Below are 72,089 nucleotides of genomic sequence, written 5' to 3' on the forward strand. Positions count from 1 at the left end.
GACTTTATATCATGGTTCCGGTGGGTAGGTTTGAACTGTAAACCTTTGCGCTAGCAACTGAGCATGAACTGTTTGCCCTACTCAGGATCCTTTTTTGAATATCAATCCTTTATCATATATGTGTTTGGGAAAGATTATCTCCTAGGTTTTGGCGTGTCTTCATTCTCTTAACACTGTGTTTTGCAGAGCAGAAGTTTTTCCTTTTTTTAAAAACCATTTTGTTGTAAATACGTAGGTAATAAAACATTTTTTAATTTTAACCAAGTCCAATTTATGTGTTTCCATCATGGCTAGTACTTTATGTTGTGTCTAAAAAATCGTCCCCAAACCTGGAGATCACCTAGGTTTTCTTTTATGTTGTCTTCTTGGAGTTTTATAGTTTTACATTGGCGTTTAGGTTTTTGATCCATTTTGAGTTGATGTTTGTAAAAGGTGTAAGATCTCCATCTGGATTCCCTTTTTTTGCTAGAGGATGTACAAGTGTTGTAGCACATTTATTGAAAAGGCTAGTCTTTCTCCTTTCAATTGCTTTTGGTACTTATTCAAAGATCAGAAGACTCTATTTGTGTCTATTTCTGAGCTCTCTCTTCTGTTCCATTTATCTATTTGCCTTTTCTTTTGCCAATGCCACACTGTCTTGCAAAATTCAATCATGGAACCTCCGGCATCGTTTCTGTCACCAAGGCCATATTTTCCAATTACCGATTCTTCTTTGTTTCCAACTTTCTCATTCCAATCAACCAGTAATTATCAATGCATCCTGACTGCACGTTTGATCAGGTTGAGAATACAGAAATCGATAAAAATCTTCAGTTTCTTCACCTTCGTGGTTGGTGCATAAATTTGAATTATAGAATCAGTCTCTGAAGAAGGACATCCTGCTTGGTGAAGTAGAGGGTGAGCAAAAAAGAGGAAGACCCTCAACGAGAGGGATTGACAGAGCTGCTGTAACAATGGGATCAAGCATAACGATGATTGTGGCGATGACACAGGACCAGGCAGTGTTTTGTCCTTTTGTACGTAGGGTTGCTAGGAGTTGGAAATGACTCAGTGGCACCTGACAACAGCTTATAACATCAGACTCTATTTATGTTGGAATGTATGATTTTGTTGAGGGGAGCAGTCACTAATAATTGATGTGTAGTTACATCAGGTCTCAACATTTGAAAATTGTGTGGCGATCTGGATTCTTCTGTTTCCTGTCTCATTTGATCTCTTTTATTACCTTTTCCTGTTTCTAAAACGGACAGGTGACAGACAGAACACCTGAGTTTTTGAAAACTAGGTGACTGACATGTAAAAATTCATAATTCTCCAAAATCATTCTTTTTTCTGTAGGTGAACCTGTCACCTTCTGATCTCCTAGAGTTCAAGAACATATGAGCAGCTCAGGGTCTTGGTTTGCCAGTTTGTTTGTTCAGGCCTTAGTGGTCCCATGGCTGTGAAGGGCAAAATGAAAAACCGCCGTTCTGCACTGTTTCCCACGTGTTAATACTTCAACCCTGCCTTCACCCTTTGCTTTATGTTTTGTTGAATGTTCTGGTGGGTCTTATGGAAGGAAGTGTAATTGCTTTATCACAAGGAAGTGATGGTCTGCATGAGAGTATTTCTCTAAATTCTGCTATGTTTTCTAACTGTTTTAGACCATAAAGAGGAATGAGACTGCAGTGGGCTGCAGTCAAACTGTGGAGAGATTATTTCTGTTTCTTGAAAGTATATGAGACAGGATGCAATCAGTGAGGAAGTGAATGTAGTTAGTGAAGGGAAGAGACTGATGACTACCCAAAGATAAACCTTGGTACAATGCAGAGCTTTGTGTCAAATCCCTTGGAATTCTTAGTTCCCCATGGCTGTCAGCCCCACTCTGCATTCTGGAACACATTGGAGTACATGGAACCTTGCTGATCTATAACATATGGAATGTTTTAGGACTCAGTGGTCATTGAGGACGTGGCTGTGGTCTTTAGCCAGGAAGAGTGGGCATTGCTGGATGTTGCTGAGAGGAAACTCTACAGAGATGTGATGATGGAAACCTTCAGAAACCTGACCTCAGTAGGTAAGAAAGGCATCTTTTTTTTATTTCTTTAGCAAATTAAAATATTTGACTCATTGATTTCACTCCAGAATTTGGGCTGAGGAATGGGAATAAATTGTTAACTAAATCAGGTGTGGTCCCTTGGTCTATGGACCCGACATATCCTGAATTCCCTGTAAAGCTCTTTATGTACTAATGTGAGTTTTCATTTCTCCTGTGATTAAAAGCCCTGAAGCTTTCTAAGTGTTGTAAGTGTAAGCATTGGCTTCAGGGTCACTATGGGACATTGAGATGTAGGTGGTTTGGGACCTTGTAGAGCGTTTTACAGTGTTTATTACAACTTCAACATGATTATTTTGCTGTATATAAAGTCACACCCATCTATCGTCAGAGATCCTGAAGAGGAAAGTATTGTCTCAGTGTCGAGGAAATGTTCATTGCTCTTCACTGTCTTCCCTTATGATGTGCATTTCTCCATTAGCACCATGTGAGCTATACCCATTTGATTTCTCAGAGAAAAAAAGGAAAGATCTGAGTACAGTGAGGATAGGCCCCATCCAGGGCCCGTGTGTCAGGAAGCACCAGGAAAGCAAGAATTTTTGGAAAGACCAGCCGTATATGAATGGAATTACATTTCAATTAGTCAGCCAGAAAAATTCTCTTTTGGGTTGTGGACACTACTTCACAGATACCCGAACTTACTTTTCTGACTTTAGCAGGCCTGTCAGAACTATGGTCATAGAGAGACTTTTCTTTTTTAATGTTACATTGCGCATTGTGTCCAATATTTTTGTTTTCAGCTCTCGTAACTGCACCTATTTATGTCACCATCACTCTCAATCCTCATGGAATTATTCCCTAGTAAATTGTTCTTTAACCATTGCGAACATGCTCAAACAGTGAAATGTGGCTAAGTCTTTCTTTGCTCATGGCAGCCTTTTTCCCCACTGACTCCTTTCTTTTTTCTTTCATATTGTGAACCTCAACTTGAATATTTGGGTTAGTCTCCCAAAACCTTATCGGTGGAGAAAAGTTATCCATATCCAGTGAATGTACAATGATGCGGTACATTAAGAATAATCCCCGGATGTCCATGTTAGGAGAAATCTGCACGTGGCATGGCAATATAGGTCACTCTGAAAACCAGGGGAGACATTTGAGGTGAGTGTCATTCAAACAAGAGAAAGCCGTGCCTCAGGAGAAAGACCAAAATGTCTTGACATTAACATATAGACATACATGTTTACGCAGGAGCATTAGCACTTTCAGCCACTTTGTGAATGTTCAGTACTCACCAGCGTAAACGAGTGGCAGCGTATGCATTGCATAGAAACGAGATCTATTCCCTGTCAGATTTTGACTGCAGTAGGAAACAATCAGCGGTGCCCAGCTTAAGGATGTAGGCTATTTGCACTACTTTGAATATGTGTCACTCTCCACAGTCTTGCCAATAATCCAATTTCCTGCATCAGGCCCCTGAGACTTTTGGGATCCATGTGGGAGAGTGGATTATTGGCAGGACATTGGAAAGTGATACACATTCAAAGTGACACTCTTGGCTGCCATCTCGGAGTTGGGCACTGCTGTTTTTCTCCTATTCATGTGAAAATTGAACAGGCAACTGATTTTGTTTCTGTGCAAAGTATATGCTGCCTTTGTTTATGTAGGCAATTCCTAAACTGTTACGAACCGTTTTGAAATCTTGAAATGTACCAATATGTACACATTCTCCTCAGTTTTGACTGTCTCTTTACCCAGCATTTTGCACATTTGACAATTGTAAAAAAGTCTACTATCCGACTATTTAGAGCATTGAAGATGGACATTTGGCAGTAATGGATGCTGAGATGCAAGGCATAAGTATTGCTGGCTGTGACGGTTAAGATTATGTGTCAGAGTGACTGGACCACGATTCTCACTGGTCTGTTAGCTATGTAATGATGTAATTTGGCAGTTACGTAATGATGTTGTCATCCTTTATTTTCTCATCTAACGTCATCTTCCATTTTCACATAATGCCATAATTGCACAACAGCCTGGTCTTTTGAACCTAGTCATGTTGATAAATGAGGAGAAAGTGTACACATACAGGTGTCTATGTATATGAACATAGATGGAAAAGTATGCATTTTGGGAGTTTTCATAATATAGCATATTCAAATAGATGAGTGAGATACAGGGTATTTGAAAGATATTTCGCTTGGACACAATTATCAGAAAGCCTCATATTTTAGAAATTCAGTGACAGTAATGGTCGTGTCTCTGCTAGATGATTTAACCTAGGAAACCTGAGGTAAGTCAGGCAAAAACCAAGCACCTTCACTATGTTTGGTAACGGTGAAATGGGAACACATTTATTTCCAACACCATGCGCCCTATTTTTTAACAGCAGTCATACAGTAGAGAACCTCCATGAGAGTAATGAGTGCACTCAGTCTTGGAAAATCTTCAGCTGGATTCCAGATCTTACTGTGCTCCAAAGAAACCCTCCAAAAGTAAACGCTTTTGAATACTCTGAGTGTGGAAAGATCTTCATGGATCACTCACCATATAACCATCATATCAGATCTTCCACCAGATGCAGTGCCTCTCAGTGTAAGGAATGTGGAGAATCCTGCAGCTGTTCCTCTCACCTAACTACTCCTTTGAGAGTTCCTCATGGAAATAAACCCGATAAATGTAAGGTATGTGGGAAGGACTTAATTTGTATGCCAACCCTTAAGAGTCCTGTGACAACACTCACTGGTGAGAAATGTTGTGAATGTAACAAATGTGGGAAAGGTTTCTGTAGTTTGTCATCACTTTGGACATGTGTGAGTGGTCATAAACATACATGTAAAGAATATTGTGAAATCTATAGTCCTTCATCCCTCATTGTACCTAAAAAATGTCCTGACAGAGATAAGCGTTATGAATGTGAGGAATGTGGGAAAGCCTGTAGCTCCTCAGAACTCAGTATAAAAAAAATACATATTAGAAATCACACTGTAGAGAGGCCTTATGAATGTGAAGAATGTGGGAAAGCCTTTATTCATTGCTCCCATCTCACTTCACATACAAGAGCTCACAGTGGAGAGAGGCCTCATGAATGTAAGGAATGTGGGAAAGCCTTTATTCGTTCCTCCGACCTCACTTCACATAAAAGAACTCACAGTGGAGAGAAACCTTATAAATGTAAGGAATGTGGGAAAGCCTTTATTCGTTCCTCCGACCTCACTTCACATAAAAGAACTCACAGTGGAGAGAAACCTTATAAATGTAAGGAATGTGGGAAAGCCTTTATTCGTTCCTCCCACCTCGTTAGACATAAAAGAACTCACAGTGGAGAGAAACCTTATGAATGTACGGAATGTGGGAAAGCCTTTACTCATTCCTCATCCCTTAATAAACATAAAAGAACTCACAGTGGAGAGAAACCTTATAAATGTGAGGAATGTGGAAAAGCCTTTATTTGTTCCTCCGAGCTCGCTTTACATAAAAGAACTCACAGTGGAGAGAAACCTTATGAATGTACGCAATGTGGGAAAGCCTTTAGATGTTCCTCAGCCCTCACTACGCATAAAAAAACACACAATGGAGTGAGGCCTTATGATTGTACAGAATGTGGGAAAGCCTTTCGTTATTCCTCAGTCCTCAATGTACATAAAAGAACTCACAGTGGAGAGAGGCCTTATGAATGTAAACAGTGTGGGAAAGCCTTTATTTGTCCCTCCCGCCTCAATTCACATATAAGAACTCACAGTGGAGAGAGGCCTTATGAATGTAAGGAATGTGGGAAAGCCTTTCCTTGTCGCTCATACCTTCGTAAACATAAAAGAACTCACAGTGGAGAGAAACCTTATGAATGTACGGAATGTGGGAAAGCCTTTACTTGTCGCTCATACCTTCGTAAACATAAAGGAACTCACAGTGGAGAGAAACCTTATGAATGTACGGAATGTGGGAAAGCCTTTACTCGTCGCTCATCCCTTAGTAAACATAAAAGAATTCACAGTGGAGAGAAACCTTATGAATGTAAGGAATGTGGGAAAGCCTTTACTCGTCGCTCATCCCTTAGTAAACATAAAAGAATTCACAGTGGAGAGAAACCTTATGAATGTAAGGAATGTGGGAAAGCCTTTATTTGTTCCTCCCACCTTGCTTCACATAAAAGAACTCACAGTGGAGAGAAACCTTATGAATGTACGGAATGTGGGAAAGCCTTTACTCGTCGCTCATCCCTTAGTAAACATAAAAGAATTCACAGTGGAGAGAAACCTTATGAATGTAAGGAATGTGGGAAAGCCTTTATTAGTTCCTCCCACCTTGCTTCACATAAAAGAACTCACAGTGGAGAGAAACCTTATGAATGTACGTAATGTGGGAAAGCTTTTATTTCTTGCTCATATCTTAGAATGCATAAAAAAACTCACAGTGGACAGAAACCTTATGAGTGTAAGCAGTGTGGGAAAGCCTTTATTCATTCCTCTAGCCCCACTTCGCATATAAGAACTCACAGTAGAGAGAGGCCTTATGAGTGTAAGGAGTGTGGGAAAGCCTTTTTTCAGAACTCGAACCTCACTAAGCATGTCGGAATTCACCATGGGGAAAGGCCCTATAAACATAAGCAATGTGGAAAGCCTTTAGTTGTTCCTCAGACCCCACTTTACATATAAGAACTCACAGAAAGTTGATTATTCTTATGTCAAAAGTGGGATGTTTTGTCCTTACTGTTATGATTTTGATAAAGTTCTGAAAGTCAGCAATTAAAGATGAGAGTTTCTTGGTAAGTAAGAAATCAATACTAACTGAAAAGAACGGATCATTAAGAGTAATTTATGCCTTTGGGAGAAATGATAATAGTTTCATTGTAATTGTGGGACTGTCCTCATCGGTGTTTGTTACTTTCTTAGTCCAAGCTAAACTTCACCTTTCTGAAAGTCGTTGCTATTACAAATGAGGCTGCTGGGAATAATTGGCTTTATATTATTTAACGTTATTGTCGATGTTATTTTGCAAGCAATTAAATATGCTCATCTTGTATTTGGTTCAGACTGTTTTGTCATATTTGAAACGTTCTTTCCATTTTTTCCTATTGTAAAGTAAGCTATTCTATCTATTATAATTAATAACTCATATAGTGGTACTTTGAGTCTGTGCAGATATTCTGTTTTTCATTGTATTTTGGCCTACTAATTTTAGTATTCAAAGATAATTACATATCATTATTACTGTGGTGTTTACCAGATGATGTTTTTTGTTCCAATGTCCAAAAATAGTATATCTATCAATTGGAATTCTGAAGGAAAAAGCTTTTCCTTCTCTCCGATTTTATCATGTTTTTAAATGTTTGTAATAGGACACGCAGTCCACAGATTATGAAGGAGTTCCTTTCCTAACTATGTGTTTAAGTTGAATTTTCATGTTGGAATAGTTAGGTATAATTGTAAATATGTAACATCGTTTAGTTGACTGTTTTCCTTAGAATATACTATATGGCGTACCTTTCTGTGCTTAAAAAGGTTTTAAACACTTCTGGTTACAATAAAACATTGTTAACATAATAGTACAGTAACAACAGTAATGACGTTCTGATGCACATTAGAACGTTGTAACCCTATGTTATTACGAACCTCTGCCACTTGCTTGGGTTCTCTTTTGATACGCTTCTCTCACCTCTGACTTGGGGGGGCTAGGAGGCTGCCCTCCTAGGCACTGCACATGTGACTCCCCTCCATAAGGTAGTGGGGGAGGGAAGTACAGAGCATGGACCCCACCCCTGCACGATTCCTTACCTGACCTTACAGGGGACTTCGGCCTGTGCCCAGTTCCAAACAGTAAGAACAAGCAACACGGTGACACCGCATCACCACTGGGCAAGGGATGCAGGACTTGAGATCCTGCAGGAGAGGATCTTCATTTCTAATAGGATGAGCCAGATTGGAAAGTCATGAGTCAGTCCAGTAAATGACTGGGAGGTGGGCATACAACAGGTAAAGATGGAGAGAAGCTGGTATAGATAAAAGACAGTAAAAGAAACAAGGGATTTTACATGAGAGTGGAAGAAGATCAACCCCGAAATAGTACTAGGCATTGAGACTAATGCTGACTTCACTCCTGGAATCAGAGGTACAAAGGGTGTGAGATAAAATTGAAAGCATTGAATTGATTTTTAAAAATCCAGAAGGAACCTGGAGAAAAGATACTTTTTCACAAAAAAATAGTGTCCACAAACAAGATCACTGGGAATTATAGGGAAAAAGGTTTGCCCTCTTTAACCCATCTCTGTTTTCCTTACCCTGAGTTCTTTATCCTCTTTTTCTTTCCATTCCATCAGTCTTTTCCAACTTTTATAGCTCTGCTTTATTCTGTTTATTTTTGTATGTATCTTTAAGTTCATGTTATTTGGTTCCACAATCAACACCCATGGAAGCAGCAGTCAAGAAATCAAAAGACACATTGCATGGGGTAAATCTCCTGCAAGAGACCTCTTGAAAGTGTTAAAAAGCAAAGATGTCACCCTGAGAACTAAGGGACAGCTGACCCAAGCCAGGGTGTTTTCAATTTCCTAATTTGCATTTGAAAGCTGGGCAGTGAATAAAAAAGACAGAAGAAGAATTGAGGCCTTAAAATTGTGGTGTTGGGAAAGAGTATGGAACATACCATGGACTGCCAAAAGAACAAACAAATCTGTCTTGGAAGAAGCACAACGAGAATGCTCCCTGGAAGGAAGAATGGAGAGACTGCGTCTCACATACTTTGGACGTGTCGTCCGGAGGGATCAGTCCCTGGAGAAGGGCATCACGCTTGGTAAAGCAGAGGGTCAGCAAAAAAGAGGAAGACCCTCAATGAGATGGATTGACAGAGGCTGCAGTAGTCGGTTCAAGCTTAGCAGATATTGTGAGGATGCTGCAGCACCTGACAGTGTTTTGTTCTATTGTACATGAGGTCGCAATGAGTCGGAATCGACTCGATTGCATGTAACAACAACAGGCTTTAAGTTCATGAAACCTATCTCCTGGTGTGTATGGAATGATATGAGATCTATCTACCCCCTTTAATTTTGCAATTATATGTTTAAATACAGAATTTGTGAGTAGGTTTGGTGTTTTATATCTGTATGTTTCTGTTGTCTATGCTCGTTCATTCCCTGTGTGTCTGATAATTTGTTGTTCTGTGATAGACTTTATATTCTTTAGGTTTTCTTTTTATTTTGAACCACGTTTAAAATATAGGAAATAAAACCAAGACTTGTTTATATATTTCTTGTAAAGTCTCATCAGCTGTCAATATGTTGGATGTTTCAATTAAAGAGACAATTGAAGATATAATTTTTCTTCCAAAGGAATTTTTTTTTTTTTTTTAGTGGCTGGAGTTACTCTTACCAATCTCAGAAATCTTAGAACGTTCAGAGCTCAGTATTTCCTTTTGGATGACTCTCGGCCAGGCCATGTAGTCCCTGTGCTACATGGGTATGGCTCCCACTTTTGGGAATCCTGAACTCCAACTTCTGCCCGTACATCTGAACCTCATTTCCATAGTTTTCTAACTGAGCCAGCCTCCTGTTGATTAAGTTCATGTGAAATCCTTGACTGCTCTCTCGTTCCATATTCGTCTAAATTGTGCCCAGGAACTTCTCAAGATTTTATTTTTTTATACTTTTAGAAAGATGTATTTTATTTCATCCAGTGCATTTTTTTATTGTGCTTTAAGTGAAAGTTTACTAATCAAGTCAGTCTCTCACATAAAAACTTATACACACCTTGCTACACACTCCCAATTACTCTCCCCCTAATGAGACAGCCCACTCTCTCCCTCCACTGTCTCTTTTTGTGTCCGCTCCAGGGAGGAGATGCCAATGTAGTCTCAAGTGTCCACCTGATCCAAGAATCTCACTCCTCACCAGCATCCCTCTCTAAGCCATTGTCCAGTCCAAGCCGTGTCTGAAGATTTGGCTTCAGGAATGGTTCCTGTCCTGGGCTAACAAAAGCTCTGGGGGCCATGACTACCGAGGTCCTTCCAGTCTCAGTCAGACCATTAAGTCTGGTGTTTTTATGAGAATTTGGGGTCTGCATCCTAGTGCTCTCCTGCTCCCTCAGGGGTTCTCTGTTGTGTTCCCTGTCAGAGTAGTCATCGGTTGTGGCCGGGCACCATCTAGTTCTTGTGGTCTCAGGATGATGTAGTCTCTGGTTCATGTGGCCCTTTCTGTCTCTTTGGCTCGTAATTACCTTGGGACCTTGGTGTTCTTCATTCTCCTTTGGTCCAGGTGGGTTGAGACCAATTCATGCATCTTAGATGGCTGCTTAATAGCATTTAAGACCCCAGATGCCACTCTTCAAAGTGGGATGCAGAATGTTTCCTTAATCGATTTTATTAAAGCCCATTGACTTAGTTGTCCCCTGAAATCATGGTCCCCAAACCTCTTGCCTTGCTACACTGTTCTTCGAAGCATTCAGTTTATTCAGGAAACTGCTTTTGGTTTAGCCCGGTTATGCTAACCTCCCCTGTACTGTGTGTTGTCTTTCCCTTCACCTAAAGTAGTTCTTACCTACCAACTAATTAGTGAATAACCCTCTCCCACCCTCCTTCCTCTCATAACCACAAAAGAATGTTTTCTTCTCAGTTTAAACTATTTCTCAAGTTCTTATAATAGTCGTCTTATACAATATTTGTCCTTTTGTAACTGACTAATTTCACTCAGCCTAATGCCTTCCAGGTTCCTCCATGTTATGAAATGTTTCACAGATTCCTCACTGTTCTTTATCGATGTCTAGCATTCCATTGTGTGAATATACCATAATTTATCCATTCATCTGTTGATGGACACCTCGGTTGTTTCCATGTTTTTGCTATTGTACACAGTGCTGCAGTAAACATGGGTGTGCATATATCTGTTCTTGTAAAGGCTCTTATTTCTCTAGGATATATTCCGAGGAGTGGGATTGGTGGATCGTATGGTAGTTCTATTTCTAGCTTTTAAAAAAAAAAAAATTAAGGAAGCGCCAAATCGATTTCCAAAGTGGTTGTACAATTTGACATTCCCACCAGCAGTGTATAAGTGTTCCAATCTCTCCACAGCCTCTCCAACATTTTTTATTTTGTGTTTTTTGTATTAATGCCAACCTTGTTAGAGTGAGATGAAATCTCATCGTAGTTTTGATCTGCATTTCTCTAATGGCTAATGATGGTGAACATTTCCTCACGTATCTGTTAGCTACCTGAATGTCTTCTTTAGTGAAGTGTCTATTCATATGTCTTGTCCATTTTTTAATAGGGTTATTTGTCTCTTTGCAGTTGAGTTTTTACAGTATCATGTAGATTTTAGAGATCAGACGCTGATCAGAAATGTCATAGCTAAAGCCTTTTTCCCAGTCTGTAGGTAGTCTTTTTACTCTTTTGTTGAAGTCTTTGGATGAGCATAGGTGTTTGATTTTTAGGAGCTCCCAGTTGTCTAGTTTTTCTTCTGAATTCTTAATAATGTTTTGTATACTGTATATGCCTTGTATTAGGGCTCCTAACATTGTCCCTATTTTTTCTTCCATGATCTTTATCATTTTAGATTTGATATTTAGGTCTTTGATCCATTTTGAGTTAGTTTTTGTGCATGGAGTGAGGTATGGGTCTTGGTTTTTTTTTTTTGCAGATGGATATCCAGTTATGCCAGCACCATTAGTTAAAAAGACTCTTTCCCTCATTTAACTGTTTTGGGGCCTTTGTCAAATATCAACTGCTCATATGTGGATAGATTTATGTCTGGATTCTCAATTCTGTTCCATTGGTCTGTGTATCTGTTGTTGTACCAGTATCAGGCTGTTTTGACTACTGTGGCGGTAGAATAGATTCTAAAATCAGGTAAAGTGAGGCCTCCCACTTTGTTCTTCTTTTGCAGTCATTCTTATTTATCCAGGGCCTCTTTCCCTTGCATATGAAGTTGGTGGTTTGTTTTTCCATCTCATTAAAGAATGTTGTTGGGATTTGGATTGGAATTGCATTAAATGTATAGATTGCTTTTGGTAGAATAGACATTTTATACTGTTAAGTCTTCCTATCAATGGGCCAGGTATGTTCTTCCACTTATATGGCCTTATGGTCTGAGAAGATGCTTTGGAATATTTCGATGTTTTGGATTCTGCAAAGGTTTGTTTTATGATGTAATATGTGGTCTATTCTAGAGACTGTTCCATGTGCGCTAGAAAAAAAAGTATACTTTGCAGCTGTTGGGTGGAGTGTTCTGTACGAGTCAATAAGGGCAAGGTAGCTGATTGTAGCAATTAGGTTTTCCCTGTCTCTGTTGAGCTTCTTACTGGATGTCCTGTCTTTCTTCGAAAGTGGAGTGTGGAAGTCTCCTACTATAATTGTGGAGGCGTCTATCTCACTTTTCCGTTCTGTTAACGTTTGTTTTATGTATCTTGCAGCCCTGTCATTGGGTGCATAAATATTTAATATGGTTATATCTTCCTGGTCAATTGTCCCTTTAATCATTACGTAGTGTCCTTCTTTATCCTTTGTGGTGGATTTAACTTTAAAGTCTATTTTGTCAGAAATTAATATTGCTATTCCTGCTCTTTTTTGCTTATTGTTTGCTTGATATATTTTTTTCCATCCTTTGAGTTTTAGTTTGTTTGTGTCTCTAAGTCTAAGGTGTGTGTCTTGTAGGCAGCATATAGACGGATCGTGTTCCTTTATCCAGTCTGAGACTCTCTGTCTTTTTATTCGTGGGGTTAGTGCATTTACATTCAGCGTAATTATAGATAAGTATGTGTTTAGTGCTGTCATTTTGGTGCCTTTTTATGTGTGTTGTTGAGAATTTCATTTTTCCACTGACTTTTTTGTGGTGAGACGTTTTTCTTTGTAAATTGTGTGTTCCTCATTTTCATAGTAGTTGAATTTATGTTTGCTGAGTCTTTATGTTTTTCTTGGTTTTTATTTTGAGTTATGGAATTATACCTCTTTGTGGTTACCTTAGTATTTACCCCTATTTTTCTAAGTAAAAACCTAACTAGTATTGTCCTATATCGCCTTGTATCCTTCTCCAAATGGCAGTTGTATGCCAGCTGTATTTAGTCCCTCTTTTTGATTATTGTAATCTTTTACGTAATGACTTCAATGATTCCCTTTTTTGAGCGTTTTTTCTTTTTAAAATTAATCTTAATTTGTTTTTGTGATTTCCCTATTTGAGTTGATATCAGGATGTTCTGCTCTGTGACCTTGTATTGTGCTGGTATGTGATATTATTGGTTTTTGGACCCATTTCCTTTAGTATTTCTTGTAGGCTTGGTTTGGTTTTTGCAAATTCTCTAAGCTTGTGTTTATCTGTAAATGTTTTAATTCACCTTCATATTTGACAGAGAGTTTTGCTGGATATATGATCCTTGGCTGGCAGGTTTTCTCCTTCAGTGCTCTGTATATGTCATCCCATTGCCTTCTTGACTGCATGCTTTCTGCTGAGTAGTCTGAACTTATTCTTATTGATTCTCCTTTGTAGGAGACCTTTCTTTTATCCCTGGCTGCTTTTAAAATTTTCTCTTTATCTTTGGTTTTGGCAAGCTTGATGATAATATGTCTTGGTGATTTTCTTTTTGGATCAATCTTAAATGGGGTTCGATGAGCATCTTGGATAGATATCCTTTCATCTTTCATGATGTCAGGGAAGTTTTCTGCCAACAGATCTTCAACTATTCTCTGTGTTTTCTGATATCCCTCCCTGTTCTGGGACTCCAATCACCCGCAAGTTATTCTTCTTGATAGAGTCCCACATGACTCTTAGGGTTTCTTCATTTTTTTAATTTCTTTTATCTGATTTTTTTTCACCTATATTGGTGTCAATTCCCTGGACCTCCAGATTTCCCAGTCTGCATTCCAACTGCTTGAGTCTACTCCTCTGACTTCCTCTTGCGTTGTCTTATTCTGTAATTTTATTGTTAATCTTTTCGATTTCTGAGTGCAGTCTCTCTATGGGTTCTTGGAACTTATTAATTTTTCCACTACGTTCTTGAATAATCTTTTTGACTTCTTCCACTGCATTATCAGTGTTCCTTGGCTTTTTCTGTAGATTGCCTTATTTCATTTCTGAAGTCATCCCTGATGTCTTGAAGCATGCTGTAAATGAGTTTTTTATATTCTGCATCTGGCAATTCCAGGATTGTATCTTCATTGGGGAAGATTTTGTTTCTTTGGTTTGGGGAGTTGTAGAAGCAATCATGGCCTGCTTCTTTATGTGGTTTGATATCGACTGTCATCTTTGAGCCATCATTAAGATATTGTAGTGATTTAGTCTATATTTGCTAACTGAGTCTTATCTTGTTTTGTTTTCTTTTAATATACGTAGATGGGCTACTAGATTGCGCTGTCTTGATTGTTGTAGCCCTTGAATCACTTATGTCCTCTTACCAGCTGGTTTGGGCTGTTATCAGATATATAAGCCTAAGAGTCCATTCACTATTCTTGAGTAGAATCTGATTTTGTGTCACCAAGTGTGTGGTGCAGACTCTCACCTATCCACCTAGAGAAGTAGTGGTGATAGTTGTGTGCACCATATTCTAGTAGCAGCAGGGTTTCACACTCCAGGGGGGTCAAGATGGTGACAGGCTTCCCCCAAGTGCTAGTGAGGTAGGTGTGTCTCTATTCCTAAAGCACTTTGGTGGGTGGGCTCTGCAGCTGTACCTTAGGCCCCCAATGCAAGTACCTCTACAGATTGGTAAGTGTCACCGTCCTTCAACCCCTAAGGCCAGAGGCTAGGTGGTCTGAGGGAGCTTCAGCCCTCAGTTCCCTGTTGTGGGTCAGTGAGGGCTCTGTTGAATATGCAGAGATATCAGACCTTGGAAACTTGTCTTTCCAGTAATCAGCTAAAACAATTACAGTCAGATCTCTATCAGAAATATCTTTTCGTTATAATAGCCACCTTTTTCCCTGTAGGGATGAAAACCCAAGACTGTGGATCACATATGGTTGGCTGGAGCTGGTTGTGTGTTTTTAGTCCAATTAGGGAAGGATTTTTGGTCCCTGGGTTTTTTGTAGCTACTTCTCTCAGGCCAGGAGAATGGGTTAGGAAAAGACCAAAAAAAAAAAGAAAGGAAAGAAGAAAAAAAACGCAGCCCAGTTCTCTCTGTGGCTCAGGAAATTCCAATGTTAATGAAGCTGCCTGGGAAGGGGATGGGAGGGTTCAGATAAATAGGAGAGAGTAGCACCCCAGAATATAGACAAAGTTACTTATCTTGCTTGGGATGACTGTTTTATGTGAGATTCCCGAGGGGCACGTCGACTGCGCGCTGGCTGGGTAGAGATTGCCCCCGAGGGTCAGGCCCCTGTCCTGTGCTTGCACTGTCTCAGAAGCCGCGGTTATTTCCTCAGCTCCGAGTCCAAAGCCCAGCGCCAAGGTTCCCTGTCTGGGACGCCGCACTGCTGCTGCAAAACCAGTTGCTGCCCCCTGGTGACTTCTCCACCTGTCAGCCGCGTCGCTGTGCTGTCTGTGTGCACTGGCTGGGCTTCCCCCGTGGTCAATTCTGGGGGGTAGGGCCGCGTCCCGTGTGTGTGCCATCACAGGATGCCCTGTTCAGCTCCCCTGAGCCCAGTCCAAAGCCTGGCGCCAAGGTTTCCTGACTGGGACGCTGGTTCCAGGCTCCGAAAACAGTCTCTGCTTCCCTGTGGTTGTTCGTTCTCAGTCTCTGTCACTGAGGTCAACTCTTTAGATCTGTGTTTGGTGCTCAGGGTTCATAGATTGTCACGTATGTGATCGATTTACTTGTTTTTCCGAGTCTTTGTTGCAAGAGGGATCCGAGGTAGCTTCTACTTAGTCAGCCATCTTGGCCCTGCCTCCTAACATCCTTTCTTTTATTACCAGCTGGTAACCTTGCAGTCTCCGTGACTGTCATGTCTCTTCAATGATTTTAAAGCCCCTCCTCCTTCCAATTCATAAATGTCTGTCATCTATTTGCATTTCAAATACCCCTCCCTGACAGCAGATCTTTCTGATATCCTGGAAGAAAGGTTAAAACTGTCCCCTGCACATCTTGCCATCTGCTAATCCCAGACTGGAGACCCTTATAAATATGTTATGGAAAGCAGTTTAATCAAAGGAGAATAAAAGAAAGAATCATGTATGTATGGAGGTTTATTTACCTCAGCTGTTTCGAAGGGTGAATCTCGTCCAAGGTCATCATTTTCACAGTGATAACATACGTGTAAGAGACAATGGGGTGGTGAGGGGGTTCACCTTGCTTCTGCATACTGGTGTCCGGGGTGGACATGAGCTTACCCACCAAGAAAACATTCCTGTACTGTGTATTCTAGCAGTATCACAAAAATGTCTCCTTCATTAGAAAATAACCCAATGGTAATGATTCTAACCACCAACTAATACCTCACTGTTGCACGTGTGCTCCATGGAACAAGAGCAGTAGCCCCATGTGGGAGCTTTTCAGAAACAAAGTTTCTGGAGCCCCACCTCAGGCCTATAGAAATAGAATCTGCATTTTAACAAGACCGACAGGTGATGTGTTTTTGTGAGAAAGTTTGAGAACCACTGGTCTAACTGAAGGAAGAGTAAATAGGATCAGAATTACCTTGAGGTAGTGGAAGGTAAAAGTAAGAATAGAGTTGGAGGGGCCATAATTAAGCTGAATATTACAATGAATTTTGGCCTCCTAAAGTTTATTATACATAAACTGATAATAGTATATCTGGGGTATTCATTTTCATAGGCGATTAGAGGACAAAAACTTCTAAAACATCTCCTTTATGGCAATAAAGAGAAGTTTAAAAACAACGTTCTAGGGGTATGGAGGTACAGAAGGCTTTGGTGAATCGTAAGTGACACTAAATTGAGTTGATGGATATTGAGTATAATTGCTAATCTTCGTATATTCTTGGTATACCATATTTTTTACCAAATACTACACACCTTCTACTTTGGTTTGCCGACTGTGCCCTCCCCTCACAAGGTATTTTTTAAGTGCCACCATCCCAAATTTTTTAAAATGTTGCTGTACAAAAATAGTTGGCATGGCACACTTAACAAAAATACTTTGTCGGGGGAGGTCGTAGTTGCCAAATAAATGTAGAAGGCGTGCATTATTACATCTCAAGATTTCTATCTATTATATCCAAAGCACTTTGAAAATAAAGTTAATCATTGTTAGAGGCATTTTGTGATAATTTTTTTTGTAGTGGTTTTATTTAACTTTGCATTACTTTTGTAATTCCCTATATCAGACGTATAAAAAAACCCTGATAGTTTGAGTGTGAATACCGCTAGACTGAATGAAGATTTCCAGAACTCATGCATAGAAAATGATTGATTTACATACTGCTGCTGATCCTGAATTGCAAAGATTTGAATTAACTGCATGGGACCGAATGGACTAAAAGTTCACTATGGTTACAAATACTCCATCAGAGTCAAGCTCTCAGAACAAAATGGGACAAAAACTACATAAACTCACCCGTCTGTTGAGTCCAGGTGAAAAGCCAGGCCTATACTCTTAAACAACATAACAGAATTGAAAGCAAATAAAGAACCCAGGGCCTTAAAACGTGTACATCAATTCCTTGGTAAGACTGACTCATTTCTACAGAAAACCAGGTCCTAATATCAGATGGGTAGTTATCAGACCCTGTGAGAAAACCCGAATTCCTCAAAGAGGAAAGAAAAGATAAAACAAATGGGAACTCATTTTCCCAATGTGGAAGAAGTTGCAGGTGGGAACTCATTTTTCCAAAGTGAGCCCTGAAATTCCAAATTGCTTCTAATATATTTAGTTTACAGTGTTTTTCGATATGAAACCCAAAGCAGCATCCCAGTAGGTGGAGTTTGAGGCTCCCTTGTCAAGGATCCTATTCCCAGGGGCTGAAACTCTGCTCTCCCCAAGTCCAATAAAATTCCTAGCAGGGTTTGGTTACTGTTTCGTTGTACAGTGTACATCCACTGCATGAGAGTTCCCTGATGAGAAGCCTGATGCTGTGGCCCATCTCATGTCCCAGCTTATTCCAACATAAGTGTCTCTCTATTGGTAGTTTCCTGGAGACAGGCCTCCTCTCAGCTCCCTCAGGACAGGCTCCTCTTGGCCTCCTGAGGACAGGCTCCTGTGGCCCTGCTGTCTATCACCAGTGACTGGCAGTGGGCTTCAAAGGTGTGCTACTTTTTGTCCAGGTTCACTGACATTTCCTGGGTAAGCTGTAAACAACTTGTAGCTTGATGCTTTTTCTCTGGTTGTGGGCTTTTCCCACACTAAAGCAGTAGAAACTTTTAAACCGATCAATAAATTCGTAGCACATGTCAACTCCAACGCTTAGACCCTCTTACCTGCCATACTTAATGCCCTCTCATACAGTTCCAACATGTTGTTGCTTTGTCCCCGGGTGTAATCACCTGTGTGGCCCTGTATCCAAGTGTGCTGTAGGATCCTCTGGCTCCTATGAGTACGTAATTCTGACCTTAATGTTAGTGTGTTTTTCTTTCCGCGGTTGACAGAGCATTGTGCAACACCCACAGACCCTTTTTGCGGGGAGATTAACACATGTATTCTATGGCCGAGAGATTTTTTTTTCTTTAATTAACCTTGAAGAACTTTAGATCCTACTCTTTCAGCCTCTTTTATACATGCCTCAGGTCATAAAACATGTCTGGATGTGTGCACAGTAAAATGGAAAAACTGCTTCCCTTTTTCAGGGCTGTGTGGACAAGGTCACAGTAACTAATTATTCCTTCACCTTTTACTCAAACTTCCCCTCCTTTTCTCCATTTCTAGAAAGGCATTACCATTTACCCTGTTGGTTATGTCAGAAAGGTGGAAATCGGGCGTGTTACTTCTGTTTACCTCAGTCACTGCCCATGAAATCAGTCTTCAAGTTCTGCTACTTGGACCTCCAAAACATAGTATTGTCTACTTCTGTAACAGATGTTCATCTCCCTCAATATTTGTTGTCACCTTGGACTTTCATCATAGAATTCCTGAGTTTCCGTTCTAAATCTGGTCGCCTAGGACCACCATTTTATATCCCAGTAGTCCTTGCTACCAGATGGGACCATGTGATTGAGTTCTCTTCAATGACCTCTAACTAAAAGTGTCATATGTAATTTCTAAGAAATGTCCTTAAAGGTAGACAACTTACCTCTCTAAGTATATTTGATTCCTGAATTCCGCATTTCAGTTTATATTTGCACTTAAGACAACCCAGGCTTTTCTCTGTGGAGGAAATAAAGGACAGCCATGGCTAGATCCCAAACATCAGGGGGAGCCACTCAACCACAGGCCCCGACTTAGAGCGCTTTAGGTTCTGGTAGGGAAGCCACCTCCTTAGCAGTGAGCATCCCGGAAACTGGAAGTGGAAGTGAGCGTTCTGGGTGGGCAGCCACGGACGTGGCAGTCGTGTTGTGGTGTGAGGGCTCTGTTCCTCAATGGCCTGAGGTTACCTGTAGTCTGCTCCCCCTACGCCCCTCTGTTCTCTTTTTATTTGCAGTCCAATCTGGGCCAGACCCTTTGGCCTGGTCTACCACTGATCGCTTACACACACGCACAGGCTCGCACACTAACTGGTGTCGGGGTGGACATCAGATCACACACCAAGAAGACATTTGTGCACCGTGTATTCCAGTGCCGTTAGGAAAATGCCTCTGAGGCCTCCGTGGGGATTTCCCCCCATTCCGTCGCGGTTCCCCTCCCGGCTAGCAGCCGCCAAGCCAGGGCTTATCATTTCGTTTTGGCTGGAGCACACTGCACGGCTCTAAGCACAATTTGTACTTGGTGCCGGTACTTTGGGCATGCGCAGGACCTGAAGACCTGTGTCCTCAGTTTGTCCTTGGACATGGACTTCACGACATGATTCAACATCTGGACCTCCAGATGTGGACATGGGAGAGCTAAGGGCGGAGAGTTCTGGGCACCAAAACCAACCCCCAGAGGCCGTCGGAATTAAAAGCATCCCCAACCCCCTCAGAGAGGGAGCACATGGCCTCATGTTTGTGGAATCCTGCTTTGCTCCTGGTCTCCGCAGACAATAAATTTCCATTTTGTTTCTCTTGTGACTGGTGGTTTGGTGTCTGTCTTATTTCAACTGGCTAATAGGACGCAACAACAGCCCTCGTTCGGTTATATCTCCTCCATAAATGAAATAGTGGTAATAAATATAATCACCATCCAGTGTTTCTTGATTCCAAGTGTGGCTCAGCATCGCCAACACTACTTGATAGTTTTAGGGTCCTACCGCAGACGTGCGTAATCAGAATCTGCATTTTTGCAAAATTCACATGTGATGTGTGTGCAATCAAGTTTAGGAGCCACTGGTGTAACTGAAGAGTAAATAAGGCCATAATTATCCTGACGCAATGAAATGGTGCAGCAGAAATAGGGTTTAGGAGCTTAAAATTTCCTGGATATTACAATCAATTGAGGCCTTCGAAAAACAATGATTACAAAAACCGATACAGAGTATGTCTGAGGTATCAATTTTAATGGGTAATTTGGGAGAAAAAAATGTCTAAAACTGCTCTTTCGGGCTAAAATAAAGAGGAAATAAGGACGACTGGGGACAGATCCCTAATACAACAGGGAACTACTAAACCCAGCGGTCCCGAGTAGCATCGTTGTGGGTTCCCGTATGGAAGCCCTTCTCTGCGGCACCAGCATCCCCGGAAGCGGAAGTGGGCGTCCACAGTCGGTAGCTGTGGTCGGTGTCCGTACCGGTCCGCTGCCCGGCGAGCGCAGGTCGTGTCCCGGGTCTGAGGGCGCCGCCCCAGCTCCCCGCGCCCTCCTGGTCCCTCTGCTCCCAGAGCCTCGGGCCTCCCTGGAGCCGGGGAGCCGCCGCCGCTTGTCCGCTTGTTTCGTGCGCGCCCCCGGCCCCGCGGCCGCAGCTGCTTCGTGGAGGCCGCGGAGGTGGGACCTGCTTGTGTCGGTGCGTGGACAGGTGAGGTGGTGGGAGCCGCGCAGACCTGTGGTGCTCAGGGAGCGGGGAGACATGCAGGGTCCCGGGCCTCCGGGGTCGCTCCCTGTGTGTGTCGGTGCGTGGACAGGTGAGGTGGTGGGCACCGTGGCAGCCGCTCAGGGAGCAGGGAGACATCCAGGGTCCTGGGCCTCCCGGGCGCCGGAGTCGCTCCCTGTGTGTGTCGGTGTGTGGACAGGTGTGGTGGGAGGTGTGGGAGCCGCGCAGACCTGTGGTGCTCAGGGAGCGGGGAGACATGCAGGGTCCCGGGCCTCCGTGTTGGTGTGCCCATTTAGTCTTGTACACGTGTTGTTGAAAATGCTGTTGAGCAAAATGAACCATCGATCCAATTTGGAATTAATGACTTCTTGGGTTTGGTATGCTCGAGTGTTTTGTTTTTATAATTTTGACCAAGATTACAGAAAAGGGAACGTATTACGTGTTCTTCATCTTTGTAACTTTCCCTAAAGGGCAGTGAGGCAAGTTATACATATAAAATGTTTAACACAACCCCTGAGGGAGAATAAGTGCTCAGTAAGTAATATCTGCGATTATTATTATGGAAACCCTGATGGCGTAGTGGTTAAGAGCCACATCTACTAACCAAAAGGTGGACAGTTCAAATCTACCAGGCGCTCCTTGGAAACTCTGGGGCAGTTCTGCTCTGTCCTATAGGGTCACTAATCGACTCAACGGCAATGGGTTTATTATTATTATGGGCGAGTCAAATAGATTTGGATTTTCTGCGACATCCAATGGGAAGATAGGAAGAATTTACCATCTGAAAACCATTGTGAGAACTTTGAAGTTCTATTAAACCTTTTTCTTTGAGGACACTGAAGCAGGCAGTCCTGAAACGGTTATTAAGGGTTATTCACCATCCTATAATAGTTGTTTTTCAGAAAAGTCTACTCTGGCTGCGTTTTTGTTACAACTTTTATAGCACTTCACCATGATCGGTTGAATCCCCAGGTTCCTTGTCCTCTCGTGGCAGGAGGCTGAGGCGCAGGTGCACAGATTTCAAATTGACCCGTTATATGACCTTCCTGGGGTGATAATAGAGCGCCAGGGCCATTTTTTTAGGGCTGTGTGCAATATTTTTAGAGCCGTGCACAAAAGCCCACTCACTAAAATTATGCGGACTGCGCACGCACCACCAAACTAAAGATCCTCCCCTCGCTGTTCATGCATATGTATGTCACTCCTTATAAAAAGAGCAAATCTCAAGAGATTTAGCTCCACATGGTTAATGATGACTGAACTTTGATACGTTCATTGGCCAAAGTTGAAAACTGTTCTCTTCCTGACAATTCACATTGATACGAGGTAACTGCGTGTGTTGATCTGTAAGGGATGGAGTTACACAGGTGAGCCCACAACTTCAATATTGTACCCCTAACTCCCTGGAGGAAATCAGGTTCAAGTTTTGCAGCCTGGCCAGGCCTGGTTGCTCCTCATGCTCCGGGAGAGGTAAATTCCTCCATCTGTGGTCTTGCTGCAGAAAGGAGAGGCCCATGGAGCTGCCTGAAGAATGCAGGTGTGTGTTTGGGGGGCTGGAGCCTGTTCTGCCTTCAGTGTAAAGGCCCTCAGGGTGGAGCATTGCCCTGAGCCTGGGAGGAGGCCAAAGGCCTGTGACTCCCTGCTTCCTCCACACTGTTTCCTCCCTATCCTTCTTCCATTTCAGGTCTCAGGTGTGGTGCAGAGAGAACTAGTCCAGTCCAGGCAGCTGAGGACCTAGGGTGACCGTCTTGCGCATGCGTTAATCACAGGGAAGGATTTCAACTGCTCTGGCTGGTGTGTGGGCCAAGCATTATTCATCTGCCTCCAGACTGCCCAGTGCTCTGCTTCCACTCCTATCCCTCTTCCTGAAGGAACTTCTTAGGCTGAGAGACGACATTCCCTTAGAATTCTAGAAGTTGCAAAAGGAAATGGTGAGTTCTACGGAGAACTGGCTTGTCCTTAGCAAAGTGGGTGAGGCTGGATCTGAATTGTTGGGGGAGCAACTGTGTGCTGCGGGGATGTGGTTCCTCAGTGAAGAAAAAAGGTAGCAGAGGAGACCAAGGGACTGAGGCCCAGGAGGCACCCTGAGGCCCTCCCCCGCTGTCACTGGGCCGTTCCCCTATACACAGGTGGCTTGTCAGGATTTAGATGCCTGGGTTCACCTTCCTTATGTGACTCTCAGAGCTGGCACCGTGGGGCATTACCATCCCCACCGTGGGCCTTGGTGCTCTGTGTTGAATAACAGTCTCCTGAGCAGAATCTAGAGACAGAGCAGCTCTGGATGTGCAGACTGAGCCCCGCCCTCCAGAGCCATCCTTGTCCCATCTCTCTGAACAATGTTCTTGACTCCTTCTAGGCAGTGGAGCATTTCTTGTGCTGTTCTAAAACCACAGCTCCCTGTTCACACTGTGATATGGGTTAGAAAAGGGGGTGGATAGTTTGTAGGGGAAGGCCCTGAATGTTTACTGGGTCCTGGATCATGGTAGTGCTCTCCCGATGTCAACAAAGTTATGAAACTTGGAACGGTGCATCCAGCTGGGTCCTGTGCACGCTCCACCGACCTGTTTTTCCTCCATTTGGGAATTTTTTTTTTACGTCGAGCTTTCAGGTGTGTGGAAAGCATGGCTCCCCAGTGTCGGTCCTTGTGCTCCCACTTATACCTAGAGCTGGTGTTTCATCTGTATAATTGTAGATGTTCTCCATAGCTTTAAATCAGGATCTAAAATTAAAGGGTTCTCTGATCCTATGAGATTTGTGTATTCATGTTCTCGGATTTACAGATTACGCTAGATGAAAATTCTAAGTTCCTAGTTGTGTTTCTAGTGAAAAATTTTCAACTGAATATAAACTTCTCAGACACAGAGGAATGCTTACTTTAACTTATCTAAAAGTTACTCTGGAGCTTACTTAAATCTTGAGGAAGTTCTCATCTTCTCTTTCCTGGAGATTGTTGGTAACTGTATTTAAAAGTTTATGATTACTACCAATATTATTGGTAATATTATAGCTTTGTCACCCAAGTCTTAATCCATAAACTCTGTGTTGTTTAGCTTTGCCTCTTTTGCGCTTACTGTAAATTCAGTTATTACTCTGGGTTCTTGAGTGACTTGTAATCCATACTCAATGTTGTAGTCTTTGATTGTCATGAATAAGTTCTTCAAGTTCTCTTCCCTTTCAGTAAGCTAGGTTGTGTCATCTGCATAATGCAGGTTGTTAACAAGTCTTTCCCCAATCCAGATGCTGAATTCTTTCTCATATAGTGTAGCTTCTCTGATGATTTGCCGAGCATACAGATTGAATAGGTTTGGTGAAAGGATACAACCCAGACACACACCTTCCCTGACTTTAAGCTATGCAGTATCCCCTTGTTCTGTCTGAAGGACTACTTCTTGGTGTATATGCAGGTATCGCATAGTCAGTGAAACACAGGAAAAGGTCTTTGTGGTGTTCTCTGTTTTAAGACATCAGCTGTGATATCCCTCATTCCATGTCCTCTTCTGAATCCAGCTTAAATTTCTGGCTGATCCTTGTTGACGTACTGCTACAACTGTTCTGAGTGATCCTTAGCAAAATTTTACTTGCATGTGATGTTAATGATATTGTTTGATGATTTCCACATTCTGTTTGATCACCTTTCTTTAGAATAGTCATAAACACGGATCTCTTCAGTCAGTTGGCCAGATAGCTGTCTTCCAAATTTCTTGGCATCGACAGTGAGCACTTGTAGTGCTGCATCCGCTTGGTGAAACATCTGAGTTGGTATTGCGTCAATTTCTAGAGCCTTGTTTTTCAGCAGTGTCTTCAGTGTTGCTTGGCCTTCATCCTTCATTACCATCGGTTCTTTTTTTTTTTAATTGTGCTTTCAGTGAAAGTTTACAAATCAAGTCAATCTCTCATATAAAAAATTATATATACTTTGCTATATACTCCTAATCCCCCCCCCCCCCAGTGAGACAGCACACTGCTTCTCTCTATTCTCTCTTTTTGTGTCCATTCGGCCAGCTTGTGACCCTCTCTGCCCTCTCATCTCCCCTCCAGACAGGAGATGCCAACATAGTCTTGTGTGTCTACTTGATCCAAGAAGCTCATTCTTCACCAGTATCATTTTCTATCCCATTGACCAGTCCAATCCCTGTCTGAAGTGTTGGCTTTGGTAATGGTTCCTGCCTTGGCCTAACGGAAGGTCTGGGGACCATGACCACCGGGGTACTTCTAGTCTCAGTCAGACCATTAAGTCTGCTCTTTTTAAAAGAATTTGGGGTGTGCATCCTAGTGCTCTCCTGCTCCCTCAGGGGCTCTGTGTTGTGTTCCCTGTCAGCGCAGTCATCGGTTGTAGCCGGGCACCATCTAGTTCTTCCGGTCTCAGGCTGATGTAGTGTCTGGTTTATGTGGCCCTTTCTGTCTCTTGGGCTCATAATTACCTTGTGTCTTTGGTGTTCTTCATTCTCCTTTGCCCCAGGTGGGTTGAGACCAATTGATGCATCTTAGATGGCCACTTGCTAGCATTTAAGACCCCAGACGCCACTCTCCAAAGTGGGGTGCAGAATGTTTTCTGAATAGATTTTATTATGCCAGTTGACTTAGATGTCCCCCCATTTCCCTGCCCCTGCTATGCTGGCCTTTGAAGCGTTCTGTTTATTCAGGAAACTTCTTCGCTTCTGGTTTAGTCCAGTTGTGCTGACCTCGCCTGTAGTGTGTTGTCTTTCCCTTCACCTAAAATAGTTCTTATCGACTAATTAGTAAATACCTCTCTCCCTCCCTCTCTTCCTCCCTCCCCACCTCATAACTATCAAAGAATATTTTCTTCCCTGTTTAAACTATTTCTTGAGTTCTTATACTAGTGGTATTATGCAATATTTGTCCTTTTGCAGCTCAGTTCACTCAGCATAATACCTTCAGGATTTCTCCATGTTATGAAATGTTTCACGGATTCATCATTTTTCCTTATTGATGTGTAGTATTCCATGGTGTGAATATACCATAAGTTATTTATCCATTTATTACCATCGGTTCTTGAGTATCGGGTACCATCTGAAATGACTGAATGTTGACCAGTTTGTTTTGGTACAGTGACCGTGTGTGTTTCTTCCATCTTCTTTTGATGATTCCTTCATTGTTCAATTTTTTGCCCATAGAATCTTTCAGTATTGCAACTTGAGACTTGAATTTTTTCTTCAGTTCTTTCAGCTTCAGAAATGTCGAGCATGTTCTTCCCTTTTGGTTGTCTAACTCCAGGTCTTTGCACATGTCATAATACTTTGTCTTCTCAAGCTGTCATTTGAAATCTACTATAAATATAAAACAACATAAATATTTATAAATCTAATATAACTTTATTGATAAAGGAAATGAATAGAAGTCTTAACATTACTTATGACGTGTTGGGACAGACCCCAGTGCCTTTTTCCTTAGAACGTATTGGGTAATATTGGGCATTTGCCCCTTTGAAATACTTTTTCAACGCAGTTTTTTGTGAAGTCCTAAAAAATAATGACATTGCTTGGAATTTTATGGAAGTGCATTGGAAATAACAATTTATCTGGGGAGAATCATTATCAGGGTACATCGTACCATTTTATTTACTGCTGTCTATTTGGATGTCATTTATAATGTTTTACCACTTTTTCATTGGGAACTTTAATCTACTTAATTATACTCCTTTTAGGTGTTGTTTATTTTAGCTAAAATGCATGTTGTCTTTTAAAAGTTCAGTGCTCAACTTATTGGTACTAGTGTTTGTAAATGAAACCTTTCCACCTTTGATATTTATTTTGTAATCTGAATGTGCAAAATCTCTTTAATCCCATAATCGTCTACACCGTCTTTTGGAGTTTTACATGTACTGTTATTTAATCTGTAAAATGATATGGGGAGCTCCGAATTTGACATTCTTATTTCTTTACTTTTTTTCTTTAATTTTCTTTGTTGTCATGTACCAGATACAACCCTTTGGATGATGTTGAATCGGAATGGAATAATGGGTATCAGTTTTATATCTGCTTTTACTATCAAAATGTGGACTACCTAAGTGTGTATATTGTTTGGGTGTATATGTTTTGTCTATGGCCCTTTTTGGATTATCCATGTTCCTTTCCAACTCTACACTGGAAAAGTATTTTTTAAAATTTCTCTTTAGGTGCAAGTTTACAGAGGAAATTAGTTTCTCATTCAGAAATTTATACACAGATTCTTTGTGACATTGGTTGCAATCTCCACAGAGCATCAGCACTCTGCCCTTTCTGCTTTCCACCCTGGGTTCTCGGTATCCCTTCATACAGTTGTCCTGTCCCTTCCTACCTTCATGTCTTTGCTTTTGGGCAGGTGTTGCCCATTTGGTCTTGCATACTTGATTGAACTAAGAAGCACTTTGGTCACGTGTGTTACTGCTTTTTTTTAATAGGCCTATCCAATCTTTGGTTGAAAGGTGGACTTTGGGAGTGGCTTTAGTTCTGAGTTAGAAGAGTGTCTGGGGGCCATCATCTCAGGGATTCTTCCAGTCTCTGTTAGACCACTAAATCTGTCCCCTTTTTTTGAATTTGAATTTTGTTCTACGTTTTTCTCCTGCTCTGTCTGGGACCACCTAGGTGACAACTTAAGAACAACGATAATGTAGCAAAGTTGTTTAAGTTCATTTGTTTTGCAACTTTTGCCACTATCTTTTTCTTACTGCACCACCAGTAGTAGAATCTCAGTGCCTTCTCTACAGTGAACCTCCTTTTCCCTTCTTTCCCATCCCTGCTGATCAGTAATAAATTTGTTCACTCTACATTTGCCTGTTTCCTAGATGTTAGATCCTGTGGTATTTGTCCTTTTTTGACTGAATTAATTTCACTCAACATAACATTTTAAAAGTTCATCTGTATTGTAGTATCTATCAGGACTTATTTCTCTTTGTAGCTAATCAGTATTCCATTGCGTGGATAGACTCTTATTCTGTTCATCCATTCATCTGTTGATGGGCATTTAGGTTGCTTCCGTATTTTAGCTCTTGTGAATACTCCTGCAAGGAATGTTGGCATGCAGATTTCTGTCTTTAATTCTTCTGTTTATTTGCACAGGAGTGGGATTGCTGGTTCATATCGTAACTGTGGGGTGATCTTTTTGAGGAACTGCCAAACTTTTCTACAGGAGCTGTGCCGTTTTCCATTCCCAAGAGCAATAGATGATGGTTCCAGTTTCTCCACATCCTTGCCAACGCTTGTTATTTTCTATGTTCCTCCTTCCTTTTAAAGGCTAGTTTTGCTAGGTACAGAATTCTAGTGTAGTCTTTTTTTTTTTCTCTCTCTCAAAAAAATGCTAAATGTTTCATTCTCCTTGTTTGCATGATTTCTTAAGACAAATATACTCTAATTCTAACCGTTCTTTTCAGTAAAAAGTTGATTTTTTTTTCTCCTCTGGCTTCTTTCCGTTTTTTCTTTTTGATTTTGAGCATTTTGAATGTGACATCACCAGGTATAGTTTTTTGCTATTTGTTCTTCTTGGTATTCTCTGAGCTTCCTGAATCTTTGGTTTGATGTGTGTCTTAGCTTTTTTAAGTTTCTCAGTCATTATTACCTGAAATATTTCTTTTTGTTTCTATTTTCTTTCCTTTCTGGCATCCTCAATATGTGGATAACCCTCTTCTAGTAATTGTCTGAGAGTTTTTGCATATTCTGTTCCATCTTTTTCATTTCAGTTTTGAGTTCATTAACATATTTTCAAGCTCACTAATCTCTTCTTGGCTTTCTCCTGTCATTGGAGGAATTAGTTAAAGGTGTTTTTCATTGTTGTTACTAGCAATGGATTTGTGCCATTTCCTTTGGTTTCCTTGTTACGGTTTCCTTCTCTGCTAACTTTACCATGTGTTGTTACATGTTCTGTCCTTTATTATTAGCATTTTTAGTGTTAGAATAACTCAAAGTGTGTTAGTCGAAATTTTTGGTCTGATGATTACAAAATGTTGGCTCTACCTCAGGCTGATCTTGATGCTTGCACTGTCTCTTCAAGCTGTGGTTTTGTCTTTAGTATGCCTGGTAGATTTTTGTTGAAAGACAGGGATTATGTATTAAGTAAAAGAAATGAGGTAAATAAATAGGCCTTTCTTAGGAGATTTATTTTTTCCTCGCTAGTCATTAGGCTGTGTATACTGTAGTTCTCAGTTGCTCTGATGTTTGTTTTTTTCTTATCTATTGTGTCTGGGCTTCTTAGATACTTCTTAAATCAGGCCTGAGGCTTGCAATTCTGTTGGAATCCTCTTATTACGTAGGAGCCCTATAGATGAGGTTGTAAGGTAGGGACCAAAGGGAGGCCTGAGACAGCCGAGTGATTAAGTCTCAGTCTTAGTGAGCCTGTGCCCTGGGCAGTGACCCTACAGGTGCTCCTCTGCTCCCCCTCACCCACTTTGGCGAGACAGGAAGCCTAGATGAGGCTGCAGTTGGATGTTTTACTATTGCAGATCAGTTACACTCTGGTAAAATAGGTTCCCTTGAGGGAGGCTTTATCAGGTAGAACGAAACCCTGTGGGAAATTTTTGAAATGGCTGCTTTTCCTCTTCCCCCTACTAGAAGGAATCATAAGATTTTTCCCTGATGGTCTCACTGAGGACCTGATCGGGTTCCTGTAAGTAAAACTCAGAAAACTCTGGATTCACCTAAGTTTGGCCCCCTTGCATTTTTAACTTGGAAGTTGGTCCACATCCACTCTCCAGCAATTCATCGACTGTATTTTTACTGGGCATGAAGGTTAGTGGAGCCCTTTGGCTCCTGCACCTCTACTCTGGGACTTGTTGACATCAAAAAGCATGTTAAACATATATGAGTGTTTGCAGAATGTTTACAGTCTGCTTCTAATTTTTTAGAACTGAAAGTGCTATCCTTTTTTCTCTTCCCAAGCCAAGTTTCGCTAGTTAATGTTTTGTGAAATAATCATTTTGCTCCCTTCACTAATTTACTAAAGGGAAATATACTTCTGTTACTTGGCTGCTTATCCCCTTACTGGCCTGCATTTTATGTAGAATGTATCGCCACTCAGATATGTTGTCGTGATCTCGTCATACCAGGATTGATTAGAAATGACATAGACTGCTCATTTCACCCCTTCCCTAAGATGAGGAGTCTTTTTACTCTAAAGCTGCACTGGTTTAGGAGCCTTTTCTTTCCTCATGACAGGAGGAAGCCAATGGATTGGTGTTCTATCACAGATGTCACTCTTACAGACCCAGGGATTCCAGTGGTCAGGGTTCAGGTAGTCGTGGTTGTGTGCCTTCCAGGGGCTGCAAATGGGAGAGAATTTTGGAGCGGAGTCTCTAGAGGGCTGGTGTGTAACTGTTTCCTAGGCTTCACAGACAATTTAACAGATAAACTGCACTTCACCTGACTTAAAAAATGGTGTCTATTCCTCTACATCAACAAAAAGAACACCGAAGAGGAAATAACCAAATCAATACCATTCACAATAGCCCCCAAGAAGATAAGATACTTAGGAATAAATCTTACCAAGGATGTAAAAGACCTATACAAAGAAAACTACAAAGCTCTACTACAAGAAATTCAAAAGGACATACTTAAGTGGAAAAACATACCTTGCTCATGGATAGGAAGACTTAACATAGTAAAAATGTCTATTCTACCAAAAGCCATCTATACATTTAACGCACTTCCGATCCAAATTCCAATGTCATATTTTAAGGGGATAGAGAAACAAATCACCAATTTCATATGGAAGGGAAAGAAGCCCCGGATAAGCAAAGCACTACTGAAAAAGAAGAAGAAAGTGGGAGGCCTCACCTTACCTGACTTCAGAAACTATTATACAGCCACAGTAGTCAAAACAGCCTGGTATTGGTACAACAACAGACACATAGACCAATGGAACAGAATTGAGAATCCGGATATAAATCCATCCACGTATGAGCAGCTGATATTTGACAAAGGACCAGTGTCAATTAACTGGGGAAAAGATAGCCTTTTTAACAAATGGTGCTGGCATAACTGGATATCCATTTGCAAAAAAATGAAACAGGACCCATACCTCACACCATGCACAAAAACTAACTCCAAGTGGATCAAAGACCTAAACATAAAGACTAAAACGATAAAGATCATGGAAGAAAAAATTGGGACAACCCTAGGAGCCCTAATACAAGGTATAAACAGAATACAAAACATTACCAAAAATGATGAAGAGAAACCCAATAACTGGGAGCTCCTAAAAATCAAACACCTATGCTCATCTAAAGACTTCACCAAAAGAGTAGAAAGACCACCTACAGATTGGGAAAGAATTTTCAGCTATGACATCTCCGACCAGCGCCTGATCTCTAAAATCTACATGATTCTGTCAAAACTCAACCACAAAAAGACAAACAACCCAATCAAGAAGTGGGCAAAGGATATGAATACACATTTCTCTAAAGAAGATATTCAGGCAGCCAACAGATACATGAGAAAATGCTCTCGATCATTAGCCATTAGAGAAATGCAAATTAAAACTACGATGAGATTCCATCTCACACCAGCAAGGCTGGCATTAATCCAAAAAACACAAAATAATAAATGTTGGAGAGGCTGCGGAGAGATTGGAACTCTCATACACTGCTGGTGGGAATGTAAAATGGTACAACCACTTTGGAAATCTATCTGGCGTTATCTTAAACAGTTAGAAATAGAACTACCATACAACCCAGAAATCCCACTCCTAGGAATATACCCTAGAGATACAAGAGCCTTCATACAAACAGATATATGCACACCCATGTTTATTGCAGCTCTGTTTACAATAGCAAAAAGTTGGAAGCAACCAAGGTGTCCATCAACGGATGAATGGGTAAATAAATTGTGGTATATTCACACAATGGAATACTACGCATCGATAAAGAACAGTGACGAATCTCTGAAACATTTCATAACATGGAGGAACCTGGAAGGCATTATGCTGAGCGAAATGAGTCAGAGGCAAAAGGACAAATATTGTATAAGACCACTATTATAAGATCTTGAGAAATAGTAAACCTGAGAAGAACACACACTTTTGTGGTTACGAGGGGGGGAGGGAGGGAGGGTGGGAGAGGGTTTTTTATTGATTAATCAGTAGATAAGAACTGCTTTAGGTGAAGGGAAAGACAACACTCAATACATGGAAGGTCAGCTCAATTGGACTGGACCAAAAGCAAAGAAGTTTCCGGGATAAAATGAATGCTTCAAAGGTCAGCGGAGCAAGCGCGGGGGTCTGGGGAACATGGTTTGCGGGGACTTCTAAGTCAATTGGCAAAATAATTCTATTATGAAATCATTCTGCATCCCACTTTGAAATGTGGCGTCTGGGGTCTTAAATGCTAACAAGCAGCCATCTAAGATGCAGCAATTGGTCTCAACCCACCTGGAGCAAAGGAAAATGAAGAACACCAAGCCCACATGACAACTAAGAGCCCAAGAGACAGAAAGGGCCACATGAACCAGAGACCTACATCATCCTGAGACCAGAAGAACTAGTTGGTGCCCGGCCACAATCGATGACTGCCCTGACAGGGAGCTCAGCAGAGGACCCCTGAGGGAGCAGGAGATCAGTGGGATGCAGACCCCAAATTCTCATAACAAGACCAAACTTAATGGTCTGACTGAGACTGGAGGAATCCCGGCGGCCATGCTCCCCAGACCTTCAGTTGACACAGGACAGGAACCATCCCCGAAGACAACTCATCAGAAATGAAAGGGACTGGTCAGCGGGTGGGAGAGAGATGCTGATGAAGAGCGAGCTAATTATATCAGGTGGACACTTGAGATTGTGTTGGCAACTCTTGCCTGGAGGGGGGATGGGAGGATAGAGAGAGAGGGAAGCCGGCAAAATTGTCAAGAAAGGAGAGACTGAAAGGGCTGACTCAAGACGGGGAGAGTAAGTGGGAGTAGGGAGTGAGATGTATGTAAACTTATATGTGACAGACTGATTGGATTTGTAAACGTTCACTTGAAGCTTAATAAAAATTATATAAAAAAAAAAAAAAAAAATGGTGTCTATTGTTGCAGATATTACATATACCGTAATATTCGCCAATTCAACAAAGTTTACCGTGTATGATTTGATGACATTGATTACGTTTCTCACATTGTGCCATCATTATGAAATGGAAATCATAACCTCTTCTCGGTCGGCAAACGCAAGGGTGTGCCGTTCTTGTGTCTGCGGAGGTTGTGCTCTTTGGTATGGGATAACATTAGATTCTTTTTATTTGAGGATGTATGAATTCATGTTTGTTGAGGGGAGCAGTCACTAATAATTAATGTACAGTTACATCACACCTTGAAATGTGAGGATTGTGTGGCAGTCTGGATTCTCCTGTTTCCTGTCTTATCTAAGCTCTTAAAATTGTATTCCCTTTGCATGTTTCTGAAAAGGGCAGAAGATGACAGAAGAACTGAGTTTTTGAGGAATAGGTGATTGACTTGTAAAAATTCCTAATTCTCCAAAAGATTTCAGCAGGTGAATCTGTCACCTTCTGATGTCTTCGAGTTCGAGAATATATGATCAGCTCAGGATCCTGGTTTGCCGGTTTGTGTAGGACCTTGGTCCTGCCATGGCTGTGAGGGGCAAAAGGAAACACTGTCCTTCTGCAGTGTTTTCCACTTGGTAATACCTCAGCCTACCTTTACCCTTTGCTTTTTGTTTTGTTGAGTGTTCTGGTGGGTCATATGGAAGGAAGTGGAATTGTTTTTTAACAAGGAAGTGATAGTCTGGATGAGAGTATTTCTCTAATTTCTGCTATGTGGGTCTCAGTCAAACTGTGGAAAGCTTATCTGTGCTTGTTGAAAGTGTATGAGACAGGATGGAATCGATGAGGCAGTGAATGTAGTTAGTGAAGGGAAGAGACTGATGACTAGCCAAAGGTAAACCTTGGTAAAATGCAGAACTTTGTGTCAAATCCCTTTGAATTCTTAGTTCCCCTGGGCTCTGAGCCCTACCCTTCATTCTTGTAGACACTGAAGTCCATGGAACCTTGCTGATTCATAATGTATGGAATGTTTTAGGACTCAGTGGTTCTTGAGGATGTGGCTGTGGTCTTTAGCCAGGAAGAGTGGGCGTTGCTGGATGTTGCTGAGAGGAAACTCTACAGAGATGTGATGATGGAAACCTTCAGAAACCTGACCTCAGTAGGTAAGAAGGGCATCTTTTCTTTTTTTACTTCTTTCTTTAGCAAACAAAAATATTTGACTCATTGACTTTACTCCAGAATTTGGGCTGAGGAATGGGAATAAATTGTTAACTAAATCAGGTGTGGTCCCTTGGTCCATGGAGCTGACATATCCTGGATTCTGGATGAGCATAAAGCTCTTCTTATATTAAAGTGAGTTTTCATTTCTCTTGTGATGAAAAGCCCTGAGGCTTTCTAAGTGTTCTAAGTGTAAGCATTGGCTTCAGGGTCACTATGGGACATTGAGATGTAGGTGGTCTGGGACCTTGTAGAGAGTTTTACAGTATTTATTACAAGTTCAACATGATTATTTTGCTGTATATAAAGTCACACCCGTGGATCGTCAGAGATCCTGAAGAGGAAAATATTGGCTCACTGTCAAGAAAATGTTCATTGCTCTTCACTGTCTTCTCTCATGATGTGCATTTCTCCAATAGGACCGTGTGAGCTATACCCATTTGATTTCTCAGAGAAAAAAGGAAAGATCTGAGTACAGTGAGGATAGGACCCATCCAGGACCCCTGTGTCAGGAAGCAGCAGAAAAGCAGGAATTTTTGGAAGGGCAAGCCCTGTGTGAATGGAATTATATTTCAATTAGTCAGCTAAAAAAACTCCCTTTTGGGTTGTGGAAACTACGTCACAGATACCTGAACTTACTTTTCTGACTTTAGCAGTGTTGTCAAAACTGTGGTCACGGAGAAGAGAGCCTTTTCTTCTTTAATGTTATATTGTGTATCGTGTCCAGTATTTTTCTTCTTCGTTCTCCTAACTACACTTTTTTATGTCACCATCACTCTCAGTCCTTATGGAATTATGTCGTAGTAAATTGCTTTTTAACCATTGCGAATGTGCTCAATGAAATGTGGTTAAGTCTTTCTTTGTTCACAGCAGCCTTTTTCCCAATAACTCCTTTGTTTTTTGTTTCCTATTGTGAACCTCAACTTGAATATTTGGGTCAGTCTCCCAGAACCTTATTGCTGGTGAAAAGTTATCTGGTGAAGATACAATGCTGCAATACATAAAGAATAAACCCCAGTTGTCCATGTTAGGAGAAATCTGCAGATGGCATGGCAATGTAGATCACTCTAAAACCCAGGGGAAATATTTGATGTGAGTGTCATTCAAAGAAGAAAACAGTGCCTCAGGAGGAAGAGCAAAGTGTCCTGACATTAATGTACACGCATATATATTTATGTATGTATATTAGCACTTTCAGCCAGTATTGTAAATGTTTAATACTTGCCAAGGTAAACGAAGACAGTGTATACATTGCATAGAAAACAAATCTGTTCCCTGTCAGGTTTGGACCCAAGTAGGCAATAGTCAGTGGTGCCCTGCTCAAGAATGGCAACTATTTGTGCTACTTTGAGTATGTGTCACTCTCCGCAGTCCTGCCGGTAATCCAATTTCCTGCATCAGGCTCCTGAGACTTTCGGTGTCCATGTGGGAGAGTAGATTATTGACAGGACCCTGAAGAACGACATACATTCAGTTGACAGAATGACACACATTCAAATTGACACACCCTTGACTGCTATCTTTGATCGGGGCACAGCTGTTTTTTACCTACTGACGTCAAAATTGAATGGGCAAAATATTTAGTTTCTATACAAAATATTTGCTGCCCTTGTTTCTGTAGGCAGTTCCTGAACCATTACGAACCATTTTGAAATTTTGATACCTACAAACATGTATACGTTCTCACTTTTGACTGTCTCTGTACCTATTTTGCATGCATGATTATGGTAAAAAAAATCTAGTATCCAACTATTTTCAGCATTAATGATGGATATTTGGTGGTAATGAATGTTGAGATGAAAACTAAGTAATGCCGGCTGTGATGGTTAAGATTGTGTGAACATGGCTGGGCCGTGATTCTCACTGGTTTATCACTTATGTAATGATATAACTTGGTAATTATGGAATCATGTTGTCATCCTTTCTTTTCTGATGTAATGTCATCCTCCATTTTCACATAATGCCAAAATTGCATAACAAGCTGGTCTTTGGAACTTAACCATGTTGATAAATGAGGAGAAGGTGTACACAACACACACACATAGACGTCTATGTATATGAACATAGATGGAAAAGTATGCGTTTTGGAAATTTGTATATTACAGCATATTCAAATAGATGAGTGAGATACAGAGTATTTGAAACGTATTTCACCTGGACGCGGTTATCAGAAAGCCTCATATTTTAAGGATATTCTGTGAGAGTAATGGTCGTATTTCTGCTATGGGATTTAACCTAGGAAACATGGGACAAGTCAGGAAAAAACCAAGCATGTTCTGAATATTTGGTAATGGTGAAATGGGAACACATTAATTTCCAACACCATGTTCCCTATTTTTAACAGCAGTCATACAATAGAGAACTTCCATGAAAGTAATGAGGGCACTCAGTCTTGGAAAACGTTCAGCTGGATTCCAGATCTTACTGCGCTCAAAAGAAACCCTCCAGGAATAAACTGTTTTGAATACTCTGATTGTGGAAAGGTCTTCATGGATCACTCAGCATGTAACCATCATATCAGATCTTCCACCAGATGCAGTGCCTTTCAGGGTAAGGGATGTGGAGAATCCTGCAGCTGTTCCTCTCACTTAACCACGCCTTTGAGAGTTCTTCATGGAAATAAACGCCATAAATGTAAGGTGTCTGGGAAGGATATGATTTGTATGTCAACCCTTAAGAATCCTGTGCCAGCACTCACTGGTGAGAAATGCTACGAATGTAACAAATGTGGGAAAGGATTTTGTAGTTTGTCATCCCTTTGTACACACGTGAGTGGTCATAAGCATGCATGTAAAGAATGTTGTAAAATCTGTAGTCCTTCATCCCTCATTTTACCTAAAAAATGTCCTAACAGAGAAAAGCCTTATGAATGTGTGGAATGTGGGAAAGCCTTTTGTTATTTCTCAGCCCTTAGTGTGCATAAAAGGACTCACAGTGGAGAAAGGCCTTATGAATGGAAACAGTGCGGGAAAGCCTTTATTTGTTCCTCCCGCCTCAATTCACATATAAGAACTCACAGTGGAGAGAGGCTTCATGAATGTAAGGAATGTGGGAAAGCCTTTATTCGTTTCTCTCACCTCACTTCACAGAAAAGAACTCACAGTGGAGAGAAACCTTATGAATGTATACCCTGTGGGAAAGCCTTTAGTTGTTCCACAGCCCTCATTAGGCATTAAAAAATACACAATGGAGTGAGGCCTTATGACTGTACAGAATGTGGGAAAGCCTTCATATATTCCTCATGCCTTACTATGCATAAAAGAGGTCACAGTGGAGAGAAACCTTATGAATGTAAACAATGTGGGAAAGCCTTTATTTGTTCCTCCCGCCTCAATTCACATATAAGAACTCACAGTGGAGAGAGGCCTCATGAATGTAAGGAATGTGGGAAAGCCTTTATTCGTTCCTCCCACCTCACTTCACATAAAAGAACTCACAGTGGAGAGAAACCTTATGAATGTACACAATGTGAGAAAACCTTCAGTTGTTCCCCAGCCCTCAGTAGACATAAAAAAACTCACAATGGAGTAAGGCCTTATGAATGCACGGAATGTGGAAAAGCTTTTATTTATTCCTCAGCCCTTAGTATGCATAAAAGAACTCACAGTGGAGAGAAACCTTATGAATGTAAGCAATGTGGGAAGGCCTTTAGTTGCTCCTCGCGTCTCACTTCACATAAAAAAACTCAGTGGAGAGAGGCCCTATGAATGTACACAATGTGGGAAAGCCTTCAGTTGTTCCCCCGCCCTCAGTAGGCATAAAAAAACTCACAATGGAGTAAGGCCTTATGAATGTGCGGAATGTGGAAAAGCCTTTATTTATTCCTCAGACCTTACTACGCATAAAAGAGCTCACAGTGGACAAACCTTATCAATGTAAGCAGTGTGGGAAAGCCTTTATTTGTTCCTCACGCCTCACTTCACATATAAGAACTCACAGTGGAGAGAGGCCTTATGGGTGTAAGGAGTGTGGGAAATCCTTTGTTCAGACCTCACACCTCGCTCGCCATCTGAGAATTCTCAATTGAGAAAGGCTTTATAGACCTAAGCAACGTGGAAAGCCTTTAGTTGTTCCTGGCACCTCACTTCACATATAAGAACTCACAGCGAGTTGATTGATTACTCTTACGTCAAAAGTGAGATATTTCATCCTTACAGTTATGATTTTGAACAGCAAATTTCTGTAAGTTTATAAATAAAGAACAAACACTTTTAGTACGAAATTAATCCTAACTCAAAGGATCATCAAACATAATTTATGCCTTTGGGAGAAATGCCAGTTTCATTGTAACTGGGACTGTCCTCATAAGTGTTTGTTACTTTCTCAGTCTAAGCTAAATTTTACCTTTGTTAAAGTCTTTGCTATTACCAATGAGGCTGCAGGGAATAGCATTGAGCAAATGTGGTTTTATATTATTTAATGTTATATCCTTGATGTTATTTTGCAAACAATAAAATACACTCATCTTTTATTTGGATCAGACTGTTTTGTTTTCATATTTGAAACATTCCTTCCATTCTTATCGTAAACTGTTTTGAGTGTTATAATTAATAACTGTCATATAGTGATACTTAGAGACTGTGTAAATACTCTTGTTTTCATTGTACTTTGGCCTACCTATATTAGTATTTGCATATAATTATGTATTATTATTACTGTGGTCTTTACCGGATGATATTTTTTGTTCCAATACCCAATTAAATATATCTATTAATTTTTTTTTTATTAATTGGCATTCTGAAAGAAATAGATTTTCTTTCACTCTGATATTTGTTCTTGATTATTCATAATAGTATACGCAGTGCACAGATTATCATGGAGTTCCATTCCTAAGTGCATTTGTTAGTTGAATTTGCACGCCGGAACGCTTAGGTACGATCATTTGTATGTAATGTCATTTAGTCGGATTTTTTCCTTAGAATATACTGTACAGTGTACCTTTTTATGCATAAAAAAGGTCTAAGAAAACACTTGTAGTTTCAATAAAATATTTTGAACATGATAGTACAGTGATAACAGTAATGATGTTTTGATGTGCATTACAAAGTTGTAACCGTGTGTTATTACGAACCTCTGCCACTTCATTGGATTCTGTCTTGATACGTTTCTCTCACCTCTCAGTTTGGGAGGCTAGGAGGCTGTCCTCCTAGGCACCGCACATGTGAGCCCCCTTCATCAGGTGGTGGGGGAGGGAAATGCAGAGCATGGACCCTGTCCCTGCACAACTCCTTCCCTGAAATTACAGGGGATGTTGGCGTCTGCCCAGCTGCAAACAGTAAGAACGAGCAACACGGAAACACTGTATCACTAGTGGGCAAGGGATCCAGGACTGGAGTTGCTGCAAGAGGGGATCTTTGTAATAGGATGAGCCAGATTCAAAAGTCATGGATCAGTCCACTAAATGACTGGGACATGGGCATACAACAGTAAAGATGGAGAGAAGCTGGTATAGATAAAAGACAGTAAAAGGACAAGGGATTTTACATGAGAGTGGAAGAAGATCAACTCCCAAGTGGTACTAGGGATTGAGACTGATTCTGACCTCACTCCTGGAATCAGAGGTACAAAGGGTGTGAGATAAAATTGAAAGCATTGAATTGATTTTTAAAAACCCAGAAGAAATCTCGAGAAAAGAGGCTTTTTCAAAAAAAGCAGAATATCCACAAACAAGATCTCTGGGTATTGCAGGAAGAAAGATTTGCCCACTTTCACCCACCTCTACTTTCCTTCTCATGAGTTTTTTTGTCCTCTTTTTCCTTCCATTCCATCAGTGTTTTCCAACTTTTATAGCTCTGCTTTATTCTGTTTAGTTTTGTACCTATCTTTAAGTTCACTTTATTTGGTTCCACAATCAGCACCTATGAAAGCAGTAGTGAGGAAATCAAAAGACACATTATATTGGGCAAATGGGCTTCAAGAGATCTCCTTAAAGTGTTAAAAAGCAAAGATGTCACCCTGAGGACTTAGGTGCACCTGACTCAAGCCAGGCTGTTTTCAATTGCCTAATTTGCATTTTAAAGCTGAGCAGTGGATAAAGAAGAGTGAAGAATTGAGGCCTTCAAATTATGGTGCTGGGGGAAGAATATTGACTATACCACGGATTGCTGAAGGAATGAACAAATCTGTCTTGGAAGAAGTGCAACCAGAATGCTCCTTGGAAGCAAGAATGGCAAGACTGCGTCTCACATACTTTGGTCATGTAGTCAGGAGGAATCAGTCCCTGGGGAAGGACATCACGCTTGGTAAAGCAGAGGTTCAGCAAAAAAGAGGAAGACCTTCAAAGAGATGGATTTACACAGAAGTTCTAACAGTTGGCCCAAGCATAGCAAGTATTGTTGGGATGGCGTAGGACCTAAAAATGTTCTGTTGTACATGGGATCGCAGTGATTCGGAATTGACGCAATTGCATGTAACAACAACAATCTTTAAGTTCACGAAACCTACTTCCTGCTGTGTATGTAATGATATGAAACCTATCTACCTCTTCTAATTTTGTAATCATGTGTTTCAGTACAGAATTTATGACTAGGTTCAGTTTCTCATATCTGATCCTGTTGTCTATATTGGTTCATTTCCTGTGTGTCTGATAATTTTGTGGTTCTGTGATGTCATATTTTTTAGATTTTCTTATTATTTGGAATCATGTTTAAGGTATACTAAAAGAATAAGAGTTGTTCATACATTTGTTATCAAGGCTTAATGGCTGTCAATATGTTAGATATTTCAACTAAGGACATAATTGAAGATATAATTTTTCTTTTTCCAAAGAGCTTTTTTTTGCCAAGACAGGTGTTTGGAGTTACTATTACCAATCTCAGAAACCTTAGATCATTCAGAGCTCAGTATTCCCGTTTGGATGAATCACAGCCAGGCCATGTAGTCTCTGTGATATAATGATATGGCTCCCACTATTGGGAAGCCTGACCTCCAACTTCTGCCATATCTGTGCCACCATCTTGATCCTCCTGCTACTTATTTCTGTTTTGAATCTTGCAGATTGTAGAAGAACTGGAAGGGCAGGGGAAAGCACGGCTTATTTTTGACAAAGTGTTTTTATGGTACATGTTCCCTCTGATCCCGCCATTTGATGGGTGTAGCTTGGGTACACATTCACATATTTCAAGTGATGTGACAGGTTTTAAGTTACATACACGGGTAGGGTGTTCATTTCCTTTCTAGTAAGAAAGTTTACTTTGAAAGTGAAATGTGTTCTGTACCATGACTTAGAGCAGGGTCCAGCAAACACTTTTGTAAAGGACTACATAGTAAACACTTTAGACTTTGCAGCCCAGATATTTAGCTTTGCAAAGCCTTGGCTCTGTCAGTGTATCTTGAAAGCAGCTATAGGCAGTATTTCCCTGAATTGTTGTGGCCATGTTCCAAGGAAATGCTATTTATAAATGCAGTTGTTGGGGCAGAATTGGCCTGGGGTTGTGTAGTGTGTTGAGCCCTGACTTACACAGTAGATTGAGATATAGGGACCAGGGAACTCAAAGAAGACAGTGTAAAATTCATAGAACAAATCACGTGCAGCTGCTTTTGTGCTAGTTGGACTCACCTAGTAGAAAGCCCAGGATGATTATGTCATCAGGCTCTGCCCTTATCCCTGGCCAATGCTGATGTGATTGTCAGATCCTGAATCACCCAGACTTTCCCCTCTACCAACCTATGCTACCTAAAAAAAGTTGCTTTCCAGTCAACTCAGACTTGTGGCAGGCATTGAGTTTCTTTTGTTTATGGTGATGGAAAATTTGACAGCAGATATTGGTGATGGTTGCACAACACGATTAATGTAATTGAAGTTACTAAATTATGTATATGAAAATCGTTAAGTTGCTATGGCTGTATAAAAACTCAGGGAGTTAGAAAAAGAAGCTGTTATTTTTGGGTCCACATAACAGGTTTCTATTCCTGGCAGGCCCTTGGATGCCTTTGCATCAGCTGTGGGTCAGAAAGGCAGCTGCTAATCCAGGCTGGATTTTCCCCCAAGCTCGGGCTTAACTGGATGCTAGCTGGTCTAGGATAGGCCGTGGTTGGTTAACAAATGTGTAGAAGGTGTGCATTATTTCAGCAAAAATGTGGTATTCTCACTATACATTATTGCATCTCAAGATTACTATCTATTATATGTGAGGCACTTGAAAAGAAAGTTATTGTTAGAGATATGTTTCGGTTATATATATTTTTTAAATTAATTTTTATTGTACTTTAAGTGAAAGTTTACAAATCAGTTCAGTCTCTCCTACAAAAATTTACATACACCTTGCTATGCACCCCTAATTGCTCTCCTTCTGATGAGATAGCACAGTACTTCCCTCCACTCTCTCTCCTTGTGTCCATTCGGGTAGCTTCTGGCCCCCTCTGCCCTCTCATCTCCCCTCCAGACAGGAAATGCCCACATAGTCTTATGTGACCACTTGCTCCAAGAAGCTCCCTCTTCACCAGTATCATTTTCTATCCCATAGTCCAGTCCAATCCCTGTCTGAAGAGTTGGCTTTGGGAATGGTTCTTGCCCTGGGGTAACAGAAGGTCTGGGGTCCATGGCCTCCGGGGTCCCTCCAGTCCCAGACTGACCGTTAAGTCTGGCCTTTCTACGAGAATTTGGGGTCTGCATCCCACTGCTCTTCTGCTCCCTCAGTTGGGTTATATTTTTGTATAGATTTTATTTAACTTTGCATTACTTTTGTCGCTCCCTGTGTGTGTCGGTGCGCGGACAGTTCAGGTGGTGGGAGCCGTCGGGGCCGCGCAGACCTGTGGTGCTCAGGGAGCGGGGAGACATGCAGGGTCCCGGGCCTCCCGGGCACCGGGGTCGCTCCCTGTGTGTGTCGGTGCGTGGACAGGTGAGGTGGTGGGAGCCGCGCAGACCTGTGGTGCTCAGGGAGCGGGACACATGCAGGGTCCCGGGCCTCCCTGGCCCCGGGGTCGCTCCCTGTGTGTGTCCGTGCGTGGACAGGTGACGTGGTGGGAGCCGTGGGAGCTGCGCAGACCTGTGGTGCTCAGGGAGCGGGGAGACATGCAGGGTCCCGGGCCTCCTGGGCGCTCGGGTCGCTCCCTGTGTGTGTCGGTGGACAGGTGGGGTGGTGGGCACCGTGGGAGCCGCGCACACCTGTGCTGCGCAGGGAGCAGGGAGAAATGCCCGCCCCCCGGTTCTCTTTTCTGTTTCTTTTTTCTCCTGTCTCTGCCAGACTTGGGGCTTGTCTGCCACGTGAGACTGACGCGCATGGGCGCGGACTCAAGTACGCACTGAGGACCCCACGTCCACGCGCGCCCTCCCGCCCGCACACGGCAGAGCCCACGCGCGTCCTCTGGCCCGCGCACAGGGCGGAGCCACCCGCGCTCTCCCGCCCGGACACGTTGGAGCCCAGGCGCGCCCTCCCGCCCGCACACACGGGGGAGTACACGTGCGCCCTCCCGCCAGCACACGCCGGACCCCACGCACGCCCTCCCACCCGCACACACGGCGCAGCCCTAGGGCGCCTTTCCGCCCACAGAGAGCAGAGTCCACCCGCGCTCTCCCGTCCACACACGCACTGTCGTGAGCTTCAGCCCCTGCTTTCACAGATTTCCCTGTATTTCGTCCCATTCCATATGTTGGGTCTTTCCTTTGTTGACCAATTTCTTTTTCGCCAAGGTTTTTCTTGGGTTTCGTCTTTCTTTGTTGAAGTGGTTTTTATCAGATCTAAGAATCCATTGTAGACAACCAGTGTGAGCAGAAAATAAACGTTTTCCAGCCCCGTGCCCAAATTTGAGCGAGCTGCTCACCGAAAGCTCAGCAGGCGGACTCCACCAGCCGCTGCTTGGAGACCCTGTGAAGCAGTTTTGTGCCTTACAGGGTTGTGTGATCCCGAATCTACTGCACGGCAATGACTTTAGGTTTTTTTTTTTTTTTTTTAATCACATGTAGATTAAAATCCACTTGTTTTACGTTGGCCAACAAGGTAGTAGAAATTCATCCTTATGTATAGCTCTGTTAATAAAATTTGTACCACCCCCATGTTAGATAAACTCTTAATACATTTTCTCAGAGTATTAGAGCCCTGAAGCAGCTGAGAAGCCAGTATCATCGTTCCTTGATGAAAGACAGATGATTGAAGCAGAGAAAACGTGGGTGGGGTGGCCGTGTCTTGGCTATCTAATGCTGCCCTAACAGAAATAGGACAAGTGGATGCGTTTAATAAAGAGAAGTTTATTTCCTCCCAGTAAAATTCCAAATGTGGGGTGTCAGCTCCAGGTGAAGGCTTTGTGTCTCTGCCCCCCTTCTCATCAGTGTGCCCCTGGACTAGGACCTTCTCCACAGAGGTATCGTGGGTCCAACTCTGCTCCAGGCACTGCTTTCTTGGTGGTTTGAGGTTCACCCTCTCTGCTTGCTTCCCCTTCCTTTTTGATTCTTCTAAAACGTGGTGCAGACTACTCCCCATGAAACTTCCTTTTACATTGGGTCAGGGACTTGATTTTAGTAATGATGTTGCAATCCCACCCTAATCCTCTTTAACATAACAATACAATCGCACCATAGAGGACAACCACGCAATATTGGGAATCATGGCCCAACCAAGTTGACACATATTTTGAGGGGAAACATTTCAATCCTTGATGGTGTTTGTGTGAGGCATCTTAGTGGAGGCAATGGCAACAGGTCCCTTAAAAGCAGGCTGACTGCTCTGGGCTCTTAGAAGGCTTGCGGTGGACAGTGACTGACAGACATTAAGCAATTTGTGTGCTGCCAGTAGGTTTTGGAAATGCTTGAATGACTCAGGGAGGAGCTTGTTGTGAACAAGTTAAAGAAGACCGTGAGGAGGCCTAGGCATGGAGATTGGTTGTGAATCAGGGAGACAGCATCGTGCTGTAATGTAGATGTGGATGGTTCACAGGTCATCCTTTGATAGGATGCTTGTTCCGTGAGTTACAGGCTGTAGATCTGTGAGTATTTCTCATAATTGAGTATCAGTGTGGATAAGCCAGGGATGTGGTTAAAATACAAATTTCGATTGAACAGTTATGGGGCCAGTGGGGCTCCAGATTCTACGTGCTGAAGAGGCTCCTAGTTTGTGGTGGAAATAGTAAGTTTGGAAAAAAGACATGACTTAAAATGAGTGTACTGGAGAAAATAATAAAAGGACAGATAATGTTGAAAGAAGAAACACCAGTGTAAACGTCATGCTAGAGCGAGAACTTTGACACTGAGAAGAAAAAAGGCAAGACTAGGAGGCAGCTTGGAGGGAGAGCAGGATGGAAAAAAATTGGAACACAGGTGGGATACACCTCCTTGAGGAAACTTAAGAAGTTGGAGGTCAAAGTGCAGGAATATTCCCAGATTTCTCAAAAGTTTAGGGATACGTGATGTCATATTTTGAAAATAAAATTAAAGGGGCAGAAAGAAATGTTAATTGCATAAGCAACACGGAAACTACCAATCGCATATAATGATGCAATACCTGCAATGAAAAAGTTTTTTAAAAGAACGGTTGGAGGATTTTCCAGCACGGAAGTTAAAATTAACAAATCGTGGTGACTTCACTGACAAAACCTTCCTGACATTTAGCGCGTGTTAATATCAAATAACAGTGCATGTGTTGATCTATAAGGGACAGAGGTACATAGGTGAACCCACAACTTCAACATTGGAGCCCTAACTCCCTGGAGGAAATCAGGTTCAAGTTTTGCAGCCTGGCCAGGCCTGGTTGCTTCTCATGCTCCAGGAGAGGTAAATTCCTCCATCTGTGATCTTGTTGCGGAAAGGAGAGGCCCATGGAGCTGCCTGAAGAATGCAGGTGTGTGTTTGGGGGGCTGGAGCCTGTTCTGCCTTCAGTGTAAAGACCCTCAGGGTGGAGCATTGCCCTGAGCCTGGGAGGAGGCCAGAGGCCTGTCACTCCCTGATTCCTCAACACTGTTTCCTCTACATCCTTCTTCCATTTCAGGCCTCAGGTGTGGTGCAGGGAGAACTAGTCCAGTCCAGGCAGCTCAGGACTTCAGGTGGCCATCTAGCACATCCGTAAATCACGTGGAAGGGTTTCAATTGCTGTCACTAGTGTGTGTACCAAACATTATTCATCTGCCTCCAGACAGCCCAGTGCTCTGCTTCCACTCCTGTCCCTCTTCCTGAAGTGGCTTCTTGGGCTCAGGGACGACATTCCCTTAGACTTCAGAAACTGGAGAAGGAAATGGTGAGTTCTGTGGGGAACTGGGGTATTCTCATCATAGGTGGTTAAGGCTGGATATGAATTGTTGGGGGAGCAGCTTTGTGCTGCAGGACTGTGGTTTCTTAAAAAAAAAAAAAAAGATGCCAAGGGGTGAGGCATGAGAGGTATCTTAAGTCTCTGCCCCATTGTCACTGGGCCCTTCCTCTGTACACATGTGCTTTTCAGGATTTAGATGTCTGGGCTCACCTTCCTTATGTGAGTCTCAGAGCTGGCACTGTGGGGCGTTAACATCCCCACCCTGGGCCTTGGTGCTCTGTGTTGAATGACAGAATCTCCTGACCAGAGCCTGAAGACGGAGCAGCTCTTGCTGTGGAGGCTGAGCCCTGCCCTCCAGAGCCATCCTTGTCCTGTCTCTCTGACCAATGTTCTTGACTCCCCCCAGGCCCTGGAGCATTTTCTATGCAGTCCTAAAACTACAGCTTCCCGCCTCACACTGTGTTATCAGTCAGAAAAGGAGGGACAAGTTTGTAGTGGAAGGTCCTGACTGTTTGTGGGGTACTGGGCCTTGTTGATGTTCTCCTGACATCACCGAAGGTATGAAGCTGGGTGCAGTGAGTCCAGCTGTATCCTGTGTGGGGTCTACAAACCCATTTTACCCCTTAGTGAGGAAGGCTTTTACCTTCAGGCTTTCAGGTGTGTGGAAAGCATGAATCCCCAATCTAGGCCCTTGTCATCACACCTGTGCCTAGTTGTTGTTCGGTCCATCAAGTCAGTTCCAACTCGTAGTGACCGTGTATGCAACAGAATACAACACTGCCGGGTTCTGTGTCATCCTTACAGTCGTTGTTACACTTGAGGTCATTGTTGCAGCCTCTGTGTCAGTTCATCTCGTTGAGGGCCACCTTCTTTTCTGCTGACCACGTGCTTTTCCAAGCATGAAGTCCTTCTCCAGGAACTCATCCCTCCCAACAACATGTCCAAAGTATGTAAGATACAGTCTTGCCGTACTTGCTTCTAAGGAGCATTCTGATTGTCCTTCTTCCAAGACTGGTTGGTTTATTCTTTTGGCGGTCCATGGTATATTCAATATTCTTCTCCAGCAACACAATTCAAAGGCGTCAGTTCTTCTTAGGTCTTTCTTATTCATTGTCTAGCTTTCACATGCATATGATGCGATCGAAAATAAATACCATGGCTTGGGTCAGGTGCACCTTAGTCTTCAAGGTGACATCTTTGCTTTTCAACCTTTAAAGAGGTCCTTTGCAGCAGATTTGCCCAATGCAATGCATCTTTTGGTTTCTTGACTGCTGCTTCCATGGCTGTTGATTGTGGATCCAAGTAAAATGAAATCCTTGACAACTTCAGTCTTTTCTCTGTTTATCATGATGTTACTTATTGGTGTAATTGTGAGGATTTTTCTTTTCTTTATGTTGAGGTGTAATCCATACCGAAGGCTGTGGTCTTTGATCTTCATTAGTAAGTGCTTCAGGTCCTCTTCACTTTCAGCAAGCAAGGTTGTGTCATCTGCATAACGCAGGTTGTTAATGAGTCTTCCTCAAATCCTGATCCCCTTTTCCTCTTCATATAGTCCAGCTTCTTGGATTATTTGCTCAGCATACAGTTTGACTAGGTATGGTCACAGGATACAAGCCTGACGCACACCTTTCCTGACTTTAAACCATGCAGTATCCCCTTGTTCTGTCCAAACGACTGGCTCTTGTTCTATGTAAAGGTTCCTCATGAGCACAATTAAGTGTTCTGGAATTCCCATTTTTTGAAATGTTATCCATAATTTGTTAACATCAACCCAGTCAAATGCCTTTGCACGGTCTATAATGAACACAAGTAAACATCCTTCTGGTATTCTCTGCTCTCAGCCAGGATCCATCTGACATCAGCAAAGATATTCCAGGTTCTACGTCCTCTTCTGAATCCGGCCTTATTTTCTTTCAGTTTTCTGTTGATATGTTGCTGCAGCCACTTTTGAATGATCTTTAGCAAAATTGTGCTTGCGTGTGATATTAAAGATACTGTTTGATAATTTCTGCATTCGGTTGGATCACCTTTCGTGGGGTTAGGCATAAATACGGGTCTCTTCCAGTCAGTGGGCCAGGTAGCTGTCTTCCAAATTGCTTGGCATAGACGAGTGAGCACTTGCAGTGCTGCATCCATTTGTTGAAACATCTCAATTGGTGTTCGGTCAATTCCTGGAGCCTTTTTTTTCACCAGTGGCTTCAGTGCAGCTTGGACTTCTTCCTTCAGCACCATCGGTTCCTGATTGTATGCTACCTCCTGAAACAGTTGAACGTTGAGCAGTTCTTTTTGGCATAGCGACGCTGTGTTTTCCTTCCATCTTTTAATGCTACCTGCGTTGTTTAATATTTTCTAATGACCATAGACCAGACGAGTTTCGGAATGACATCAAGGACATCATACATGAAGAAAACAAGAGGTCACTAAGAAGAAATAAAAGACCAAAATGGCTGTCAGAAGAGACTCTGAAACTTGCTTTTGAATATCAAGTAGCTAAAGCAAAAGGCAAAAATGATGAAGTAAAATAGCTGAATAGAAGGTTTCAAAGGGTGGCTTAAGAAGACAAAGTAAAGTATTATAATGACATGTGCAACAACCTGGAGGTAGTAAACCAGAAGGGAGGAACACGCTTAGCATTTCTTAAGCTGAAAGAACTGAAGAAAAAATTCAAGCCTTGAGTTGTAATATTGAGGAATTCTGCGGGGAAAATATTAAATGGCCATTAACTATAATTTTGTAATATGTTGTCGCTGTTATTACTTTGAACAAGCTGTTAACTTTTATATTGGTTATGAATAAGAAAAATAAGAGCTTATATTACCTTTAATTATTCATACTCCAGTGCTCTGCCTTATGTAGTTCCAAGTTCCTGATCCGTATCGTTTTCCTTCTCTCTGAGGAATTTTTGCCATTTCTTGGAAGGAAGTTGTACTGGTGACCAATTTCTTCCATATTTGTTTGCGTGGAAATGTCCATAATTCTCATTCACTCTTTTTAAAAGAACTTTTTAAGTGTAATAAAATTATATAACAAGGTATTTGGTAATTCAGTTGTATTTGTACCTGTATCACTTAATGGGTGGTGGAAACGGTTAAGCAGTCGACTGCTGGTGGAAAAGAAAGACAGGCTGGGTAACCTGCCTTGAAGACTGTGGAGCAGTTCTACCGAGCGGACATGGGATTACCGTGAGTCATAAGCTACTTGACAGCAACTTAAAAACGACAGCAGTAATGTAGTCACATTAATTATGTTCATTTGTTATGGAACTATCACCGCTATCTTCTCCTTAACGTATTCTACCCCCCCTAAAAAAAACTCAGTCCCCGCTTTGCATTGAGCCCCCTTTTCTCTCTCACCTCTGGTTACCAGTATAATAAGTTTGGCCTTATAAATTTGTCTGTATCGTATGAAACACTGGTTTTCTGTCAGTTTGTCATACTGTGGTGGCTTGTGTGTTGCTGTGATGCTTGACACTATGCGACTGGTATTTCAAATACCATCACGGTCACCAATGGTGAAGAGGTTTCAGTGGAGCTTGCAGACTAAGACAGCCTAGGAAGCAGGACATAACGGACTCCTTCTTTAAACATCGACCGGTGAAAACCTTATATATAGCAGAGGAGCATTGTCTGATATAGTGCCTGAAGATGAGTCCCTCTGGTTGGAAGGCACTCAAAATACGACTGGGGAAGAGCTAACTACTCAAAGTAGAGTCAACCTGAATGATGTGGGTGGAGTCAAGCTTTTGGGACCTTCATTTGCTGATGTGTCATGACTGAAAATAAGACGAAACAGCTGCAGACATTTGTTAATTATTGACCGTGAAATTTATGATGTATGAATCTAGAAAAATTGGAAGGTCATCAAAACTGAAATGGAATGCCTAACAATCAATATCCTACTCATTAGTGTGCTTAAAGGACTTGTATTGGCCATTTTGAGTTAGAGAATCATGTAGTCTAGTTTACTGGGAATGACAAATTGAAGAGGAATGGTGTTGCATTCATCATAAAAAAAAAGAACATTTCAAGGTCTCTCCTGAAATAGTCCTTTCAGTAATAAGATAATATCCATATAGCTATAGGAAATACTAGTTAATATGGCTGTTATTCAAATTTATGCACCAACCACTAAGGATAAAAATGTAGAAATTGAACATTTTTACCAACTTCTGCAGTCTGAAATTGATCAAACATACAATCGAGATGCATTGATAATTACTGGTGATTGGAATGTGAAAGTTGCAAATAAAGAAAATGGATTGGTAGTTGGAAAGTACTATCTTGGTGATAGAGATGACACTGGAGAGACACTGGAGATTGCATGATAAAATTTAGCAAGACCGATGACTTCTGCATTGTTATACCTTTTCTTAACAGCATAAAAGGCGATTTTATACATGGACCTCACCAGATGGAATACTCAAGAATCAAGTCAACTACATCCATGGAAAGAGACGATGGAGAAGGTTAGTATCAGTCAGAACAAAACCAGGGGCCGTCTGGGGAAGAGGCCATCAATTGCTCATGTGCAAGTTCAAGTTGAAACTGATGAAAATTAGAGCACATCCACGAGAGCCCAAATACGACCTTGCGTATAACCTACGTATATTCAGAGACCATCTCAAGAATAGATTTGACACACTGAACAGTCACGACCAAAGACCAAACGAGTTGTGGAAGGACATCACACATGATGAAAGCAAGAAGTCATCAAAAAGACAGGAAGGAAGAAAAGACCAAAATTTATGTCGGAAGAGACTCTGAAACTTGCTTTTAAACATGGAGTAGCTGACGTGAATGAAAGAAATGATGAAGAAAAACAAAGATTTTAATGGGTGGCTCGAGAACACAAAATAATGTAATGAAATCTGAAACATCTACAGTTAGAAGACCAAAAGGGAAGAACATTCTTGGCATTTCTCAAGCTGATAGAACTGGAGAAGAAATTTAAGCCTCGAGTTGTAATACCGAAGGAGTCTACGGTAAAAATATTGAATGACGCCGGAGGCATCGAAAGATGAAAGGAATAGAGTCACTGTACTAAAAAAGAATTGGTCAACATTTAATGATTTCAGGAGATGGCATGTGATCAAGAACCAATGGGAGTGAAGGAAGAAGTCCAAGCTTCACTGAAGGCATTGGTAAAGAACAATGCCCCAGGAATTCGAGGAATACCCATTGAGACGTTTGAACAAACACGGCAGCACTGGAGGTGCCCACTCGTGAATGCCAAGAAATTCGGAAGACAGCCACGTGGCCAGCGGACTGGAAGAGATCTATATTTGTGTTCGTTCCCAAAAAAGGTGATCCAACAGAATGCATAAATTAGCAAACAATATCATTAGTAGCACATACAAGTAAAATTTTGCTGAAGATCATTGAAAAGTGGTTGCGGCAGTGCATCGACAGGGAACTGCCAGAAACTCAAGCCACATTCGGAAGAGGACATAGAACTTGGAGTATCATTGTTGATGTCAGATGGATCCTGGCCGTAAGGAGAGAATACCAGAAAGGTGTTTTCCTATGTTTTATTGACTATGGAAAGCCATTCAGCTGTGGGTCATAACAAATTATGGATAACATTGCAAAGAACGCAATCCCAAAATGCATGAGCAATGGTAAGGAACATGCTTATAGACCAAGAGGTAGTCGTTCTGTCAGAACCAGGGAGTACTGAGTAGTTTAAATACAGGAAAGGTGTGCGTCAGGGTTGTGGCCTTTCTCCATACTTACTCAATCTGTCTGCTGAGCAAAAGAATCCAAGAAGCTGGACTATATGAAGAAGAACGGGGCCTCAGGATTGGAGGAAGACTTGTTAACACCTGCGAGGCGCAGATGACACAACCTTGCTTGCTGAAAGTGAAGAGGACTTGAAGCACTTACTGATGAGGATCAAAGACCACAGCCTTCGGTATGGATTACACCTCAACATAAAGAAAACAGAAATCCTCACAACTGGACCAATGAGCAACATCATGATAAATGGAGAAAAGATTGAAGTTGTCAAGGATTTCATTTTACTTGGATCCACAATCAACAGCCATGGAAGCAGCAGTTAAGAAATCAACAGACACATTGCATTGGGCACATCTGCTGCAAAGGACCTCTTCAAAGTGTTGAAGAGCAAAGATGTCACCTTGAAGACTAAGGTGCGCCTGACCCAAGCCATGGTATTTTCAATCGCATCATATGCATGTGAAAGCTGGACAATGAATAAGGAAGACCAAAGAAGAGTTAATGCCTTTGAATCGTGGTGTTGGTGAAGAATATTGAATATACCATGGACTGCCAAAAGAAAGAACAAATCTGTCTTAGAAGAAGTACAACCTCAGAAGCAAGAATGGTGAGACTGTGTCTTACTTACTTTGGACATACTGTCAGGAGGGATCAGTCCCTGGAGAAGGACATCATGCTTGGCAGAGTACAGGGTCAGCAGAAAATAGACGCTCAACGATATCGGTTGACACAGTGGGTGCAACAGTGGCCCCAAACGGCAATGATCATGACGATGGTACAGGATTGGGCATTGTTTCATTTTCTTATTCATGTAGTTGGTATAAGTCTAAACCTACTGCATAGCACCTAACAACGATATCACCTAAGTGGGATCATACAGTTATTTGTCCTTTTGTGGCTGACTTGCTTCACTGGGCATAATATTTTCAAAGTTATCCATGTTGTAGTATCTATTCAGGACTTCGTTTCTCTTCATAACTGATCCATATTCCATTGTACAGATTGTATTTTGTTCATCCATTCGTCCGTTGACGGGCATTTAGTTTGTTTCCATATTTTGCTATTGTAAATAGTGCTGCCATGAATATCGGTGTACAAATTTCTGTTTGATCTTACGTTTTAAATTCTTTTGGGTATTTGCCTTGCAGTGGGATGACTGGGTCATATTTTAGTTCAATAGTGAACGTTTTCAGGAACTGCCAAACTTCTTCCGCAGTGGCTAGACCATTTTGCCTTCCCACCAGCAGGGAATGGTGATTCCAGTTTTTCTCCATCAGCACTTGTTATTTTACATTTTTCTCCTTCCCTTTTGAAGGCTAATTTTGCTAGATACAGAATTCTGGTTTAGTCAGTGTTTTTTTTTTTGTTTTTTTTTCCTCTCAAGAAACGCTAAATATTTTATTTCACTCTCTCCTTGGTTGCTTGTTTCTTAAGACAAATCTGATGTAATTCTTCACTGTGCTCTTCGGTAGCAAGGTGAATTTTTTTTCCCGTCTGCCTCCTTTGGAGCAGTGCTTAAGAGTTTGGCTGCTAACGAAAAGGTTGGCAGTTCAAATCCACCATCCACTCTTTGGAAACCCGATGAGTTAGCTCTGCTCTGCCCTATGGGCTCATTATGGGTCTGAATTGACTTGACGTCAGTGGGTTCATTTTGTTTTGTTTTTTTGGTTCCTGCCGTCTTTCAGTATTTTCTCTTTGATTTTGTGCACTTAGGATATGACATCAGCACACGTAGTTTTTTGATATTTATGCTTCTTGGTATCCGTGGAACTTTCTGAGTCTTTTATTTGATGTGCGTGGTTGACTTTCTAAATTTCACAGTCACTTCCTCAAATGTTTCTTTTGCTCACTTCCACCGTCTTTCCTTTCTGATATTCTCCATACGTGAACAGCCTGCTTTCGTAATGGCACCACGGTTTTTGGACATTCTGGTCCATCTTTTCCATTTTTTTGTTCTTTTTCTCTTTGCATTTCAGTTTTGAGAGTTTCTATTGACATACCTTCAGGCTCACTGATTCTTTCCTTGGCTTTGTCCTTTTTTTGATGAACTGAGGAAAGCATCCTTTGTTTCTGTTAGTGTTTTTCACTTCTAGCATTTCCTTTGATTTCTTTGTTCCAGTTTCCATCTCTCTGCTTTTACTACCCAGGAGTTGTTACATGTTATATGCTTTATTTATTAGTGCCCCTAGCATGTTAATTAGAGCTATTTGGAATTTGTGGCCTGATAATTACAAAATCTATGCTGTATCTTAGACTGATTTCGATGCTTGCTCTGTCTCCTTAAGGTGCATTTTTGTCTTTAGTATGACTAGTGATACTTTGTTGAAAGCCAGAAATTATGTACTGAGAAAAAGGAAATTGGTAAATAAATAGGCCTTTAGTATGAGGTTTAATCTATACTTGGCTAGAGGTTGGACTTTGTTTACTGTACTTGTCAGTTGCTCTGATCTTCTTGTTTTTTCCTTACCTGTTGTGTTTGAGTTTCCTGAAGACTTCTTAAATCAGGTGTGAGCCTTGGAGTTCTTTCTCTTGTAAGCCCTACTGATGCAACGGTAAAGCGTGGACAGAGCGGAAGCCTGATATAGTCCAATGATTAAGTCTCAATCTTTTTACGAGCCTGTGCCATGAACAGTGACCCTACAGGTGCTTCTTTGCTTCTCCCCTCACTCACTTTGGTGAGACAGAAAGTCTACATAGTGCTGGAGTTGGGTGCTTCACGACTGCAGGCCAGGTACCAAAACCAAACCAAACCCAGTGCCGTCGAGTCGATTCCCACCCATAGCGACCCCATAGGACAGAGTAGAACTGCCCCATGGAGTTTCCAAGGAGCGCTTGGTGGATTTGAACTGCCGACCCTTTGGTTAGCAGCCATAGCATTTAGCCACTACGCCACTGGGGTTTCCTGTCCCCATCTGGCCTCCAGCAGTTCATCAGTTGCACTTTACGTTTTTCTACACTGATACTGACCCTAGAGGTGGTTTCTGCTCCTAGGTTTTTGCTCTGGTATGATTCTTTCTAGGTGTTTCTTTCCCTCCAGTTTCGGGACAGCTGTTCGCTCTGCAACTGCAATTTTCTGACTTCAAGATACTCAGATTTTTTCTTGTGAGAATGGAAGTGACAACTGCCAATCTTCCAAGCTCCTTATGTATCAAACCACATACTGGACGTCTTTATTTGTGTTTTGTGTCATTACTGTTGTTTTCATTTTCATGATACTTTATAATGGAAACCCTGGTGGCATAGTGGTTAAGTGCTACAGCTGTTTATGCTCCTTTTGTTTTTTCCGTTTCCCAAAGGTGCATGTTTCAAAAAACAACCATTGCTAATTTCTTTTTTTTTTTTTAATTTTTTTCTGGGTATGAGCAGTGTATCTTCCCCTTCCTGGGCATGAAGGTTAGTGGAGCCCTTTGACACCTGTGCGTCTATGTTGGGACGACTTGAAGCCGATAAGCATGTGAGATGTACATGAGTGTTTACCAAATCATCATAGTCTACATCAAAATTTTTAGAATTCCAGGAGTGATCTGTTTTTTCCCTTACCAAGGCAGGTTTCACTAGCCACTGTTTTCTAAAATGATTATTTTGCTCCTGCGCTAACTTACTAGAGATAAATATGCTTGTGTTATTTACCGCGTAGGCCCTTACTGTGCTACATTTCCGACAGGATGGGACGCCATTTGACGTTGTGTTTTATGTATATATTTTATATGTACACATATAGTTAGGTATACTGAAATAAGTTAACGATTTATGCTTAAACGGATATTTCTGTTTTGTTGTAAAGCTGTATCTGCTTTGTCAACATGAAGTAGACTGTTTGTCAATGTGACCTAAATCAATTTTAATAAGTGAACATAAGCACAGTTAAGGACCTGAAGGCACAAAGTCTTGTCTGAGATACAGGGCTTTACCAGGAGAAGCATCTCCGGGTTGTGTGAATTGAATAGGACGTTTCCTTTGTCTCGTCTCCCTAGTATCCAGCAGGGCTCTAGATCATCCATGGTACTTTTGGAGAATAACAGCCAGGATTAAGAACAAAACTGTAGCATATGAGCAGAAACGGGGTTGTCAGAAATTGAGACATCAAAGACAAATGGACCTGCCTCCTGAGCCTGGCACGTCAGCATTCTGGCTGGCAGCGTCGAGCACGTGGTTAATCGATTGTCTCTAACTTTATTCAACTGTGAGCTGTTTGAAATGATATCCGTGTAGGAGAGCCATGAGATATAAATGAGCTAGTGTGTTGAAAACTTTTGAAAAACTTTTCATAAACGGTAGTTGCTCAATATGTGGAATATTTTATCATTATTCTATCGTATAATGAACGTTAGGGTTTTTGATGTCTTTAAAACATGCACCTGGTCCACTGCAGTGGAGGGGACTATTGGATGTTGCTTCTAGCTCAAAATTTGTTGTGACCCCGTCATACCAGGACTGATTAGAGAGGACATAGTCAGCACATTTCACCACTTCTCTGACAAGAGGAGCCTTCTTCCTCTAAAGCCGCTCTGACTTAGCACCCTCTCGCTATGTGAAGAAGCCGACGGATCGGTGCTATGTCACAGAGGTCACTCTTACAGACCGGGGGATTCCACATGTCAGGGTTCCGGTAGTCATGGATGTATGCCTCCAGGGGCTGCAAATATTAGAGAATTTTGGAGTGGAGCCTCTGGAGGGTTGGTGGTAATCCTCTCTCCTAGGCTTCACAGGCAATTTTAGAGTTAATCCGTCTGCATTTCAGCTTACTTACAAAATTATGTTTTTGTTGTAAAAATTAGAACTAATGAACCGTTTGCAAATTCAACAGTGTTTACACGTGTAACTTGGTGTCATTGATTATGCTTATCGTGTTGGGTGGTCCTTACAAAATGGAAGTTGTAACTTCTCAGCAGACACAAGGATATGCTGTTGTCCTTTCTGCAGAGGTAGCCGTCTGTCATCTTATCGCAGGAGAGCGTGTGCGCGTGAGGGCATATGCGTTGATGTTTGTTGAGGGGGCAGTCACTAATATGTAACTGGCGTACATCCAGTTGCGTGGGGTCTTGGAATTTGAAAATTGTGGGGAGATCTGGGTTCTCATGTTCCCTGTCTCATCTGAGCTCGTTTTAATTTTTATTATCTTTGCCTGCCTCTGGAAGGGACAGAAAGTATGACAGAACAAGTGAGTTTTTGAAAAATAGTTGACTGACACATAAAAATCCATAATTCTCTGAAAGAATTTTTTTTTTTTTAGCTGATGAACCTGTCACCACTTGATCTGCTAGAGTTCAAGAAAATATAATCAGCCCAGGGCTTTGGGTTTCTAATTTGTGCGGGCGCTTGTTCCTCTCATGGCTGTGAAGGTCAGAAGAAAAAACTGCCATTCTGAAGTGTTATCCAGTTGTTAATCCTCACCGTGTGCTTTGTGTTTTGTTGAATGTTCTGGTGGGTCTTAATGGAAGGAGATACAGGTGGTGATCTGAGTGAGAGCATTTTTCAAATGTCTGCAATGTTTTCTAACTATCCTAGACCATGAAGAGAGAAGAATAAGACTGCAGTTGGCAGCTTTCAAACTGTGGTGATGTTATTTCAGTGCGTTAGAAGGCCACAAGACAGGACGCAGTCAGTGAGGAGGAAGTGAATATAGTTAGTGAAGGGACATGGCTGATGGCTGTACTCTCGAGTAGACCTTAGAGCACAGAACTTTGTGTCAAATCCCCTTCAATTCTCAGTTCTCCATGACCGTCAGCCTCAGCCTTCGTCCTTGGACACAGTGGAATACATGGTACCCTCCTGATCCGAATGTATGGGATGTTTTAGGACTCGGTGATCGCTGAGGATGTCGCTGTAGTCTTTAGCCAGGAAGAGTGGCCTTTGCTGACTCTTGCTCAGAGAACTCTCTACACAGATGTGATGATGGAAACTTTCAGAAACCTGGCCTCAGTAGGTAAGGATGGCATGACTCTTTTTTTTTCCCCCTATTTATTTCTTTAGTGAACATAAGTATTTTACTCATTGACGATGCTTCTGTATTTGGGCTGAGCAATGGCAATAAATTGTTAAATAAAATAGGGGTGGTCCTTTTGTCTATGGAGCTCACGTATCCTGGCGTCCCCATGAATATAAAGCTCTGTGTATTAAAGTGAGTTTTTATTTGCTTTGTGATTAAAAGTCCTGAGGCTCTTGGAGCATTGTAAGTGTAAATACTGGCTCCAGCGGTCCTTATGGGGTACTGAGAGATAAGTGGTGTGGGACCTGGTAGAGAGTTTTATTGTGTTTGTTACAAGACTGATATGATTATCTTGGTGCACATAAACTCACACCTACGTTCAGAGAGCCCGAAGAGCAAAGTGTTGGCTCCATGTCAAGGAAATGTCCGTTGCTCTTCACAGTCCTCCTTTGTGATGTGTGTTTCTCCGTGAACACCATGTCCGCTGTAAGCATTTGTTTTCCCAGAGAAACAGGGAAAAGATCTGAGGACAGTGGAGAGAGGATTCACCCAGGGCCAGTGTGTGGGGAAGCACCAGGAAAGCAAGAATTTTTTGAAGGACTAGCCCTGCCTGGAGGGAATTACATTTGAATCGGTCAGAAAAAGTCTCTACTGTGTTGAGGAGACAACTTTGCAGACACCCGAGCTTACTTTTCTGACTTTAGTAATCCTCACAACCGTGGTCATGGAGACCTTTTGCCTCTTTTAATGTTACATGTGTGTTATGCCCAGCGCTTTTCTATTTAGCTCTCCTAGTTACACCTTTTTTACGTCGCCGTCACTGTAAATCCTCACGGAAGTATTTCCTAGTAAATTGCTTTTTAACCATCGTGAATGTGCTGCAACAGCAAAACGTGGCTGCGTGTTTCTTTGTTCAGAGCCTTTTTTATCCCCTCACAATTCCTTTCTTTTTTTGTTTTATGTCGTGAACCTGAAGTTGAATTATGGGGTCAGTCTCTCAAAACTTTAATGATGGGGAAAAGTTATCCAGTGCATGTACAGTGGTGCGATACATGAAGAATAATACCTCGTTGTCCATGTTAGGAGAAACCTTTGAATTGCACGGCAATAAAGATCAGTATAAAAACCAGGGCAGACATTTGAGGTGAGTGTCATTCAAACACGAGAAAACAGTGCCTCAGGAGAAAGTCCTAAAGTGTGAGACATAGAAATACATACATATGTGTGTGTATATATGTATGTGTATTAGGACTTCACCCATGTTGTTACGATTCAGCTAATGCCAAAGTAACGAGGGCAGCAGATACATTGTAGGGCAACCAAATATGTTGCCCATTTGCTTTTTTTTCTGCATTTTTTCTTTTTGTACTTTAGATGAAGGTTTACACAACAGACTAGTTTCTAATTACACATCTAATGCACATACTGTTTTGTGACATTGGCTGCCAACCCCACGACATGTCTCCCCTTCTTAACCTTGGGTTCTCCATTACCACCTTTCCTGTACCCTCATGCCTTCTTGTCATTGCTCCTAGGCTGCTGCGCCCCTTTAGTTTCTTTTTTGTTTTATGGGCCTGTCTAATCTTTGGTTGAAGGGTGAACCACAGGAGTAACCACATTACTGCGCTATATGGGTGTCCTGAGGCCATACTTGGGGTTTCGTCTGTTTGGATTTTGACTCAATTAGCAAACACTCAGTGGTGCCCTGCTCAAAGATTCTGGTGGACTGCGCCCCTTTGGATGCGTGTTGCTCTCCACATTCCTACCAGAAAAGCAATCTCTTGCATCAGGCTCCTGAAAGTTTCAGGATCTGTGTGGGTGATCGGAATTATTGGCAAGACTGTGAAGAGAAACACACGTTCGGTGTGGCATATAGGCCACCATTTGTGAGCAGAGTGTTGCTCTTTGTTTCCTGTTTGGATCAAAATCACAGGACAACAAGCTTGGTTGTTGATGGAATGTGTATAGTGTCTTCATTTATGTTGTCAGTTCCTGAACCGTTACAAACCGTTCTGAAGCCTTGATGTATAGTAATAAATACACCTCCTCCTCACTTATTGACTATTTCTGTACCCAACATTTTACATTTAAGACAATAGTGAAAAATCTACTCTCCGACTATTTTGCACATCAACAACATACATTTGCAAGTAAACAACGCTGAGGTGCAAGGCAAGAGTAACACTGGCTATGATGGTTAAGATTATGTGTCACTTTGGCTAGGCCGTGAATCTCAGTGGTCTGGCAGTCATGTAAGGATATACTTTGGCAGTTATGTAACGATATAGTCATCCTCCATTTTATGATCTGATGTGGTTACCCTCCATTTTCGCACAATGACCCGATCTTTGAAATCTCCAGGTTAATACGTGAGTAGAAGGTGTATGTATGCATGTGTAGATATATCTATGTATGTATAAATGAATCTAGTTGTATGTGTGTTCAGAGAACTTTCCTAATACAACATATTTAAAAAATGAGTCAGGTTTCGAGTATTTAAAACATATTTCACTTGGATACAATGATCAGAAGTCTCATGTTTTAGAAAAACAGTGACAGTAATGGTAGCATTTATCATAGACGACTTAATCTGAGAAACACGAGACAAATCAGGACCAAAACCATGTACTTTCACTGTGTTTGGTAATAGCGCAATGGAAAAAATTTATTTCCAACACATGTTGCCTTTTTTTTAATAGAAGTCATACAGCAGAGAACCTCCATGAAAGTAACGAAGGCAATCAATGTTGGGAAGCCTTCTGTTGGATTCCAGATCTTACCGGACTTAAAAGAAATCCTCCCAAAGTAAATCTTTTTCAATGCCATAACTGTGCAACAGCCTTCATGGATCACTTACCACGTAACCATCATACCAGATCTTACAACGGACGCAGTATCTGTGAGTGTAAGGAATATGGAGAAGCCTGCAGTTCTCCCTCTCTGCCAACCACTCCTATGAGAACTGTTAATGGAAAGAAACCCAATAAATGTAAGGTGTTTGAGAAGGACTTCATTTGTATCTCAACCTTTAGGAATCTTGTGATGAGACTCACCAGTGAGAAATGCTGTGAATGTAATGAATGTGGGAAGAATTCCTGTAGTTTCTTATCCTTCTGGACACATGTAAGAGGTCAAATGAGTGAATGTCAAGAATGTTTTAAAACCTATAGTCCTTTATCCCTAAAAAAAAGTTACATAAAAAATTTCTTAATATGGATAAACCTTATGAATGTAAGGAATGTGAGAAAGCCTTTAGATGATTCTCACACCTCATTCTACATGAAAGAACTCACAGTGGAGACAGATCCTATGTATGTAAGGAATGTGGGAAAGCCTTTAGTAAGGCCAAATACCTCACTCAACACAGAAAAACTCACAGTGATGTGAGGGCTTATGAATGTGAGGAATGTGGGAAAGCCTTTAGATGGCCCTCAGTTCTTACTGTACATAAAAGAAGTCACAGTGGAGAGAAGCCTTATGAATGGAAGGAATGTGGGAAATGTGTGACCCTATAGGTCAGACTAGAACTGTTCCATAGGGTTTCCAAGGCTGTAATCTTTACAGAGGCAGACTGGCACATCTTTCTCCCGAGGAGGGGTGGTAAGTTTGAACTGCTGACCGTTCGGTTAGCAGCCATGTGCTCTTAACCACTGTACCATTGTGGCTCCACATTTCGACTAGGGAGTCAAAAATGTTGCAAAGTGGAAAGAAGTAAGTAAAAGAAGCCACTCCAGAAGTGCCACATAGTGTATGATTCCAAGTCTGTGAAATTCTGGAAAACTCAAAACTGTAGAGTCAGTACAAAGATCAGTGGTCAAAAAGGGCTTAGGGAGAGGGAGGCAGAATGAATAGAGGGAGCACTGGGCATTTTTAGGGCAGTGTAACTATTTTGTAGGGTACTGTAATGATGAACACATGACATACATCTGTCAAAACCCATATGACTGTACAACACAAAGAGTGAACCGTGATGTAATCTATGGACTTTAGCTAATTTTATAATGTATTAATATTAATTTGTTCATTGTAACCCATGTGTCCCACACCACAGGAATGCAAGATATTAATGACATTAGAAACACTGGGTGTAGGTGGGGTGCACGGGGACACTATACACAATTTTTCTATAAACATAAACCTGTTTGAAAATGAAGTCTGTTTGAAAGCAGTCAACAAAAATGTGGTATCCAATTTTCGTTTTAAGTTTTTTTATAAGAAAGAGTGCATAATCTGTCAAAGGCCCTTTTGTGTGAACTGACTAGACATCATTTGGTCTAATTTTTGTTTTTTATAACTGAATTAAAAAAATTGTGATAAAATATTTGTAATGTAAACTTTGCCATCGTAACCATCTTAATTATGGAAATGCAGTAAGTACATTCACAGTGTTGTGCAGCCGTCACCCTTATCTATGTCAAAAAAAATTTTCATCACCCAAACATGCTTTGTACCCATGTAGCAATAACTCCTCATTTCACCTCCCTCCAACCCCTGGTAACTGTTTATAAACTTTGGTCTCTCTGTATTTGTCTGTTCTTGACATTTCATATAAACAAAATCATACAATGTTTGCCTGGGGTATTTTACTTTGGTGTCTGGCATATTTTACTCAGAATGTCTTCAAGGTTCATCCGTGTCATAGCATGTACCAGAATTTCCTTTCTCTTGAGGGTTAAATAATAATACTCCATTGTATGTATATATCACATTTTGTTCATTACTGGTTTGATGGGTACTTGGGTCGTTTTCACCTTTTGTCTACCGTGAATAATATTTCTATGAATATTCATAGAATGTTTGAGTCCCTGTTTTCCATTCTTTTGGGTCTATACCTAGTGGAGTGGAATTACTGTGTCGTAGGTAATTCTCATCTATGGGGTTGCTATGGGTCAGAATCAACTCAACGTCAATGGGTTTCATTTTTTTGTGTTTTGGATTTTTTGGTGGGGGTTGGGGTCATTCTGTGTAACTTTGTTATTTGTTGTTTTGTGCTCAGGGTTCCAGTCGCCTGAGGATTAATTCTCTTACTAACATTCCTGGTAATAGCCATTTAGGGCTACCACAGTATCTTGTGGTGCAAAGATTTAAATGGCGGCGGCACTCTCCACCCATGCATAATTGGAGCAGCCTAGGCTATTCACATGGCAGAATCGGGTGCTCAGAGTAAGAGGAGACATTCAGGCCCCTGGAGTCCTAGGCTGGGACCTGGCACATGCTAGTTTTTATTATTACCCAAAGCCAGTTGCCAAGAAAAGTAGTCGCTCATCAAGTCAGTGCCAACTTATGGGGACCCCGTGTCTGTCAGAGTAGAAATGTGTTCCCTACGGTTTTCTATGCTATGACATCTTAGGTCTTTTGGGCAGTCTGGCAGTTCTTATTCTAGGCATTTTCTTACGAGGTCTTCTGAGGCACATGTGGGCAGGTGAAAACGGGTTTCTGGTCTTGGTTGGCTCCCACATGCACCTGCATTAGCTGAGGGTCCAGGAGGCAGCTGCGTCTCCAGGCTGGGTTCTCTCACGAACTTGGGCTTGGCTGGATGCTGGGTGATCTAGGATGGCCCTGGATGGGATGACTGGGCTATGCTGCATGAGGTGTCTCTTCGTCCAACAGGCAGCCCAGGCTGTTCCCGTGATGGAGATGGGAGCCCAGAGTGAGAGGGAGCATGCGGCATTTCTTGAGGCGACAGAAGCAGATAGAAGCCGTCGTGGATAGAAGGAAGTTGTCTAGCCCTACAAACAGCATAAAAAGCCCATCTGAGGCAGCCGTCATAACCGAGGACTCTGCTGTGTCTGGATGTTCAGTAGCATCTTTAAGGTGGTGGTGGAGGTGTAACCGACGTCCGCAGAGGACAGCCTGGAGAGGGACAGTACGTGCAGCTGGAGACGGGAGTCTGAGATGATGCCTGGGTTGATGGTCAGGTCCCGCATGAAGGTGACCACCTACATGGACAGGAAGGCCCGGACAGGAAGGGTTGCAATTCTGGCTCCTCTGAAAATCCCAAAAGAAGAAAATTGGAAGTTCACACATCATAGTTTGGCTCCATGCGTTCATATTGAGTACGAGGAAAAGTTTAAGGAAAAAAAGGACTGATTTTCACGCAGACATTACGAACCTAGGAGTAATAGAAGAGTTTCTATTCTGAGGTAGATGGATGATGGTAGATGGTATCCTCTATTTTGTTTATGGGTCTGCTCCTCTCTAGGGAATACCTAGTGTCATTTCTGAGTAGCGAATTCTTACGCCCCCACCCAGCCATTGCCCGAAGCACTCACGTGTTCTATGGTCTCTAAGAGAAATTCATCTGAGGAATATATGTTGAGCGCTAACTATGTGCCAGGCACTGTCTAGACAACGGGTATACAGTGCTGAAGAGCAGAAATCCTTACAATACAATGGTGGAGGCGGTGTGCAATCAAATAACAACATAGTATTGTAACATCAGATTGTTGACAAGTATTCTGGAGGAAAAGAAAGCAGGTGAAAAGTCGAGATTGAACAGGGGTTGCTATTTTTTGCTGGATGTTCAGGCAAGATCAGCAGACAAGGCAACGTGTAAACAGAGGCCTCAAGGATGAGCGTGCAGGAGACATGAAGATACCTGGGAAGTGTGTGCCACAGAGGGTGCAGACAGGGCAAAGTCCCCGAGAAAGGGGTTTGTTCAAGATGTTCAAGGCCGGAAGGCAGGCAGTGTGGTGAGAATGTGTTTAAGACGGAGATACGAGATGGTGAAGAACAAGGTGGCCTTGCAGCTACTGAGACTTCAAGAACACAGGTTGTCCCTCACCCACTAACTGGACCTCTTGTACTATTAATTAGGTTGAGTTGGGTCCTCTCTTTCCATTTGGTTATTATTTGAGTTTCTGTGTTCTAGGAGACATCTTTTTGGATATATGAGCGCAGGTTCCCTTTCTCTGAAGGCCGCTCATGCTGAGTGTAGTGCTCATACACACCCAGCACACCGTGGTTTCTCGAGGCTCTGTGAGTGCCATGCTCTTCCCACCTCCAGCCACACAGATTAGGTCAGGATTGGACACATCACAAGCTGACAATATCAGATTATCTTTCCCCTAAAGATTGTAGAAATGGTATCCAGACAGTCCAGTCGGGAAGCCTGGCATGGACCTGCAAACTTGGGCTTGTTTTGCCGTGGTCATTTTCTACCCTTGATTTAAAGAATTCTGAAAACGGCTCAGTAAACAGAGAGCAATGTAATGGACATGGAGTCAAATACATAAGTTTAGGTAGTCTCTGAGAGTCTGCGAGGAAGAGAAAGGTTCCAATCCTGCAGCATTCAAATCCTGCTTACATTCCCAGAAAAACTACTAGAAGAGCAAAAATAAACTTATCCATATAAGACAAAAGGAGTGCTATCTTTACAGTATCAAGACACCTTAAAGACTGAACACCCCTGGAGAAAAGGAGCAAAAAGCAATAAGCCGGCTCTTCACAAAAGATAAAGTGTGAAGTACAACCAAAGTGAGGAATTGTTAAACGAAATGTTAGAAGACTTCCCATATGATACTGAAGACACGACTTTCAGAATCACACAATCCTGGATCTGTATCTCATATCTAATACATATTAGGTGTTTGCACTTGGGCAGACACGGAAGCATTCTGATTCTTAATATCTTTGACTCTGTAGTACACCAACCGTGTTCCTGTCGATTCCAACTCATAGCAACCCTATAAGACAGAACTACCCCATACGGTTTCCAAAAAGTGGCTGGTGGATTCAAACTGCCAGCCTTTTCGTTAGCAGCCATAGCTGTTAACCACAGTGCCACCAGGGCTCCTCCCTCTCTGGTGGGGGTATTACTATCCATCCTCTTTGTTGGTTACACACACACCCGTTGCCGTAGAGTTGATTCCGACTCATATCGACCCTGTAGGACAGAGTAGAACTGCCCCCACAGGGTTTCCAAGGAGCGCTTGGTGGATTCGAACTGCTGACCTTTTGGTTAACAGCCATAGCTCTTAACCACTATGCAACCAGGGTTTCCCTTAGTTGTTTTTTTTAAAATTCATGGTTGTAATCTTTTGGAAGTAGATGACGAGGCCTTCCTTTCAAGGCACCTCGGGGTGTAATTAAACTGCTAGCCTTTCGGTTAGTACCCACGTGCTTAGCCTCTTGCACCACCCAGGGACTCCTTAGTCCATGAACGGTGATGACATGGGGCTGATTTTTTTTTCCTGCATCTCAAATCTCTCCACTCTTTCCAGATCTCGGTGCCCCAGCCTCCAGCCTTATTTCAGTTCCTTATCATTTTCCCCAGCAATCCCAGGTTGGCAATCGTTCAGCCCGATATTCACATTGACCCAGAGACATTGTAGTATCACTCATGGGAATTGTTAAACAACCTTAATTTTTTAAAAAGGGGAAAGAAAAACATTTACTTGTTGCGTTCCCCAAGCTGAGGGTGAAGGTTGCAATGCTCCTTTTCCTATGCAGCCACCCACCCCCGCCCCCTGCCGCCACACACACACCGGATGGGATTCGCAGTCCACAAGGTCAGGCACCAGCAGGACCACCCACGCCCATCCCTGGAAGATCCATTTGGAATAGTTCCATTAGGAAACTGTCATCCAGAGAGTGAGTGCGTATTTGAACTTCCACTAGACATCTTTTAAATATTGCAGTGGAAGGACAGGGTCTGTTTCGTGGTACATACCTAAATGGACATATTATGGGGAGAGCGGAATTTTTAAAATTTTAAAAAATTGTTTAAGGAAAAGTGAGACTATGCCACCAATGAACCTGCGGGTCCAGACTTGAGGATGGTGGCTTGACGGGTTTACAGAGCTGTTAAGGTGTGATGGTGCAGTGAAACTGAACCTAGGCTTTGGAGTCGGACACACTGGTTCGAATCCTATTCAGGCACTCACTAGAGGTGTAATCTTAACCCCAATTTCTTTTTTATTAAAGTATGAATTGCTCAGTTACTTCTGTATACAAAGGCTAAATGGATCTTGGTGAAGGACAGTGGCTTGTTATTTACGTAACCAGGTAGTCACGCCAATATATCTGCTGTCCCAGATGTCTTTTCATTGCTGGAACAAAGCAGTACAGTCCTTAGCACCTGGTATGCAGGTATTTCCCTGGTAAATGTTTTTACTGTCTATTTGCCCTAGTAAATCCCCAAAGAAGATGTTTGCTTTTAGGGGGCAGGACCAAAACACCTTCCCTCTGCCTTCTCAGGGATATAGAAACTCTCCAGGACTCTGTCACGGCTTCCTCTGCAGAGATTGATCACTATTTTACTTCACAAGACAACACACTGGTCCACTATGACATCGATGGTGTTACGCTGACTTGGATGGGTTTGATCAGGAAGTAGCAACACTTCTAGACACCTTGGTAAGACAAATGTTGACCAGTGGGTAGGACATAAAGACCTTGTTATGGATTGAATTGTGTCCCCTGTAAATGTGTGTCAACTTGGCTAGGCCGTGATTCCCTGTATTGCGTGGTTGTCCTCCTTTTTGTCTTCTGCTGTAATTTCGCATGTGTTGTAAATCCTAACTTCTATGACGGTAATGAAGCCGGATTAGAGGCAGTTATGTTAATGAGGTAGGACACCACCTACAGGGTTAGGTTGTGACTTGAGTCACTCTCTTTTAAGATATAAAAGAGAGAAGCTCGCAGAAAGGAGAGGGATCTCATACCACCAAGAAAGAAAGGCCAGGAGTGGAGCGCATCCTTTGGACCCGGGGGTCATGTGCTGAGAAGCTCCTAGATCACGGGAAGTTTGAGGACAAAGACCTTCCCCCAGACCTGACAAAGTCTTCCCCTGGAGCGGGCACCCTGGATTCAGACTTCCAGCCTCCCAGACTGTGAGAGAATAAACAGCGTGTTAAAACCATCCTCTTGTGGTATTTCTGTTATAGTCACACTAGATAACTAAGACACCCCCTAAAAATCCATAGGTCTGCCACCTTAGTGAAATTTCTAGGAGTCCAGGGTCTGCAGCATGGTGACGTGTCCTTTCCAATGTGAAGGACACCTTGCTGCATCTGTTCCCTCCTGCCACTGGGAACGAGGCACCAATCCTACTGGCCTCTTTAGTCTTTGGAGACAATATGCACATGATTTAGGCCAGCTCTACTGACCCATGTTCTGAGTAACCCTAATGTCTACCAGTTTTGAGTGGAGCCTCTGATACAATTTCAACAGGCAACAACATCTTCCAAGTGTGTTCGGGTCCTTTAATCATGGCGTTTTATTCATGAATGTATCAAAACATTTTTGGCTCATCATAATTGTCTTAGTTTTCTACACCATTTTCTTACCAACCTTCACTAGGACATGGAATTCAGCAAGCACATAGAAGACCTGGACATCACCATCGCCGCCAACCAGGTTGACCTTTTGCGTGCCATCGAGTCCATTCCGACTTCTAGTGACACTCTATGACAGATTAGAATTGCCCCATAGGGTTTTGTGGGCTGTAATCATTATGGAAGCAGATAAGCAGGTCTTTCTCCCTTGGAGGAGCTGGGTGGGTTTGAACCGCCAATCTTTCTGTTTAAGCACTAAGAGCTTAACGATTGCAGTTTTTCTGTAAACATAAACTTCTCTAAAAATAGTCTATTTAAAAAAAACAAAATACGTTATCCTTTTTTTAAAAGGTTTTATAGCAATGGCTGCATAATCTTTTGAACTTTCTTATATTTTCTGTGAACTGACTAGACATCATTTGGTTTTTTTGTTCCATTAAACTTAATATTGTAAAATACATGTAATGTAAATTTTGCCGACTGTGCAAGCATCACCCCTATAGATAATGGATGATACGCAGACAGGTAGATATATAGATACAGATAGACACAGATAGCTAGATAGACTGATGATGGATGGATGGATAGACGGATGATAGATGGTAGGTGGATGGATCGATGAATGATAGATGATATATAGATAGATGATTGACAGATAAATGATAGGTAGAGGGTAGATTGATAGAAGGATGCACAGATTGATTGATAGATGGTAGACAGACATGATGGATGGATGCATTGAGGATGGTAGATATGTAGATAGATGGTTGATAGATGATATATAGAAGATGGACAACAGACAAATAGATGATTGATAGATATAGATAGGTGATGGGTAGATAGATGGATGATAGATATATAGATAGATGGTACCTACTCATCTACCTGCCTACCTTAGAAACAAGGATGGTGAGACTTCAGCTCACTTCCTTTGGGCATCTTATCAAGAAAGACCAACTGCTAGACAAGGACATCATATTCGGTAAAGTGGAGGGTCAGTAAAAAACCCTCCATGAGATGGATTGACACAGTGGCTGCAACGATGGGCTCAAATGTACCAACGATCATGAAGACGGCGCAGGACCGGGCAATGTTTCATTCTGTTGTACATTAAATCGCCATGAGGCAGGAGTGACTCGAGAGCAGCTAACAACAACAACAAAAAGTTTTCAGCGTTTTTCTATGATTTAACGACGTGGATAACTTTTTTTTTCAGCCTCAGTAGTGTTCACTGGGTTAGTGTTTTACAGAAGGCAAATGATTGGCAGTGTCTCCAGAAATTCCAGTAATGTTACCAATGACAACAGCAACTACAGACTGAGTGCTTAAAACCACATGTCACGCTGAGCTGTGTTCTGTATCCTATTTCATTCTCTGCAAAACCCTGCAAGCATGCATCATGATAAACTCTTTTTACAGATAAGGTAAAAGGGAAGGAAAGTTTATTTTTTATTGGGATGCTTCAGAGGAGGGCTTTTTAAGCAATGGGCTGTGTTCCATTCATGAGATGGGGCTGTTTTCAAAAAAGCACCACAATCGGATGTTTAAAAAAAAAATGCTGATTACACGTCTGAGAGGAGCAGGCATACAGTGTTTCTAGCAAGCTGTGTTTTCCCAGGAAACAAGGAAGTGGCCAGAGACCAATGGGGGCGGTCCAAAGTTATACCAGCTGCTGCTGAGTGGACCCTGGCTCATGGTGCCCTCATGGGTGCAAAGTAATGGTGCTCCACAGGGTTCTCAATGGCTGGTTTTTTGGAAGTATTTGCAAGGACTTTCTTCTGAGGTGCATCTGGGTGGACTTGAACCTGCAAACTTTGAGTCAGCAGCAGAGTGTGTTCACCATTTGCATCACCCGGGGACTCCAAAACCAAGTGCCGTCTAGCGGATTCTGACTCACGATGGCCCTGGACGTGTCGGGGTAGAACTCTGCTCCACAGGGTTTTCAAGGGCTGATTTTTTGGAAGTAGATTGCCAGGACTTTCTTCCAGTGTGCATCTAGGTGGACTCAAACCTCCAGCCTTTGAGTTAGCAGCCCAGTGCACTAACTATTTACATGGCACACACACATCACACACCTAAACCAGTTGCCATTGAGTTGACTGTGACAGCAACCCCCGTGTGTCAGGTACAGCTGTGCTCCACAGGGTTTTCAATGGCTGGTTTTTTGGAAGTTGATCTCCAGGCCTTTCTTGCGAGGTGCCTCTGGGTGGACTCGAATTGGCAAATTTTAGGTGAGCAGCTGAGCACGTTAACTGTCTGTGCCACACCCACTGCTGTCGAGTAGATTTCAACTCATAGGGACCCCTTGTGGCAGAGCAGAACTGCCCCATAGGGTTTTCTAGGCTGTAATTTTTATGGGAGGAAATCGCTAGGTCTTTCTCCCGAACAGCTGCTCATGACTTCAGACTGCCATCCTTTAGGTTAGAAGCCGAGTGTTTAATGTTTGTACCACCTAAGGCTTCCATATACACATATAAAAACCAGATAAAAAATCAACCAAACCCGATGCCCTTGAGTCAGTTCTGACTCATAGTGACCCTTTAGGACAGAGTAGAACTGCCCCATATGGTTTTCAAGGAGCACCTGGTGGATTCGAACTGCCGACCTTTAGGTTAGCAGCCGTAGCTCTTAACCGCTGCGCCACCAGGATTTCCATGTAGCATATACATACATATGTAGTCAGTTGAAGACAAGTCGACGCCAACTCATGGCACCTCCATGTGTGTCAGTGTAGACCTGAGCTCCAAAGGGTTTTCAATGGCTGCCTTTTCAGAGCTAGGTTGCCAGGCCTTTCTTCCGAGGGACCTCTGGGCAAACTCAAACGTCCAACCTTTCAGTTAGCAGCCAAGCACGTTCACAGTCTGTACCACCCAGGTACTCCAGCAATTCTGAGAACGCATTTAATAAGTCTACTGTAGGAAAAAGGCGACCACACGTCTTCTCTCAAACAGAAAACGTTACTGATTTCTCGCAACATATGCAAACACAAACCAGACAGAGACACTACTGCTGTTTCAAAATTTTAATTTAAATGTGTTAGCGTTAGTCCAAACGTGATAATGCACGTAGAATACAGAATTCCGTGTGGAACTTAGACCTTGAGACGATTGACCAGTGGCCCTGAACAAGCATTCATTCTCTTCTCCAGAGAAGCCAAAACAGAGTCACTCTTCTCTGCAGTCTTCCCTCTGGATTCGTCCGGCGGAGACTTGTGTTATTCACAGCCGACACCATAGCTCACGGCACCTGCGCTCTGTCTCTGACCTGTACACTGGCTTTGATTCCCGCCGCATCCCAGTCCACCCGAGACTCTGCCTGTATGGCCCTGTTAAGTCAGCCCCTGAAACATCTCGTACGCACTGCTAATCCAGACTGCAAATCACCTCCCAGAGGGAAACGAACCCTCCAGATTCCACGCCTTCCCCACATGGATGCCACAAGCAAAGAAACACAAGGGAAATTTCACCCAAATTCCCTGTTGGCTCAAAAATAATTTGTTTCAGGACCGAAGACACCCGGTTAATCAAACTATCTGACATAGTCCTCCAGCTTTTTCAAAACCTGGGTCTAATTTATCCTTTGCTTTTTAATACTGAAAAACAAACAAAAAAAATTCTGTTGCCATCGAGTTGACTCATGGCGACCCCATGTGGCAGAATAGAACTGTGCTCTGCAGGGTTTTCAGTTCCTGTTTTTTTGGAAGCAGGTCACCAGGCCTTTCTTCTGAGGCACCTCTGGGAGGAAACAGTGTGGAGGAAGCAGGGAGTCACAGGCCTTTGGCCTCCTCCCAGGCTCAGGGCAATGCTCCACCCTGAGGGCCTTTAGACTGAAGGCAGAACAGGCTCCAGCCCCCACAGCACACA

At 42.1% G+C, this 72,089-nt stretch overlaps 1 long non-coding RNA gene across 1 annotated transcript; it reads left to right on the forward strand.

Annotated features, from left to right (window-relative positions):
- The first annotated feature begins 20,705 nt into the window (after positions 1 to 20,705).
- On the forward strand, positions 20,706 to 37,132 carry LOC135229050 (uncharacterized). Its single transcript, XR_010319861.1, has 4 exons — positions 20,706 to 20,914; positions 22,614 to 22,860; positions 33,928 to 34,054; positions 36,454 to 37,132. It is a non-coding gene; the product is annotated as an uncharacterized LOC135229050 (long non-coding RNA).
- Positions 37,133 to 72,089: the final 34,957 nt, after the last annotated feature.

Source organism: Loxodonta africana, chromosome Y, assembly GCF_030014295.1.
Source record: "Loxodonta africana isolate mLoxAfr1 chromosome Y, mLoxAfr1.hap2, whole genome shotgun sequence".
Taxonomy (NCBI): domain Eukaryota; kingdom Metazoa; phylum Chordata; class Mammalia; order Proboscidea; family Elephantidae; genus Loxodonta; species Loxodonta africana.